The sequence below is a fragment of the Sceloporus occidentalis genome, unplaced genomic scaffold (genome assembly GCF_023333645.1).
Source record: "Sceloporus occidentalis isolate IW3139 unplaced genomic scaffold, rSceOcc1.0.p SCAF_4, whole genome shotgun sequence".
In the NCBI taxonomy this organism is placed as follows: Eukaryota; Metazoa; Chordata; class Lepidosauria; order Squamata; family Phrynosomatidae; genus Sceloporus; species Sceloporus occidentalis.
The window spans coordinates 65,552,070-65,624,158 of record NW_028316984.1 but is presented as its reverse complement, the minus strand read 5'-3'; the positions used below and the strand labels follow the sequence as shown (position 1 = coordinate 65,624,158).

Here is a 72,089-nt window from a genome sequence, read left to right as displayed (position 1 = left end):
TAGTATCAAATTGCATTATTTCTACAGTGTGTAGATACACCCCTTAGCCTATTTATACTTTTTAAACATTCATAAACTGTATGGGACTAGAGCCAAGAGACATTATAGTTGCCTGACTCCTAATGCTGAACTGAATTATATTGTTAGTTTCAACTAGAGTAGAACCACTGGCTCAATGGAACTTATATTGATTCAATGGGGCCATTCTGCTTGAGAATAATAATAATAATAATAATAATAATAATAATAATAATAATAATAAATTTTATTCATATTTCCTGCCTCTCCCTATGGATCGAGGTGGGATTACATCAATAAAATTACAATTACATATAAAATACAGTCTATAAAATCACAGCATTACATTACATCAATAAAATCATTATGTCACCATGTAGTCTAAGAGACATGCTCAGAGTGGAGTGTCCCTTTATGGTTGTCTACAGATCAGGGGGGTAGGCTCGCCAGAAGAGATCCATCTTGAGTGCCTTCTTAAAGGTTTCTAAGGTAATAATAATAATAATAATAATAATAATAATAATAATAAGTTTTATTTATAAACCACTATTCTGCATTGATCATAGCAGTGTACAGATAAGAATTACAATGACAAATACAAAATACAGGGTAAAAATTGCAATACATAAATAAAACTTCAGTAAAAACATTTCAAAATTACAAATTAAAACCATACATCAGACATGGATCTCTTCCGGTAAACTATTCCACATTTTAGGGGCCATGACGGTGAATGCTTTTTGGGAAGCTGATATTAATTTAGTCTTTGGATAATCCAATAAATTATTCTCGGATGTTCTGAGAGTGTGGGGCGGATTGTGTAGGGAGAAGCGTTCCCTCAAGTAACTTGGGCCCAAGCCATATAGGGCTTTAAAGGTGATAATCAACACTTTGTACTGCGCCCGGAAGATGATCGGCAGCCAGTGAAGAGATTTTAGTACTGGCGTTATATGGTCTGACCTAGATATTCCGGTGACCAATCTTGCTGCAGCATTTTGCACCAGTTGAAGCTTCCGAACTTGGTACAAAGGTAGTCCCATGTAGAGCGCATTACAGAAGTCAAGATGAGAGGTTAACAGTGCATGTACCACTGCTTCAAGGTCCTTTCGGTCCAGGTAAGGATGCAGCTGGCGTATCAACCAAAGTTGATACCAGGCACTTCTGGCCATCGTATCTACTTGAGATGATAATTGTAGTGATGGATCCATAAGTACCCCCAAACTGCAAACTTCGTCCTTTAGGGGAAGTGTGACCCTGTCCAGGTCTGGTTGACCAATCTCCATCCCTGGACTTGGGGATCTTATCGCGAGTACTTCCGTTTCCACTGGATTCAGCTTGAGTTTGTTTTCCCTCATCCAGCCCATTACCGATCCAAGGGAGGCATCTAGAGGAGAGATGCCGTCCTTAGTCACTGCATCAGTCGGAGACATAGAGAAATAAATTTGAGTGTCATCAGCATACTGATAACACCACGCCCCATTTCTCCAGATGATCTCTCCCAGCAGTTTCATGTAAATGTTAAACAGCATGGGGGACAGGATGGCACCCTGAGGGACGCCAGATGTCAGCTCTCTCTTAGAAGAGCAAGCGTCCCACAGCCTCACCATCTAGAATCTGCCCGAGAGGTAGGAACGGAGCCACTGGAGCGCAGTGCCCCCAATACCTAACTCCTTCAGGCGTTCCAGAAGGATACCATGGTCAATGGTATCGAAAGCCACTGAGATGTCCAAGAGCACCAACAGGGTCACACTTCCCCTGTTGATGCCCAGACGGAGGTCATTGACTAAGGCAACCATGGCTGTCTCAACTCCATATCCCTTCCTGAAGCCAGTTTGAAATGGGGCCAGATAATCAGCTTCATCCAAAACAGCTTGGAGTTGGAGGGTGACTGCCCTCTCAATCACTTTGCCCCAAGAATGGTAAAAGGGAGACCGGTCGGTAATTGATTTTTATCAGGGGATCTAAGGAGGTTTTTTTTTAGAAGCGGTTTGACTACTGCTTTTTTTTAATTTAGATGGAAATACTCCCTCCTTAAGGGGTGCATTAATTATAAGATGTAGTAGAAATTTTGTTGCATCCCCTCCCTGAACGGTCAGCCATGATGGGCAAGGATCGAGAGGGCACGTCGTTCTCCTTACACTTCCAAGAAGCTTGTCCACTTCATCGGTATTTACAAACTCAAACTAATCCAGTTTAACACAGTCCATGGAGTCACTGGACACCTCTTTTACTGTCTCTGTTATAATGTCTGCATCTAGATCAGTCTTTATCTGAGAGATTTTATCTGCAAAGAAGTCATTAAAGGCATCACAGCAGACTATAGTTGGTTCTAATAATGGGTTCAGGGTGGGAGATAGTTGGGTTAGCTCTTTAACCACCCTGAACAGCTCTGCTGGACAAGACTCAGCTGATACAATACGTGTAGCATAGAAAGAGTTCTTTGCTGCATTGATTGCCACTCCATAAGAATCCATTAGGTTCTCATGGCGTGTCTTGTCAGATAAACGTTGATGTTTCTGCCAATGACTAGTACTAGGATTTACAGTAGGCTCGTTGGTAAAATGTACACCTGCCCTGCCCATTTTGCTGAGACCCTCTCACATTCTTGTAGCCCCAACTATAGCTGAAATTTAGCCCCCAGGACCCTTCCCAAATTGGAATTTGACCCCTTGACTGGGAAGGGTTCTCCACCCCTGTTTTACACCATAAGGACCATTTACTGGTGCCTGTTTATGAAGACAATTGTTTGTTGTTGTTGTTGTTGTTGTTGTTGTTGTTGTTGTTGTGTGCCTTCAAGTCATTTCTGATTTATGGTGACCCTAAGGTAAACCTATCATAGAGTTTTCTTGGCAGGATTTATTCAGAGGAGGTTTGCCACTGCCTTCCCCTGAAGTTGAGAGAGTGTGCCTTGTCCAAGGTAACCCAGTGGATTTTATGCCTGAGCTAGGAATTGAATCTTGGTCTCCAGAATCGTAGTCCAACACTCAAACCACTATGCCACACTGGCTCTCTATTGTAATGGCAATAAATTGGCAATCTATAGTGGGTTGAAAATTACTTCTGGGGGCAACATGTGTTGTTGTAGTAAGTAATTTACATAGGGTATCAATACAGTACACTCAGTTGTCTTGCTAAAATCCCATCATGTGGCAAATTCCTTAGGGATGTGAAAGTCCAGTTTCCCAGTCCAGTTTGATCTCCTGGTTCAAACCAAGCATGACCATTTTGCTGGTGACCAATGCCACATAAACTGTGGCTGTAAATATATAGTAGATAGAATAGTTAGAGTAATCATTCTATCTCCCTACATCATGGTGACTTTCAAACTGGAACAGAAAGTGAGGGTGTTGGTATTCCTCTCATCCTTTTATGGCTTTGTGAAAAAAGTTTTCTTCCCTCCCCTTTTTAAAATCCTACTCTATCTATTCACACCTCCAAAAGTCAAATACACTTTATAGTTCAGCCCCCCCCCCCCCCCCAGTTAATAGCATTTGATGTCTGGTAATTAGCACAAGCATTTCCTTCTGACACTGAGACTTGTCATGCTAACATTCATTTACCAACTACAAAAGCAAGGGAGAGATGTTTGTGTTTTTCCCCACTGAACTAGATTTAACCAAGGACTCAAAAAGGGGAGGGGGAAAAGCAGTCATTGAATCACAATGATTATTGGGGGCTCACATCTAAATAATCTCTCTGTGCTCAGATGCCTATTTCTATTTAAGCGGTAGCCAAAAGTTATTCTAGTAGTTGCTTACAAAACCTCATTTTTTACATCCTACCTGGAATCCCTTAGCAAATCCTCAAATATCTTTGCAAATCTCAAAGATATTAAGGTATTTAACTCTCTAACACACACACCCAATCTCCTGTGTAGACCTTTGATGCCTGGTGTGACTGGAATGATTTTAGAGCTCTAACTCATAGTCTGAATAAGAAATTAAGGGAAACCGTTTGCAGGGGGGAAAAACACCCCGTAGCTAGTACAATATCTAATTACCTATAGATTTTAAGTCAAATTTGAACAAGATAAGTATTTAAATAAAAGGTATAATTGTTTAGAGTTTCTGCCCGAACCCCCCCCCCAACCTTTTAACACGCATTTCCAAATACAGTATGTAGCTCAGTAAATGATTTCATTCTATCTACCAAGTATAACATGGACCAGATTTCCATCACCCATTCTGTGAAAAAAATAAACAGGACATAGTGTACTTGTCCTATAGTACAATTTGTGTTGAAACACTGTCCTTGCTATACGTGGTAAGTAGAATGGTGGCCTAGCCGTATTGCCAGCCACTGTAATGGGGCTTTTAGCTAGTCTTCCAATTTGATATTTCCTTATTTAGGAGTAGTTAGCACTTAAAAGGGACCTCATAGGCCATTCAGTTCAATTCCCCTACTTGAATTCCAGCTACCCATCACACTGGAAAGCAGAATAAAAATCCTAGTACAACAAATAACAATACTCACAACCTTGATACAAAGAATAAATGTGCACATTAAGTCATTACCTCTAAGTCACAGCAGTATGTGGAGGATTTGCCACATATTTCATAGGTGCAATTTGAATATGTCTCAGGACCTATATGCATTTGCCAGACAGTTCAGGGCTGATAGGAAACTTTTATCATTTCATTGTGTCAATATACAAGGGTGTGTGCCTACAGGTCATTTTCCAATTATGGTGACCCTAAGGCTATCCTATAATGGGATTTTCTTGGCACAGTTTCTTTAGAGAAAGTTTGCCATTGCCTTCCTCTGAGGCTGAGAGCATGTGACTTGCCCCACATCACCAGTGGGTTTCATGGCCGAGTGGGGAATTGAACCCTGGTCTATCAAACCACTATGCCACACTGACAAAGCATTTATAACTTCAGACCACACACCTCATAAGACCAACTAGTGGCTCAGAGCAATGGTTGACTGGAGAATATTTGAGAAGCCAGCTCTCCCAGGAAGGCATGTAACAACAGCTGGGAAGAGGAGTTCAGAGGGTTTTCAGACCTGCTCTTCAGCTCAACTGTCATTTAGAGGAGAAATGAGATTCTTAACTGTAATGGCTCCTGATCAATACAATTTGGAATGGACTCACTGCCCCACTGACATGTAAGCCACCATCCATCACTGTCTATGAGTTTTCATGGGATGAAAAATCAAGTGAGGTGAACCTGCCCTTGTCTCATCCTTCTCCAATCCAGTTTTGCTGGCCAGCAAGCCACAGAATCCCTGTCTGAAACCTAGCAGATGATCCTCCACCTTTGCAAAAGCATCTTTTTGTATCCCTGTAGACTTCCAGGTCTGGCAGTAGTGCACCCTGCCCTGCATCTCTTCTTATCCACTGACTTTGCACCAGTCAGTCTCTCAGCCTGACCAACCCCCCACAGGATTTTTATGAGAATAATGTGAGGGAAGAGGAGAGCCTGACATTGGGATCTCACTGGAGAAAGAGAGGAATGTAACAATGAAATGAATAAAATAAAAATGTCTTGTAAGAAGATGCTTGCCATTTGCAAGCATTGAATTTACTTGTATCAAGAGGCAGAGAGAGAGAGAGAGAGAGAGAGCAGTTGGAGCCCTTTCTGAATTTTTAAAGGTTTTAAAAACTGATTAACCAGCAGATCTATCATCTCCATTCTCATTTTAAGTGAGTGTAGGCTTTTCATTAGCAACAACAACAAAAAGGAGATCCTGAACCTTCTTTCTATTCCTGATATAATTGCTGAGTGATTTTGTAGGTTAGGAACACGGACCTAGACATCTGAATAGAGAGATGGGGATGATCTTCCATCACTTTCCCATGTAAATCCTAGGGGAGAGGTAGAGGACAAAAGTTGACATTATAGGAAGCCATTTAAAAACCAGACTAAACCTTGGGACCTCTTTGTAATCAACCAGTCTGTGTTCTGAAAAAGCTTAGCCTCACATCATAAAAAATGATCAAGGATGGAGAAGGGAAAACAGCTGGAAATAATAACCATTCCTAAGGGGGAATATCCATTTTTAATTAGTAGTATCCCTTTTATCCACAACAATGTAATTGCATTCTGTTTAACTAAATCTTAATTGGGGCTGTGAAGTAATGATAAGCCTAGCTGTGCAATTCTTTACTAGCTTTCTTATACATATATTAGTTCATCATATCTTCTGTGTGGAGAGAGGATATGACTGTGCACTGTCTTCTTAATAGTCACAGCAATATGGCTGCATATTGTACCCAGCTATGTCTTCCAGGCTGAAACAGAAATAGAAATATTGGATGAAGTAAACTGGTGCCTCACAGGTCTGGCAAAATGTTGCATCTCCCTTTTGAAAGTGACACAAAATCAATGTTTTTCCTAATGTAGGCAGAAACTCAACAACAACAACATAGTGTGTGACCCTATGCATATTGGATAATCAGAGCTGGTGTTAATTATATGTGTTTAGGTGAAACTAAGGAATATTTGTGTCAGAAACAGTGCCTCAGAGAACTGAAAGTATGGACATATATTGGATTTGGACAAATCCCAGCCCAAACTATGTTTCTTTGGATCAATACAGGTAGCCAAAGTGAGCTTCCCTCTGCAACTCAAAGGAAGCTGGATTCCAGCAGAATTGAAGATAGATCCTGGCTTGCATGTGAGCTTGAGGATTTGAAAATACAGGGGATTCCCCCCCCCCCTCCATCCCAGCACATGCCAAAATGGACCTTTGGAAATACCTAGGATGTGCGAGAGATGGAGCTCGGAGTGGAATTGAATGAATAATAGATCAGTATTCTAATCCTAGGACACATTTTATAAAGATACTTCCAAATGGAGTGCTCAGGAAGTGATATTATGATTTGATAAGAAATAATGGTTGGATAGAGATAGAGGAGAGCCAGTGTGGTATAGTGGCCAGTGATAGGTTCGCCTTAGGGTCACCATAAGATGGAAATGACTTGAAGGCATGCAATAACAACAAGAGATAGAGAGACACTAACATTGTTTTTAGGTTAGGATGTATGGGAGTTAGGAACATATGTTTTGTTGTTTGTGGCTTACTTTAAGTGAGTTAGGATTTAAAGGAGTTAAGAGGCTATGTTTCATTGTTTGTAGCCTGCTTTAACTGAGTTAGGATTAGGGGGGTTAAGAGGTTATGTTCTGTTGTTTGTAGCCTGCTTTAACTCTGTTTTTATCTTTAATCTTGATCCTTCTCTTAGGATGTTATCACACAGGGCAAAATTGGAAGTTTAAAGTGGGACCAATGAAGGTTCATCCAGGGTTTAGGGACAAATTTGCAGCTGCTTTTCACATGATGCTGCAGGCAGTCAGAAGAGACTGCAGGGTGAATGTAAGGTCAATCAGGAAATAAGTAAATTTGCAAAACTACCAGATTTACGTTTTCATTTTGCTTGCGAATTTACTCCCTTCACGTAATGTCAGCTGTGTGGAAAGCAAGCCTCAGATGACTTCGTTTCCCAGGGTGCCTTGCTGTGCCAAAGAGGGAGAATGCTCTCGTCCCTTAAAGGGATACACGCACACTCCACTCTTTAGGCTCCCTGGCTGCTTTTTCTCCTCTAATTAAGGGCACAGCTGCTGGGAGAAGGCAGAGGGAAGTCGTTTTGGAAGTCCTCCTGGAAAGGAGGGAGAAATGGAGGACATACCCTGGAAAAGGAAGGCATTGGGGAGGATCAGCCCTCTGTGGAATCAGGTGGGCCCCCTCTTTTCTCTCTCTCTCTTGTCTGTCTGTGTGTGTCTTTGTGGTTTTACGGAGTTTGCAAAGGGCAGCCTCATTCTGCCTCCCTCTCACACAGTTTCTGGGCTGCAAAGAGGATCCTGCACTGGTTTCCCCTCCCCTCCCTGGAGCGTGTGTGTGTGTGCGCGCACACTTCTGGAATTGACAGTTTTGAACATGTACAGAAAAGGTATTTCTAAGCAAGCAATGGGGATTTGTCTATCTCCTTTTGACACCCAAATTCGAAGCTGACCCAAACTAATGGGTTTCAGAGAAACAAATCATACCAGACAAACCTGATCTCTTTTTTGATAAAATTAACATCTTGGTAGATGAAGGGAATGCTGTGGATATAGTATATCTTGATTTCAGTAAGGCCTTTGACAAGGTTTCCCATGACATTCTTCCAAACAAGCTTGTAGAATGTGGGCTAGACAAGGTAACTGTTACATGGATTTGTAATTGGTTGACTGGCCAAAGCCAAAGGGTGCTCAACAGTGACTTCTTTTCATCCTGGAGAGAAGTGACCAGTGGGGTCCCACAGGGATCTGTCCTGGGCCCAGTGCTATTCAACATCTTTATCAATGACTTGGAGGACAGAATTGGGGGCATACTCATCAAATTTGCAGATGACACCAAACTAGGAAGAGTAGCTAATACTTCAGAGGACAGGATCAAAGTTCAAAATGACTTGAATAGACTAGAAAGCTGGGCTAAAGCTAACAAAATGAAATTCAACACAGAGAAATATAAGATACAGTGTACCCTTGGCTTACGCGGGGGATCCATTCTGGATATGTCAAAAAACGCATATGCTCGAGCCCCATTCACTTGAATGGGGCTTGTGCAGATGGCAGCAGTGCAGTGGTGTGGTGGCGTGGGCACGCCATGGGTGCACGCCCCATTCATTCAAATGGGATGCGCTGCACCTTGTGCCCCGCATGCTCCCACATGGCTCTACGCAGGTTTCAGCGTATGCTCAAATCCACATATAGCACGCCTGCATATGACGCGGGCTCACTGTACTGCACTTATGGCAGAAAAATGAAATGCATAGATATAGGATGGGGACACCTGGCTGAATGAAACTACGTATGAAAGGGATCTGTGAGTCCAAGTAGACCACAAGTTGAACACGAATTAACAGTGTGATGCGGCAGCTAACAAGGCCAATGCGATTTTAGGCTGCATCAATAAAAGTATAGTGTCTAGATCAAGGGAAGTATTAGTGCGACTCTATTCTGCTCTGGAATATTGTGTCCAGTTCTGGGCACCACAATTCAAAAAGGATGTTGAGAAACTGGAGCGCGTCCAAAGGAAGGCAACTAAAATGGTGAAGGGTCTGGAAACCATGCCCTATGAGGAACGACTTAGGGAGCTAGGGATATTTAGCCTGGAGAAGAGAAGGTTAAGAGATGATATGATAGCCCTGTTTAAATACTTGAAGGGATGTCATATTGAGGAGGGAACACGCTTGTTTTCTGCTGCTCCAGAGACTAGGACCCGGAACAATGGATGCAAGCTACAGAAAAAGAGATTCCACCTCAACATTAGGAGGAACTTCCTAACAGTAAGGGCTGTTCGACAGTGGAACACACTCCCTTGGAGTGTAGTGGAGTCTGCTTCTCTGGAGGTCTTTAAACAGAGGTTTGATGGCCATCTGTCAGGGACACTTTGATTTAGATTTCCTGCATGGCAGGAGGTTGGACTGGATGGCCCTTGTGGTCTCTTCTAACTCTACAGTTCTATGATCCTATGATTCTAATGTGCCTTTATCCCCTTGTTGTGCTCTTGTGTGTGATAACCATTATCAAATGGGCTTGCTTTTCTGGGATTATTATTATTATTATTATTATTATTATTATTATTATTATTAACCTTTATTTATAAAGCGCTGTAAATTTACACAGCGCTGTACATACAATCTTTTTAATTGGACGGTTCCCTGCCCTCAGGCTTATTATCTAAAAAGACACAACACAAAAGGAGAAGGGAGTGGTGGTGGGGAAGGGGCCTTGGGATGGACACACATAGCTCCCCGTGTGATAACGTCCTTATTGTGATGGTCATTCTTTCAGTGTCCCCAAGTAAGTCTTACAGACGTTAATGGAACATAGCCTGAGTAAGCATACAGAGGATTGTTTCGTAAATACACTGTAGGATGAGCAGTCTCATTCATGACCTGCTACTGTTTCATGTTGTCATCCTGTTTCATGTGCTTCTTTTTAAAAAAGTCTTTACATAGCCTTTTTAGTGGGTGTACCATAGGTCTAGAATACTATTACACTTTTTGGTCTCTTCAGCCCTAAACAGAAAATTGTCTTTGAAGGGGCTTTTGATGTGCAACTTCTATTTTATGAGTGCCTGCAGTTGTGGATATGAAACATCTTGCAGCTATGCTGCTATAGTTTTTAGTGCTGAATGCATTAGTATTCTTTGTTGTTATTTTCAGAAATGGTTTAGTAGTTGTGCTTTTATGACCACAATGAATGGTTTTTAATGGTTATACTGTATGTTGTTCTAGAAACGTTTGTGCATAGGAATACCTTATTGCATTTAGCATTTTAGCAAAAAGCCATCATACATATTCCAATATTTTTTAATTTTAAAGCACACATAAAACCAATACATAAAACAGAATATATAATTATAAACAGGACAGAATAGAATCCAATCTAATACTGTGGAGAAAAAGTGTTGAAATCAAGATACATCAGTACTAAAATTTCACACAGTTTAGTACACTTTATCAATCCTGGCACAGTGAATCTGGATAATGTAAATGTATTGTTTCTGATCAAACATCAGTTTAGCTTGAAAAGATTTGCCCACAGTCTTATCTTACATCAGTTTAGCTTGAAAAGATTTGCCCACAGTCTTATCTTACCAGAAGTGGGAGTATATATTTTGTTTGGAACTCAGCATACAATTCATATTCCTTTAAGAAAAGACATGGGTCTTCCACAGATGTCATATTACACAAGCAAACCTTCGCACTTAGAACATTTATTAGAAGAGCGTGAGATGAATAATACACCATATCATCAGATATAACTATGATGACAGAGCTCTATCATGGTAGTTACATCTGACAGTCAGGAGTTGCCTGTGCATCATGCTTTCCATTAAAAAAAAATAGCATTCTGTTATGTGATGGGATTTGCAGTGAGACAGGTAGTACAGAGAAATTGTGATCTCAACCACAGCTGGTGTGATAACACTTTAAAAGAAGCAGTCATGACTCAAACTGTTCAAGGTCATTCCTGTGGGAAGAATCTGGATGTAAAAACAGAAGGATGGTGTGAGAAATGAGAAGACCATGTATGTTTTTGTTGTGTAGGGAAATAGCACCCCATAAGTTTGAATTTGTGTGTAACTAATTAGGCTGCTGCTTAGTTCTGACAATGGATGTCTCTGGTATGGACCTATCGTATTGAATAAATACTAAAAAATAAAATAAAAAATTGCTGAGTTTTAACTACTGAAGCCTGAATCTCTGAACTTGGTTTACTGCTGAACTTGACAGACTGTGCCAACCCCTTTCTTTTCAGTTGGGCAGTTCCAACCAAAGGGTTTCTGAAGCTCTCCAGATTGTGGCACTGGAAAAAGAGATCTGCAGCACAAAATGGCTATAGGGTGCATCAGGAACAGGCAGCTGGATTGGAGCCTAGATCAGAATTGTGAGTTAGGCACTTACTGTACCTGCTCCATATTTTCAGCAGTGACTTCCTCACATAGTGGTTGTTAAACTCCTTCTTAACATTTGTTTTATTTTAGTAGAGAAAAGCATGCCAGCCAAAATATGTGCCTTCTCCTTCCAATTTCAACAATCTTTTACTTTCTAGTAGGATCCAATCTCTAATCCATCTTAATGCACGGGTGTGGTAGTAAATTTTTAAATTAGGAAGCGCTAGACCTCCTCTATCCTTTCTATCCTGCAGCACTTTCTTTTTGATGCTTGGGCTTCAATCCAGCAGGTATTTTATAAAAAAGAAAACCTCCAGAAAGGAACATAGCTAACATGTAGAACGCTCTTTAAAAAGATCAATGGGGAATACCATCTAAAATCAAGAGAAGAACTAGCCAAAATGGAATAAATTGTCATTGGTATTTTCACTATCAAATTACCCAAAACTTTAAGAGGGACATTAATACAGGAGGAACAGAAATTTCAGAGAGAAAAAATTGATAAATTAGTACATTCAGAAAACAAAAAGATGATACCCAAATTATATAACTTACTAATGGAATTTGAGACTGAAGAAGAGACAGTCAACATCAGTATGGTGCTATGTGCCCAAAACATAGGTGAAGAGATACCTTTAGAACAATGGTCAAGAGTTTGGAAGACAAATCTGAAGTTCACTAAGTGTAATGATCTAAAAGAGAACTGCTACAAACTCTTCTATAGGTGGCATCTAACACCGACTAAAATAGCTAAATTCAAAGGGGGCTCTTGCGATACATGTTGGAAATGTACAAAAGAAAAGGGAACTTTCTACCACATGTGGTGGCAGTGTTCAGAAGCGAAGAAATTCTGGTAAGAAATTCATGCTAAAATAAATGAAACATTGAAAATCAGGATGAAACTGTCACCCACATTTTATCTACTAAACATGCTAACAGAGACAGAGATGAAAACAGAGAACAAATTTGGTAAAATTCTACTTTACATGGTAACATTTGTGTGAATAATATATGCAAAACAATGGAAATAACAGAAGACTCCTACTATTGAAGAATGGATCATAAAATTAATGAAAATGGCAACAGTGGACAAAATAACAAATCAGCTAAAAAATAAATACATACAAAAATATAAGGAAGAATAGAAAGATGTAGTTACATTGTGGGAAATAAGAGAAACTCAGGGAAAAACCAAACCAAACCGAAACCATGTCAAATTACAAGATAAAGCTGGAAAACAACTAAACAATAAGATTTATTAGATCCTGTGGTACTGTTTCTAATAAAGGGTGGGTATAGGATATTAAGATCAAATGAATGACAAAGCAAGACCAGACACAATGATAGGAAAGAATCAAGTTATTGTGAGTGATGTGAGGAAGTGTAGAAGAAAAGAAGTAAGATTGAATGTGATAATGCAAGAACGAGAGAAAACGGGAGAGAAAGAAACTAGTATGAAAGAGTAAGAATGGGAGAGCAATTAAGGATATGTAAATTGAAGTAAACCAGTGCCATTAAAATTCTATCTCATCCTTATTATATAGATGTATGTAATAAGAATGTATATAATGTCAAATCTTTGTTTTAACTCGTTTTAATATATATATGAACAGGATACCTTGAGGTTCTGCCACAACTGCTTTTCTCAGTGAGGCCCATGAACAGGAGAAACCTGGAGAGGTCACTTCCCATTGCCCTGATCTGCAGCATCTCAAAAACCCTTTGGTTGGGGCACTGCCAAGCTAAAAAGCTATTTTTAGGGGGATCAGGAATTCTCATATTCAGTAATTAATGACTGTAGATGTGAATCCCCAGTAGTTATGAGATTGCAAATCCAGTTTACAATCTAATAACTACTGAACAGGATGCTAGCCATTATTTCCTTGTTTTGTTTGTTATATTTAGCCCTGACTCCATGATCCCTTACAATACTCTGCATTTGTACTTGCCTTCACATGTACAGTATCAGATGCATATGTATTGGGCAGGCTCAAGATACTGACAGGGATGTAGAAAAGGTGGAGTGGGAGGGAGAATAAGGGCATTGCGTCTCCAAATAAGAATTTTATATCCCCCCCCCCTTTGAAAATTGAAATTGAAATTCTAGCATTACAGACACTGAAAATCATTCACAACTAAGACTCTTATACTTGCTGTGCTGGTTTTCTCCTGGTAACTTTTCTTGCTCTTTTTCTTTGAATGCCTGGACTGTATCACTAAATCCTCAACTGAAGTTTTTAAAGTTACTATATAATGCCTTGTGTAAGGGCCCTGCAACAAAAATAATGAGCATGGAAAATTGAGACTGAGGGGCAGAATTCCTATTGAGGGGCAATGGATCATTTGCCATCCCTCCTGTTGCTATACCTTTGCGTACTCAGAACACTTGCAAACAACAGAATATTCACATTTTGGGTACTTAAGGCAAGCAATGTTCTCCAACCATTATTTGCTTGTGTAAGGGCCCTGCAACAAAAATAATGACCATGGAAAATCTACATAGATTCAACCTACACAATGAGGAAATTAAAATAGTAAAAGAGTTCCCACATCTTGAGTCAAACATTGATCAGAATGGAGACTGCAGTCAAGAAATAAGAAAAAGACTAGGAATGGGGAGGGCAACTATGAAAGACTTAGAAAAGATCCTAAAATGTAGAGAGATCCAACTGAGCATGAACATTAGAATCGTACAAGCCTTAATTTCCCTATTGCCATTTATAGTTGTGAGAGCTGGGCAGTGAGGAACAATGGGTCCTTGAACAGATCAAGCCTGAACTCTCCCTAGAAGCCAAGATGATAAAGTTGGGGCTGTTGTACTTTGGACTGCTACTCCCAGATTTCCAGAGACAGCCTGGGGAGTTTCTGGGAACTGAACTTTAAAAGAATAGCATTTCTGAAATCTGATTATAGCCTTCCCATACAGTAAAAACAACAGGTGGAATCTCCAGGTTGCAGTCAAAAATCAGACCTAGGTAGACATGATCTCTTTTGTAAACTGAAACCAAGATGACAAAACTGAATCTGTCATACTTTGGACACATCATGAGAAGGCATGACTCATTGGAACAAACAACAATGCTAGGAAAGGTGAAGTGAAGCAGAAAAAAAGAAAGAAAGACTGCATACTAGATGGGTGGGCCCTATTAAGGAGGTTGTGGGTATGAGTTTACAGGAATTAAGCAGAACAGTAAAAGACAGGGAATCTTTGAGAGTCTCATCTATAGGGTCATGAACAACAACAACAAAAGGGTTAAAGAACTCAGTTTGAAAGGAGCAGGCAAATATAGCGGGCCCTTGGTATCTGCTGTGGTTTGGTTCCAAGATACCAAAATCTGTCGATGTTCAGGTTCCATCCATTATAATGGCACAGTAAAATGGTGCCCCTTATATAAAAGGGCAAAAACAAGGTTTGCCTATGGAAATCTGTATATTCTTAAAGTATTTTCAAGTCATGGATGCTTGAATCCGGGGATAAAAATCCATGGATAGGGAGGGCTGACTGTATTGCATGCTCTGCACATTTCAGATCTGTATCAATCTTGCAATTAATTTGCCTCTAATGGTGGTTTGTAGGTAGACCCTGATGGAAAGGGAACAAAAGATAGGTCAGAAATGAGAGGTGTTTGTTTATGTGAAATCGAAACTTTGCTGAAATGACGGGAAATTGCTAGAGTGACCTACACCAGTGAAATGGACACAAACCCAGCACAAGACAGTTTATCAACACAATGTCATAGAATCACTTATTACTTTTGTCAGCGGCTTGCTGCTATATTTTGCTTAAGACATTGGGCTATATCTTTATTTGGGATGGTGATGAGGACCTTGCACGCCACCTAGTGGAAGGAAAGAGAAATGAAGTGAAAGAAGGAATAGCAGTGGTCCATTTTTTAAATTGGGGATTGTGTCTTTTAGTAGTGCTACCACACAGTTAAAATGTTAGCTGAATCATGATGTTCAGAGCTTGGAAATGCTTGTTTTGGGGAGTTATATGTCCCAGACTTCTGTAGCCAGCATGGGCAATGGTCCAAGCTCCCATGATATGCAAATCATAGCCATCCCCTTGAAAAAGGCATCCCCTCCTGTGGGACAAAGATTAATTTGAGCTAGGTCAGAGCATGGGTACAAAATTGTTATCAGACTTCAGTTCCCATCACCATACACTGTTGGTTTAGCTGGCGGGTGTGGCAGGTCAATAGCATTTGCAGGGGCAACATTTGCCGAGTGAGAGATTTTTAAACCTTGCACAGTTTAAGCTTTTGTGTGGCAAAGTTGTCATCCTTTGACTTCAAAAATATTAGTGCAGGGAGAAAGGGATACAGCCTGGGAATTTAGCCAATTGTCTTTTAAAGCCATCACATTACGCTGGCAAACATCACTATGTTCTGTGCACTTACTTGTGTGTGTGTGTGTTGTGTGCCTTCAAGTTGTTTCCATCTGAATTTTCTTGGCAAGATTTGTTCAGAGGAAGTGTGCTATTGTTTTCCCTTAAGGCTGAGAGCGTGTGACTTGCCCAAGGTTACCCAGTGGGTTTCATGGCCAAGCTGGGAATCAAACCCTGGTCTCCAGAGCCACACTCGCTCCTGCACTTACTTTTATCTTCCCTGAAATCTTTCACAATTCAGTTTCAGTGGGTGACCTTGGGTCCTAGGATTAGGAGAGATGTGTGATTTTATACATCTCTTATCTTTTCTCTTGCTTGCCTTTTTCCTAAGCTGAGGAGCCCTCAACATTCTCAGTGGTGTAAACAACTTTACTTAATTGTCATTGTTCAAATTCAAGTTAAATATCTGCCTTCAATTGCTCCAGTCCTTTGGCCATTTGAAATGTCCTTTTCCATCTTTACAGCATCCTTACGAACAGTGATCAGAACTGCACAGGGTATTCCAAGTGTCATTGCAACATAGGTTAACATAAGGGCAGTGTGATATTGACAGTTTTATTTTTGATTCTTTTCTCATTATGCCCAGCTTGAAATTTGACTTTTTAAAATAGCAGCCACAGACAGGGTTGACTTTTTCATATAGATATCAACTATGACCCTGACCCCCCCCCCCCCCCGCCAGATCCCTTGGTCAGTTGCTGCCAGCTCACATAACATCAATGTATGTGTGAAGCAGGGATGTATTTTTTTTTTTACCCAATAGGCATCACTTTATACTTGCTTTCACTATATTTTCATTTACCCATTTAAAGCCCAGCAGGTAAGAAGAATCTTTCTGGAATTCTTTATAATCTCTTTTTGTCTTTAATAGATTTATTTCCACCAGCAAACATGCTACACTTCAAGTTTGATGGATATACATGTTTTGCACTTTGCTTTGAGTGTATTTTGCCTGTGATCCTATATCAATGTGTGGAAATGGAAAAAGACACATCAGAAAAATGGGTCTGAATGAATCTACTAACCCTGAATTTTTTATGCATCAGTGTTGATTCAAATTCTCAGTGGTGTGAGCAACTTTACCTGATTGTCACTGTCCAAATTCAGTTAAATTTCTCATGATTCCCTTAAAGATTAAGCAAAACTAAACAAAATAAATGATGAACCAATAAAAAAAATAGCTACAGCCATAGCCACAACCTAAGATATCCTGAATTGATTAAAATCTGTCTTGGTTAGGGTGCAGAGTGTCTATAAAAATGTCTTTCTAGAACTATTTTTTTCCTGTTCCAAACCCTGCCAATTTTTATCCCTTTAAAACAGCTGATGTGCTGGCAATGAATATTCAATTAATTTGTCTACAAGGATAAAAAATAAATAAAAGTATCCAGACTTAGTATCAACAGTCTATAGTGTAGTCAATAACAGCTAGGGAATCAGGGCGTTAAGAGGAGTCAAGGAACAAGATTTAGGAATGGAAATTTCAACAGAAAAATGAACAGGGATATGTAAAAGGAAGCTTGTCAAATTATCAGTGCAAATAAAGGGAATGTTCCATCATGTTATCATGTCTGTTATCTGTTATCATGTCCGGCATCATGACATCAGGATCACTGATGAGGTGTTGGAGGGATATACTGGGGTTGGCATGTATTTGCCTTTGTGATGAGAGTGCCCAGTAGTGTTTTAGTTGGAATTAATCAAAAATGAGAAGACAACAGATCACACTACATGTACAATAATCTTTTGAGGGCCCAATCTGCTAGTAGAGGTGTGAGAGAAATTGTTAAGCAATGGAAAGAGCAAGAAGACATTGTCATTGGATGAATAGCATTAAAAAAGATAGATATCACCTGAAGCTGACTGTCGTTCTTCACTCCCTCAGGATCGATATAAGATATAGACGTTTGATGTGACTTGGTACAGGTTTATTAGCTTTGCCAATAATTGTTGTTGTTGTTGTTAATTGTCCTCCAGTTGAGCCCAAATCATATTACAGTTTGCTTTATTTTGTAAATATTTAATGTTGCTAAATTTCATTTTTTTAAAAAGAGAGAAGAGGAAGGCAGAGTATATTTACCATGGGTCTTAAGTAGAGTTAATCAGTAAGAAAAGACCCATGCTAAACATCCTTGGCCTTCTTCTTCTCCTTTTTTTTAAAAATGAAATTTAGCCAAGTACAAAATAAAACAAATTATAATATACCGGCACAAAAGCAACAATTTAATAAAGTTGGAATTCACAATCGGTGAAATTCACAATTGCAGTTGCAAATGAATAACCTAGGAGTTTGTCACATGGGAGGCATCCCATGCAGAAACGGGATTTAAAATAGGATTTAACCACACACACCCCCCCCGGAAAAAAAACCCCTAAGGAGACATGTAAAAGCGTGATAGATTTTCAGACACATCAGGGTTAATGCAATATTAAACTGACTAGAAAGTCAACAAAACGTGATTCTTGTTACTTTTGGGATTTTCTACTTTCTAGCTGGGTTCATGTTAATGAACCTTAACAGAAATGTCATCTGAAAAGCAATTACACTTTTGCATGTCTTTTCTACTTTCTGTCCGGGTTAATGTTGGGTTAACCCAGACATCATTGATAATAAATCTGCTTTTGCAGAGTTTTTTCACTTTAAATCTTGATTTTGCATGGGATTCCTCCCGTGTGATAAACTCCCTAGAGTTACATTCATAATTGATTCTTATTGTGATCCCTGATGTACTCCCAGTGTAGGGACTGTAAAAACTCAAGCAGGACCAGCACCCCACCCTTAAACCTGGGCTCTACCACACAACAGTTGAGATCCTACATCACTAAATATCATGTAAAGGTTCAGCAGGAAAATATACACTATGATGACTCCTCGTGATAGGTCCATCCATGGCTATTCAATGGCTGGTGGGAAATACAAGGAAATATTCTCTGGTTCCCACAAGTGATGAACTCAGATATTTCACCTTGGAAATTTTGAGAAAATTGCAAAACCATTCTTTCTGGGCTTCATCACAAAGCAGCTATGCATGTGACTCTTCCTCTTCTTTTTCCTGTTGCTCAGACTGAATCGGCAAGCACATCCAGTAATGAGTAACCACTCATTAAACACCTATTCTCATTCCCTGCAAAGTAGTGACTTGGTATCATGACTGTTACACACAAAAAGTTAACTATTACATCTTGTTGCTGAAGTAATTCATTGGAATATTAGTTACTTCCTAACCTTGGTTGACTGCTTTTTTCACATGAAAGAAGAATTTACAAATATGCCCGACATAAGAGCTGGCCTTTTCTTTTCTCTAGGTACCTGAAGCATATGGTGCATGTGTGTTTCTGTGTTTAAGCCAGTTTGTCTGAATTCCTTGTGCTAAGAAGAAAGCAGTTGTATTGCTATATTTCATCAGACAGAAATGCCTTCAGGTTATCATTTGCCATGCTTGCAGTTCAGCTAAAATAACATATGCTTTGGAATAGGAAATAAAATATGCCATGTAAAATAATGCTTTAAAAATATAGTACTTTGCTGCTTCAGTGCTTTCATTTTCCTGCAACCAATTTCATCATATGTGCTTGAGCAAACTCCAACTTATAGTGTATGTAGGCATGTTTGGATGCATCAGAAGACAGTTAGAAGCACTGATTTTGGGATTTCTGTAACAACTGAACTAGATATGCTCTGATATTGTCCAAACCAACATGGCAGCATAATTCATCCCATCACTTCCTTAAAATACAGCAACACAGCTTATTCATAATCTGTTTATATTGACAGCATTTTACATAATGCCAGCATCTTTATGGGCCAGAATAGTCCAAGAGCAGCCTTGAGTATTCTGTCCCAAAGCTACCCTGATGTCCCCTCATTACCTAGGCACTCCAGAGTGATGCTGAGTGGCTGTTCATATGTGCATCCTGCTGCAGTGGCAATGCCGGTCACTCCCTCTGAGACCAAAAACAAGTGCCCAGCATTAATCACATGATGCCTTATTCTGACATCAGAGGGAGTGACCCGTGCCATTAGTAGGTGGCACAGCAGGCTGAATTGTAAACAGTCCTCTGGTGTTGCTCCAGAGAGCTCCAGATTTTTTGGGAAGATCCAGAGCAAAATATGAGTTTTTAAAATTCATTGTAAGGGTGGTATACCATAGGTTAAGTTCAATCTAGCACTGAACTGATCATACATTGTCTGCACAGATTCTCCCAGAACCAAGGATTGGGCCCTGTGTCATCTGAACTGATTGCTATGAGGAGGACATGTTATTCAGCCTGTGCAGACACAGACAACTTCTCTTTCTGCTACTGCAAATTTTCTTTTCTCCTATGTAAAGTCAGTTCAAGTGGGCAATGCCCACAGATTTCATTTATTTGCAGACATACACTTTGAAGTTCCATAATTAGGGTTGCCATAAGTCAGGACCTCCAAACCGGGACAAATGTAGGACAACAATTTCAAATGTTGGACACATTTTTCTAAAAATGGAGGACACACGAAAAAATTTGATGATTTTTCAAAAATGTTAATATAAATGCATGTTTCTTAGGTATGATCAAAATGGAGGGCATTTTGCCATTATTCCTAGATAGATGGCAGAAATGTACTTCCCTTTCTGGCCAAACCACCCCCCTCCATTCCAAAACACACACAACAGCACATTTGGGCATTTCACATGGCTTTACTTAACATGACCTCTTGCATATTTCAGAGGCTTATTCCATAACCAAACCCCTTGGGTTTAACACTTAGCATGGTTTAACATGGCTATGCATATTGAACATGTCAAGGTAGTTTCACAAGAAGTGGATTTGCCATTTCAGGTTTCTTGCACCAACTGTACTTCTCAGAAGTGTGTACTTGGTCAAGGGCTTGTTATTGGAAGGTAGTCACAGGAGGAGAAGTTAGTAGAGACAGAGGAAGGAAGAATTAATTTCTAAGTTTAAGTAAGTATGTAAGAATGTTAATGTGTACTGTTTTGTGTATTGTGAGTATGTATGTATATATGTTTTTTTAATTCAATAAATTTTTTTATTAATAATAAATAGTAAGACATCCATCAGTTAAAAGCCATTTTCATAACAGCCAGTCAATTGCTGCAAGTGAAGGGTATGAGTTTTTACCATTAGATATAAAAATGTTTAAATATTTCTTTTATATAGGAAACAAATTTCAAATTTCTGTCTTCCGTGGAAATAATTTGTCAGTTTGGGTTTCCCATAAGTGAATGAGGCCTAAGCAAATTTATTAACATTAAAATATGCACATGTACACCACATGGTGCACCTACATGTATACACATACATTCCCAATAAAGCTCTGTGTGTGTGCAGTGTGTGCCTTCAAGCCATTTCTGATTATGGTGACCCTAAGGTGACCCTATCACTGGGTTTTCCTGGCAAGATTTGTTCAATTTGCCATTGCCTTCCCCTGAGGCTGAGAGCATGTGACTTGCCCAAATCACCCAGTGGGTTTCATGGCCATATAACAGAGCACAGCTGCAATATTTCTTTAAACTGGCTCAGAGCTGAGTTAACTGTCACGCTTAAACCCTGAGGAAACCTTTGAATTGTGATTGCATGAGGCTTGTTGTAGAGATGTTTAGATTCTTTATAAACTTCACTTTCCGAGAGTCTTCTCTTGCAGAAAGCTGTTTCTGTTTCCCTTTCAGGAAGTGACTATCATAGGCTTTTGCTTACAATAAGCTTTACATCACCCAGTTGCTATAATGGGTGGGGTGAGTATGCATGGATGCATTCAGTACAGGAGAAGTATTTGAAAGGTTTATTTAGCAGTGAACTGACATAAAAATATTTAATTTAAAAAGCTATAATTGCTGTTTGCATTGAGAACTGCAGCATCATATCTGAGGGATTCATAATTTAAAGTACAGCTATCACACACACAAACAGCAGCAGCAAAAATTTATTGTTTATTTTGCAGGAATTACTTTTCATTATTTTGAAGATTGGGAATTTAGAGAAATAATTTAAGAGCTAGTGGCCCTTTCCCCTTCTGCCTGAGATGTCCTTTTAGCACTGTCTTCAACCAGTTAGGCAATCCAAAGTCATGCTCAAATCATAAAAGAAAGAAAGACAATGGAAGCACTTGCCTTCAAAATGTACCCACAAGGTACATTTCACATGATATAAATACTAAATTCCCAATACTAAATTTACCCTGGAAAGTCATTTTAAACATTTGAATTTTAAAATCTAGCTGGACATATTTTCAAATTATTGACTTTTTTAAAAAGTCTTTGACATTTGAAGGCTATGCATGTGAGATATACTTATACACAAGTAGAATTCATTGAGTTTAATGAGTATCACTTGTAAATTAACAGGAATGGGATTTGCTCTCTATTTATTTGTACTATACTTCTAAACAAGTGTTCACAGGGTAACTTAACGTATAAAAATGAGACATAATTCTTCACACATCTGATTAAAAAACTGACTTCATAAGCAAAGGGTAATTGAACTGTGTATATTGCAACTAAAAATAAATCAGTCTATTAGCTAAATTAGCTCATAGAAATAATGCTGTAAATGTGTAACCATTAAAGCATTGTCTTACAGATTCCAGGGCGGAATTGTCTTCTGTTAAGCACACTCCACCCCAGCGTCTTCACTATGACCGCAGTTGTGTTCACCCCATTCTTGTTTATTACATGAAAAAATAGTGTCTTCATTTCCTGTACAACGCACGTTATCCAACCAGATTTTTCCAGACCCTGGTATTAGTCAAATGTAGGAAAGGAGAGGTGAAATTAGCTACCATAGATTAAAATGGATAAAACAATCAAACACCTAAATGGATCTGTAATGCTGCTCCTCAAGCAAAGATCTTAGACAGCCTGAGTCCTGGGAAAGCAGGACTTCCCAGTAGGGGAAATAAGTACTTTAGCGAAGACTTATGCACCCTACATAGCAACTGATTAACTGCACCACTACTGTCCTAAAAAGTTTGGAAAGGACCTTAATGCTGGAAAGGACCTTAATGCTGGCTGGAACGGTTTTAATGGATGTTGTGTATGTATATGATATTTTATGTATTTTATGAATGTTGTACACCGCCCTGGTTTATAGAAGGGCGGTATATAAATAAAATGTTTATTTTTTTATTATTTTATTTAATGCTCTTTGAATTAAGGATGTAAATCCTCAACTGTTTTGTCCTCCATAGTGTTTCCCTTATATTCGAAAGCCCCAATAGAATTATATCACAGAGAAGAACATATGGGTTTTCTGCACAAAAAGCAACGACATTTTTTCCCTTTTTTCTGCATGCAAACAAGTTTTCACAGTGCTTTCTGCTCAGGAAACCTATTTTCTGTTTTAAAAAAGTCCTCTGTATAGAATAATTCTTCTGTAATACTTTGGGACTTTCAAATACCAAGAGAAAACTATGCAAAATTCTCACTATTTCTTGATGGTGTTGAAGCCAATTTTTTCAATGTGTGAATGAATAAAGATGACCCCCCCCCCCATCCCTACCTGGAATACCCTCATCATTTTCTTTCTCATTCTTCAAACCATTGAAGACCTAAAACAAGCTGTAATGCAGTAGCACAGAAAAAAGTATCCAGACTTGCATATGTTGCCACTTGACTTTCCTGGTTGCAGAATTCATAGTGTTTTGTTTTTGTTTTTAAATAGAATACAGTAGCATCAGATCATGGAAAAAAGTGAGGATGTGATTTTGCTAGTAGGAATATTCTAAAATTGCTCTAGACCATATCTGAGGCTCTAGTTGCACCTACACAGTTATGCAGGGATATCACAAAGATTCAAGCATTGGTGTGGAACTATGGGCACAGCCTTGCCTGAAAGAATCTGGTTGTTTCTCTGCCCTTCAACTACCTGTAGCCTCCCACAAACACAGGAGGCCTCCTACTGCACATCTCTTTTTTGTTTCCCCTCTGACTCTTTGGAGAATGAAGATTCTGCCTCAGTTTTACTATGAAGTTGGTAACTAAAGACAACTCTGTGAAATGCTGCTTCCTATGCAATCAAGGTACATTACCTGGAACTGAATCTCTCTTTTTGTGCCTTGATTAAATTAAGCAGTGAACAAATTTGTAGATTACCTGCAGCTGCAGTGAAAGTGTTAACTGCACTCTGAAATCCCAGCATTCGACAAATCACTGCTCCATCATTTATGTCCCAGTCATCATCACATATGGTGCCCCATTCTCCATTGTGCTGAATCTCAATTCGGCCACGATAGTATCCTCCAATAAGTCTGAGAAGGGGATGGAATCCTTTTGCTTTTAAAAAAAAAACGTATCATTGACATCAAAAGACAAAAGAAAACTAATAAGGTTTTGGTCAGAATCAGTCAGAATACAGCTGGCCCTCCATGTTTATGTCTTTGACTTTTCTGGCTTTGATTATTTGCGGTTTTGATTAATACGTATGTTCTTTCTAGGAATCTCTAGATCATTCTGCTAGAAGTTGACCATAGAGTTGTGCTAGAGAACTTAGACTTCTAGAGAATACACTTCTCTAGGCATTTGTAGGTCCTCCAGCATGATTGTAGGATCTGGCAGATATTGACCATAGAGTTGCAATGGAGGACCTGGAGATTCCTAGAGAGGTGTTCTCTTGGGTAAAAAGAATAGTGTTTTTTTATTTGCAGTGTTTCAATATTTATGAGCGTCCTTCACCCCTAACTCCAGAAAATGTGGAAGGACTGCTGTATGTGTCTATTGTTACTTCTTTTTTGTTACAGAATCTCCATTGCCAGTGACCATGTGGGCTGGAGGTTTCTCAGAGATGTTGTCCATGGCCAGCATGGAACCCCCTAAATATGTTTCCTGGATTGGATTTGGACCTAACAATTGTTTTGCAACAAGGGAAACTTTAACAAGAGGGGGCAATGGACTGGTAATTAATTCTTTGAGGTTTTCACCTCCAACAAAGGTAAAACTTTCATTTGGACTACATTTTGCAAGATAATGTGCCTACTTTTCTCAGATGTACCAGTACAGAGACTTCTTGAGAAAGCCAATGTTCTTTGCCTAAGGAGAGGTGGCTTTGCACAGGACGGGGGCAGCCTGGATTGCAAGGGAAGTTATTTTGCTGTTGATAATGGATTTGAAATTTTATTGTCATTTACTGTCCTTTGTCCCCAGTCCCTACATGGCCAAAAAGGAGAACAGTCTCTGCCTGTACCAATATCCCTACACAATATCTTAGATTGAAACAGAAATAACATCTGAGATCATTGTAACTGTAACTCTAGCATCATCACTTTTCTTCTCCTATATGGTTTTTAACATCTTTGCCAATGAAACTTCAAAAACTTGCATGATACATTTTTTGCACTTTGGTTGGCCAATAAAGTTGTCACTCTTTTGTACATTTTGTATTTTGTTCTGTTGTCCATATCAGTGACTTTTCCCAACCTCTGTCAAGGCCTCAAATATAGTGTAATACAAGAATATATAACACTCCAATGGAGTTGAAACATTACTGGGATGATAAACACAGCAAAAACAGATTGTGCAAAATTATATATTAGTAAAATTTCTATAACATTTATGACTGTTACTTTTACCAATGCCAGGTAAGCATGGAAACTATCAGGGGTGTATATGAATCTTTATATAACCAAGAACAGCCCTGTTTGCTTTAGTAGAAAAGCTCTATCCATTAGTTCTTGATCCTTTGGAACTATCGAGGGACTCCATTGCATGGGGTTAAAAGAGTGGCTTACTTTCCCCGAATTCATTGCTTATTTGGGAGGCAGATGGTTCCTATCACACATAAATTCCTGCTGAATTGCTGCCTGGGCCCATCCTGGATGCAGCCAGGGCCGTCAAAGCTGCTTCCACAGCCATTTTTAGAAGTCAGAAGCTAAAAATGGCCTTGGAAGCAGCTTAGACAACCCTGGCTGCATCTGCGATGAACCCAGGTGGTGATTCAGCTGCGATTTATGTATGATAAAAACTGGCTGGTTGATGAATTAGCACTGAATTCAGGAAAGGTAAACCGCTCTTTTAACTCCATGTGATAGGGTCCCCTGTCTGTTATTCAGAGAAACCCCAACTCACATGGACCCCAGTTTACAAAGAAAAAAGTCCACAAACTTTGGCTGTTGTAATTTTATGTAACTGTTACATAGAAGAAAAAGAATTGATCATTACCTGGAGCCCCTTTTTCACCTTTAAGTCCCTGTATCCCTTGGGAGCCTGATGGAACACAAAAATGAATGTATGAAACATGCAGATGTCTGGATTGCAATTTTTGCATTAACAAGTTTTTAATGAAAACTATTACTCTTTCCTTCAGGACAGAAAAAGAAAAATTTCTCTCTTTCATTTGGTGAGGTTGTATGATGTTCTGTCTTCTAACCATATTTAGGACAAAAGGAGTCCACCTCCCAGGACACATGGACTTGGATACTCCTTTCTTTCTGTCTCTTATCCTGCTCTCTGATGTTCAAATTTTCTTTCCTTTTCTGAACTAAATATGATATAACATTTCACGCAAAAAGAGGGCCAGTGGTTTCAGTATAGGTGCCTCTGGTCTGGGGAAGGAGATTTCCCAACCCATCCTTGACGGTGTCACACTTCCCCTGAAGAATGAAGCTCGCAGTTTGGGAGTACTCCTGGACTCGTCTCTACAGTTGACATCTCAGGTGGAGGCGATAGCCAGGAGTGCAAGGTGTCAACTTCGGATGATACGCCAACTGCGTCCCTACCTGGCTCAGGGAGACCTTGAAACAGTAGTACATGCACTGGTAACCTCTCGTTTAGATTTCTGTAATGCGCTCTACATGGGGCTACCTTTGTACCAAGTTTGGAAGCTCCAATTGATTCAGAATGTTGCAGCCAGACTGATCACCAGGACACCGAGATCAGAGCATATTACACTGGTGTTGAAATCTCTACATTGGCTGTCGATTAGCTTCTGGGCGCAATACAAAGTGTCGGTTATTACCTATAAAGTCCTACATGGCCTGAGCCCGAGTTACTTAAGGGAATGCCTCTCCCTACATAATCCGCCCCGCACTCTCAGGACATCTGGCACAAAAATATTAGAACACCCCAAAACCAGGTTGAAAACCACCTCTTGTAAAATGTTTTCTGTGATGGCCCCTAGACTTTGGAACAACTTAACGGAAGAGATCCATCTTATACCTTCTTTGGAAGCCTTCAAGAGGGCATTGAAGACGGATCTCTTCCGGCGGGCCTATCCAATGGATCTCCTCTAATCTGATTTTGAACTTCTGAATATGATGACTCGATTCTTACAACTGTGAGCAATACTGTAACAACTCTTCCCCCTTTTTATTTTTGATTGATGTATTTTGTATGCATTTTATGATGTTTTTACTGTTGTAATCCTGCTTCGATCCAAAGGGAGAAGCGGGAGATATAAATAATAATAATAATAATAATAATAATAATAATGACACTGGAAACCAGGGTTCAAATCCCTGCTCAGCTACGAAACTCACTGGGTGACCTTGGGCAAGTCACAATCTCTCGGTCTCAGAGGAAGGCAAGGGCAAACCCCTTCCAAATAAATTCTGCCAAAAGAAACCCATGATAAGGCTGCCTTAGGGTTGTCATAAGTCAGAAATGACTTCAAGGCACACAGCAACATTTTATGATCAGTAACCTGTTTCTTAATCCTAAAACTCAAAGCACAGTTTGAAAACCATATTTATAACTGTGATTGCAGCAGTTTGAAATGCCATTTGTTGCTGTAGTGTAGTAACCAGAGATGGGGAAAGTTACTTTTTGAATAGATGTTCTCATGTACTTTCAACCCTGTCCTAGAAACTATCTGGGGTGGTGGTGGTGGCAAGATTTATTCAGATACGGTTTTCTATTGCCTTTCTCTTAGGCTGAGAGAGTGTGACTTGCCCAAGGTTACCCAGTTGGTTTACATGGCGAACAGGAATTTAAACTGGTATCCCAGGGTATCATTCCAACATTCAGACCATTACACCACACTATACAACACCACACTGGCTCACCTTTCGAACTAAAGCTCCCACAGTTCTCCAAGCATTGTCTGTGATGGCTGGTGAATTCTGGGAGTTGTGGTCCAAATAAGGTGAATTTTCTGAGCTCTGGTAGTAACTAAGAGACTGGGCTATGGATCAGAAAATTGCCAGATTGACTCTCACTTTCACAGTGGCAAAATATACCACTCACTGATTCACAGTTTCCCATCAGCATATGGAAATAATTTTGGTTTGCTCTGCAGCATTGTTATAAAATATACTGTAATAATGAATACATGGTGCTTCAAACAACTGAAAGTGTTCTATGAATATTAAAAAGAAGCAAAAACATGGATAAAGATATAATGTTGTGCCAAGGTTTCTACAGAACATAAAATGATGATTGCCTCTCCACTTTTTCTCATAGTGACATGTACAAGGAATCATCTCATGGCCATAGATTTCTCCGTAGGCAAAATCACCCACAACTGATGATACAGAAGTGGAAGAGAGGAAGTACAAATCACTTCTGCTTTTCCCCTTCCCATAACTGCAGTGCATGAACTGACATTTAAAAACTCAATACTCTCTAAACAGTGACATTGCCCCTCCTGACTCCTCTCTAACCTGTCAGTGTTCTTCTTGAAATATGGCACTCCAATGACACTTTTGTGTTTCACTGGGAGGGGTTCTCAGCACTGACTAAGCAGTATGTTGCAAGTCTGAGTGTATCCTGAAGTGATCAGACTTCTGATTAAGGAAGGAAGAGAGAGGTTGGTTTCTGATTACATGGTTTGTTTCTGCAATTAGACTATGGTCCAGTACATACCGCCAATAAGTGTCGTACCTGGGCCAATTCTAGGGTTAGGGACCGCACGGCAACCGCACGGTCCCTAACCCTAGAACGTGATGGCAGCGTAACAATGGCAGCGCCCTGTGTAAGCGCTGCACGGTGTCCGCATGCTGCCACGTGGCGCTTACGTAACTAGTGCCTCCAGTGGTGCACTACGGCTTTAAAAGAACCTGCTTTTCCTGGGTTCTTTTTCCACCAGAGGGAAGTCGTGCGGTTTGGCGGCTGCGGCTTCCCTCTGTAGGAAAAACAGGTGCCGTTTTTCAGCAGTCTATACTGCACCTATATCTCCAGTCAATAAAATACAAACAACTTCAAGATGCCCCCCTCCCTACATTCATATGGACCAGGCTGCACAAAACTGTGTTGAGCCCAGGCTGGCACAAAAGTACAACAAAATATTAGGAATTTAGTCAAAGCCTTTCTTTTACTCAGAACTTGGGAAAGTTATTTTTGGACTACAACTTCAAGAAAGCCCCAGCCAGGAGTTGGGAAGGGGGGGGGGTTACAATCCAAAAAATAACTTTCCACATTCTGGTTTCTTGACTTCAAAACTAGAAAGTTCTATATTGAACTTCTGGTAGGCCACCATACCTGGCTGGTGGACTGCATTCCAGCGGCTATCTCTTACAGTGTGTAAGCATGACTTAGAAATACATGCAGTGCTAGCCTACAAAACAAAGTGTTTTACGATGTGAAAATTTTTATATGTCCATATTATAGAATTGGGCTGGTGACAGATATTCCTGCCAGTGAGTGCATCCTAGCAGTAATTGATTTCCCCTAATTTTATGAAAAATTATTACTACTAATAAATCAGTCACCCACAATATCATAGTTTGGCGGGATATAGACCGCCGCTTTGCGGCGGCCTCCCGCCGGAGCCATTTGCTCCGCGAGGGAGCCACAGCAGCCAAACCGCGCGGCTCCCGCGCGGAGCAAAAAAGAAGCTCCATTTCGGAGCTTCTTTTTGCGGTGCCTTTATGACGTCGCAAGGCGCCGCTGGCGCATTCGCGACATCATAGGCACCGCAACACGTCTGGACGCTATGCGTCCAGTACGTAAACATGGCGGCCCCCATGTGGAAGGGGCGCCGCCATGTTGTACATATTCTATACGTACTAGGGTTAGGGGGGTGCGGAAGCACCGCCCCTTCCTAACCCTAGTACGTATAGAAGACGTACTATATGGCGGTTTGTGTCCCGCCTAAGAAATGCAGATAAGTGACCAAAAACATACACTGCTGGAAAGTACTTGGTAGTTACAGTTCCTCATAAAATTGGCCCAGATCAATTGCTGCCAGACTAATATAACTAGGCTGCATCAGCAAAAGCATTTTTCTGTTGCAAGCAATTCCATTTTGCTATTTTTAGTGAGCTCTTCACAATTACAGAGAAGCTTTTGAATCCTTATCTTAAGTTATTAAAATTCTAATTACTGTCATAAAATTACAGCTCAAGGGAGTTACTTTCAGAGTTGGCAACTCCCAGAATTCCCCATCATAGGGGATTAGGGGCACTGTCATCAAAAAAATAACGTTTCCAAACTTAAACTTAAATTGGACTACTTTCTCCTGCTTTGGTCTACGTGGATATCATTGTATTGGATGGGATCTCGGAGGCCATCTTGTTTGACATCGTACTTGTTGCATGATATATAACTCAGGATGCAACTGCAGCATCCCAGGGAGATGGCTGTCCAGCTGCTGCTTGTCAGGTGGCAAAACATTCGAGAGCTTTTTCAGTACTGACCTTACATCTTTACAATGCTTTCTCCAGCAAGCCTTTCCAGTGGGACCTACACTGATATTACGTGAGTGACAAAAATGTACTTCTGTTTTTGTAGCTGTTACTTTCACAGACAGAACTACAGCTCCCCTAATACCCCAGCCAGTTTTACCACTGGCTTCATTCACTGAGGCATTCTGGGAGCTGCCATTTTTTTAAAAAAGTAAATCATATTTTCAAGACTGGGTTGTCTTGAGTGCTTTTACTGTATAGTGTATTCTGTTTTTATATTTTACAATGGTGTCACTAAGGTTGGTGTCACCCAATGCAGTAACTCACAGTGTCACCCCAACACACTGACCTCCTCCCATACCACCCCATACCAATTCCTTATAAATGTTTTTTGTACTAATATTACTCATAAATTGTAATTCCTGTATATCACTGAATGTAATGGCAATAGTTGTGATCTGAACAACTAGCAAATTATACCTTTGTATTACAATATCATATACACAGCCTCATTGTATTTACATGTACATAGTTCCATGTGGTTAAAGTGATACCCCTGATATTTCATTTAATGGCAAGCTGCCTTCCATAACACTGGGACAGCTAAAAGCACAGAGAATAAAGACAGTGACTAATAATAATAAAAGCTACAGTTCTATGGGGTCACTAATTTCCTTGAATAATAAAATAATTAAGAAAGCTTCAATTCTGTTGAATCACCAGTTTCCTTTTAAAAATCCAGCAAGTACCTTACCTTTAGTTCCTGAATTTCCTTTTATACCCTTAACTCCTGGTATTCCTGAAATAATTGGAAGGAAGGTGAGAGAACCAACATTGAAAAATAAAAGTATAAAATCGAAATGTTATAGCAATTTCATATTTATCTTTACAACCAGTTTTCCAAGAATAGTTTTGAATATGCAAAATAAACATTCAAACCTCAATCAAATTCCACAGAAATTTGTGCTGTGGAATTACAAACAGCGAAAAATACACATTAAGATCAGAATCCTGTTGGGTAGTTATGAAGGCATAATTTAGGGTGCATTTGCACTGCAGTAATAATCCACTTTGAAATCACTTTAACTGCCATGGCTCAATGCTATGGAATTCTGGGGATTGTAGTTTGTTGTGGCACCAGCGTGGAGCTAATCTAAACTACAAGTATTCATGACCCCTATATAGCTCCTAATTTATGGACTATGAAAGTCCTCCAATCTCCATTTATGGGAAGCAGCTGCTATGATTGATGTGGCCTTATTCTCCTGTTGATCAGGAAGCAGCTGATTGATGGTCCCATCTCATGTGAGCAATCTCCTGTACAGTGTGACAGGAGCCCTGTTTCTGCCTGTCGTACTGGAGATTGCTTGTGCAAGCAGGTGGGAATGTTAGTCAGCTGCTTTCCCACTGACAGGGTAATGGACACCCATTGATTGCAGAAGTTTCTTCCAGGTAAGTGGGGATTGGCAGGGGCTCATCAGGATGGATTCACGATATAGCACCATAACTATGGTGTTTACATATACAGAAATCCCCAAAAGGATTCTGGTTTAAGTCTTCAGTTGATATACTGTAGCTCTACTGGAAGGCCATGTGGGGCCAGTCAATCATGAAACAACAATCCAAGAAGGATTTATATCTGCTGACATCACTATTTCATACAGTACATTTTTAGACCACAATGTCTGTTGTGCAGGTGATTACTCTTGGAAACTTCTGCCTAAACTCATTACAATATTTGTAATCTAAACATTGTCACGGTAACTCACATGGGTCCCATTTTGCTACATTTAATATTTGCACAAAGATTTTTGTCTAAGTTGATCACATGTAGGGCTGAGAATTCAACTGATTGATTTTTAGAACTTTATAACTTTTTGTTAAAAAAACCTTCTTTTTGTTCCTACACTGACTTTATATGTTTGAGCTTTATCTTTACCTGGATCACCTTTGCTGCCTTTTTCCCCTTGGTCACCTTTCTGTCCTGGTACCCCTGATGGAAGAAAGAGATAGAACATGTAAGAAATTCCTTGAAAAGCAATATGTCAGAAGACAAGGGATCAAACAAGACTAGTGGTCCCCAACTTTTGGGGGCTACCATCCATTTTCCTCTTGAACAACAACTTGCTAGATGCCTCTAATGCCTATTGATGTTAGGTCTACTATTTGTGCAGCAGCCAGCCAGCCAGCAGCATCTACCTCAGCCACACTAGGTTTGCCACCACCTCATCCTTATCCTCGTATGTGTGAATAAAGCAGTAACAGAGGCCCAGGCCTGCTCCTCCCTCTTGCCTGTATTAGCAATACAGCAAAAGGCTGGCTGGCTGGCTGGCTGCTTGGTTGTTGCTCCTAGGGTGACTGGGTGCAAAGGGAGCAGTGGCCTAAGTAGCTGTTCAAGCAGCAACCTTGGGAGCAACAACCTGACATTATTTCTTCTGCTACCTCTTCTCTCAGCTTATCTGATGAAGCAAAGCAGAATCTACAGTGCAGCTTCAATATTCCGAACAAGTCCTGGCAAAACTCATAAAGCTTGAGCCGGGTCCCTGGTCTGCCACATCTCCCCTGCCACCATATCTTCTAACTCCTAATCTCCACCATGTTCCTGAAGGCTTGCTTGTGCAGCAATACTTTGGCTACATGTCCATGTCCCTTTTTCCTCACTGCCCCCTGCTGCCCCCCTTTCCCCCATCGTCCCCCTGGGTCTTTCCACTGCCCCTGACATGGCATACCACCACCCACAGAACATCACTGAACTAGACAATGGATGTATCACATTTTAGCAAAGGTGTTCCCCCAGGTGGTAAAAGATGTTTATCAAAGCTTGTAATTTTCCTCACCTATGTATCTTATATTTAATCACAATCCTTGTTTTGTGGTTGATAATTGGAAGATGATCACAAAATTAATTTGTAAATCTGATTGCTGAGACATGTTTCTTTGAGGAAATCATATTGGAGGAGGAGAAGTGCAAACAATAGTCCTTACATCTAATTTGACTCTAAGAAACATGGCGGTTTTTGTACCTGGAAGGTTACTTGCTGCACCTTTCTCTCCTTTTGCACCTTGCAGTCCAGGTTGTCCTGGTGGGCCCATGTTACCAGGAACACCTTGTAAGTGAACCAAAGAATGCCAACAATAGTCAGAATGACAGAGGAACCAAATAAAGCAATGAATGACTTTCTATGACTGGGGACTGAAGGAAAGTGTAGAAAGATCAGCATTTTTTTTTTTTTTTTTTTTTGCAGAGCAAGATACCACTTCAGTTGTTAAGATACCACATACAAGTTGTGGCTGGTATCAAAACAACAAAACAATTACTCTCCAGTTTTGGATGTCTTAGGCTCTTTGCCTCAGAAGAAAAGAAACACAGAACAGAACATCTTCAGCTGTTTTACACCAATATTCTGTTGATGTTGTTTTCATTCTCATTTATGTAAATAAGGATAGATTTAGATTGCAAATCTATACAGTAGCACCACAGGTATTGTTAGAACAGACAGGACAAGAGGGGTTCAAAATCTCTTTTTTACAATTAAGAACAAGCCTAATTCATCGACCCATGATGTTGGGAAAGCAAAACTCCTTTGGGTAAATTGAATGAAGAAGCATCTGTTAGTCAAGCAATGGCAGCCGATCAGCATTTACTTTGGTAAAGGTTTTTTGTTTTTGTTTTGTAGCCAAGGGTCCGTAGGGGAATTTTATTATGTTGTTATTAGTCCAAATATTGCAAGAGGGGGGCTGGCTACAAGAGCCCACCAAGATCGTCTCCCGATATGTATACGGAGTAGACCAGGGCCTCCCAACAACTGACGCTGAGACAGATTTCTAGAATTAATAACCAATTTATTTATAAGGGGAAAAACACATGCAATTCACTAGCATACACACACACATACAAGGCTCAGGAAAAGCATAGGTTAGCATGGAATAGGATTTTAGGCATCACTGGGGTGATACGTACCAGAATGTAGACTCCCTCCAGGAATCCAGATGGAATATGATGAGGATGGCATGAGGCTCAGCCATGGAATGACTGGCCAGGAGCCAGGAGCCAGGAGCCAGGTCAGGGTTCAAGGGGACAGAGCTTCCCCCTGAAATCCAGACTGGCCCAGTGAACAGGCAAATCTGATGATATTTATAGGCAAAATCTTGCCTCTGGCAAAGGTGCTTGATGGTGAGAACAAAGGTGTTGAATTACTTGCTTTTCACCTGGATGTCCCTGTCTGATTGTCTTAGTGGTCTTAAGCTGCTCCGACAACAGACCTGGGGAGGGGGTAAGAGCCTCAGGCAAGGCAAACATTTGCTCTTCCTGGTCATATGATAATCCTCTTATGCGACTCTCTAGATATGATGATGTGGGTACCCCTCAGGGGTGTGGTACATGTCCTTGTGCCTTGCTGGCAATGGTGGACAGAGTTCATCTAGGGGTCATTAAGGGTTATCATTTATACCAAAATTTATATGAAGCAGCATGGGTAACATTCCCCCCCCCTCGGAAATTACGAGGACTCACAGGTGGGTGGGGATGAGTATTTTCCGAATTAATCTTTGCCATAGAAATTTTGGTGTGAGAATATTGGAGAGGGCATCCTATTAAGGGAAGTATCACACTGGTGATGCACATGGGAAGCCTTTGATTGTCTGGAACCCAATCATACACCATACATACCAAAGATTATTACCAAAGTCAAAAGTGGGGGTGAAAAGGGGGCACATGAAATATAACCAACGGAAAAAGCCTTCAATAGGCCAAGAGAAAAGCAATAGACAATCAATATATAGTATGAAAAGCAACAACCAGTGGAAATGAGTCCAATGACTGAAAAGAGCAAATGAATGTGACATGAGTCCAAACAGTTGGTGGTTTGTATATGGGATGACAGAGTCCATGTTAGGTTTTGTCCAGCGGGAGCCAGATGGCTCAGTATGGATATGAGAATGCGGGCATGAGGTATAGCTGTCCTGCAAGAAACAATTTCTTTGCAGCCAATGTCCATATGGCGAAAGGATGAGCCATAGATCCTGTATGTGGGCATTTGTCATGGTGAAGTGGGCTAACGTCCATGAGATGGCAGTTTAAGTCCTGTGGTGAGTAGTTCCACATGTGGAACACTTGAATGCAGGCAATGAGCTTTTGGAAAACAGCGATGAAAGCTAACAGCGATAGGTCTGGAGCTTGTCATCTGGACGGACAGTAATAAGAAAGGCATCTGGATGTAGGTAGGGCCATGGAGGACCATCTGGAACAGGAGCAGAGGTGTGAGGACACCGGTTGTGTCTTGAATGAGCCTTTGGAGGATGTCCATGGCAGCAGGGGATGGAGGACATCACAGGAAGGATGCAGGGAAAAGAGTCTCAACCCTGGAGCGGGGGACATCAGGAAGGCTGGAAAACAGCTTGGAGAGTCCTGTATCATGGCATCGATGGGATGACATCTGTGGGGTCTGGCCTGGCTTTTGGGAAGAATATTGGGGCTTACCTTCCCCATGAGGATATAGGAGAACAGAGCAAGGACAGGATAGAATTTTACATGCAGTGGGGATGGAGGAAGACAGACTCCTCCCCCCCCTTGCTCCCGACAGAGCGGGTCTGCTTCAAAATAGGAGTGGAAAAGAGATATGGTTTTTACTTGCCTTGGAGGATGAAGAGGACAGTTTCTTCTCTCCCCCCCCTGGTCTCCCGCAGAGACCAGGCTGGCTTTGCTATAGGAGTTTTGTAAGAAAAGGATAGGACCTCCAACTTATATCTATGTGCCATGGGAATTACTGAAAAAGATAGGAATTTTTACCTGGCTCCCCGCTGGAGCCAATCCTGATAGGTAAAGGCTGCGGAAGAGGTCAACATTTAAAGCAGTGGCAGAGAAGTTCAGTGAGGCCACTGTCCGGCACTTAAATAGGCAGACAGATAGTACGTAGAGTCCAGGGATAGGACTGGCATACACATGCAGAGTATAGAAACACACAACATTAATAACAGAAAACCAAGGGATTTGTAAGGCAATGGACTGAGGGCACTGCATTGTTTGGTTGTGGTCAATTTCCAGACTTGACCAAGGCTGCTGTGAGGATGTGGAAATTTAGTCCAACTTCTAGCAAAACTACATCCAAAATAGCCAAATTATTCATTTTTGGATCCCAGTGCCTGGGTGTACTTGCACCATTTGAACAGAGTAGTCCAGCTATGGGTGCATTTTAGAAACATTCTTAAAAAATGAAAATAAACTGGAGCAGCCGTGGAGGAAGTTTTAGCTTTGGCAAAAATTCTAACCATTGGGCTTGCTGACCGGCAAAAATGGAAAAGGCAAAAGAAAAAGCAAAAACAACAACAACTGTATCACTGGAAAGTACTTTGACTAGAAAATAACTCTAAATTCATGCAGCCAGGCAATTTGACCACTAGGCCTGCTGTTACCAAAATACTGTATGAGAAGCAGCCTTAAAAGCTCATAAATCCAAAGGCCAAAACTCTGATAGCCAAAAAGATGAAATCCAAAACAAAGGTATTGCATTGGAACGTGTGGGGCTGACAGCAAAAATAAAACAAAACAATAACAAAAATGAGAAGGCACAGCTAATGTTTGGGCTGAGAGAGTGTGACTTTCACTCAGTCTCAAAGTTGGAAAACAAAATGAAAACAAAACGACACACATAAAAATACGCCACCGCCTTGTGGAAGAAATCACTCAGTTCTCTGAGCATAGGCAGAGCAAAACTGGGTATATTTGCAGCATGATCCTAGCCTCTGATCATGTGCAGAGAGCAAAGTAAAACCTTTAGGAGGTGCTGTGTGGCATCATTGGCAACACTCACAGCAAAGAACAGAGCACCTATGAGAAATCTATCCTTCCCAATTCCTAGGAGAAAAGAAGAGGATTCCTGAGCATGCTTAGAGTGCATAGTCTCTGAGCATGGAAAGAGAAAAACAGGAGCAACAGCGGACGCTTGTGAGACAAACTGGTATGAACACACTTTAAATTAAACAGTGGATGTGCTGTCCTACATAAATTGTGGAGGACAAAAAAGGTAGACTGCTTTGCCAGTGAGGCTCATCTATGAATTCCAAGGCTCTGAAAATAGTGGAGGGAGTTTCTTCACACTCCTAAATCTCAAACAATTACAAGCACAAATAGCAATTAATATATGGAAGACCAAGGTTGAGAGTCAGCAGCTAAGACATTTTTCCCAGATAGACTATGCTGATATGAGGCTCTTTATAACTACTTAACAGAAAAACAAAGACATTTAGAATCATGAATTAATCCCTACAGACTTTAGACAAAGAGGAAGTTGCCTTCAGACTCCTGAATCCCAGGCAGTCAAGCAAACAAACAAGAATAACTTTATAATGCCTGACCCTGCTGGCCAGCCAAATCTATGCAAATTAAGGCAAGGGAGACAAATGGGGCTCCCTTTTCCAGCAGGCTGAGTATGGAAAATGTAGTTTCCCAAGTACCTAAGTACCAGATTTATTTCACAAAATGCTATGTTCTCTTATCACAACCAAAACAACAAAAGTAGCAGATTTGGGTCAAGAGAAAAAAACTAGAAAGTCCTGTCCCTTTACATTCTCCATAATTACAGAAGAGATCTATAGTCTAACCAAGTAACATCCAAATTAAAGTCTAAGAGCATGTTGTACTCACTAGAAGAGGGGGAGCTGAAGAAAGGCACACAAATCAGCTAAAAACACCTGAGGAAAAGACCAAAACTTTGGTTTGGGGCTGAGACAGTGTAACTCTGTTGAGTCCTACTTTCGGGAAGGAGGATGTAGGACAAGACTCATGGAAGATGACCACATCGGGCTTACACGAGCAAAAGAAAAACTTTTGGCTGAGCAGAAGGTCTACAAAACTTTACACACAGCACTGATTACTGAAGACAAGACAAAGGAGTAGATCTCTTGAGCGATGCAAGAATAACAAAAGAGAAGATGGGGGTGTTTGGTGGCAGGAGGCCTCTGAGCATGTAAAGAGAGCAAAAAACTGAAACAGGAAACTACAGCTTAAAACCTATGCAGCCCCGAGCACATGGCAGCAGGGATACACTCTGGGTCCAAACCATGTGTTCCTTAGAACTGGAAGGGCACAATATGATAGACTACATGCCTTTACCCAAAAGACAAAATCCTAACAGCATAAAGAAAAGACTGATGGTGTGCTTTTGCCAAAAGTAGAATCAGAACACCAATCACAACAAGAATATCTCAAAACCTTAAAACACACAGAATGACAATCCTAACTATACCAAACTATGCCAAGAAGCTCAAAAAGAGACCAATAAAGAACAAACACAAGGGGGGAATGGGCTTGAAACCATATTTGCAATGGACTAAAAATCCAAACTAGTTCTGTAGAACAGGGGGTCGCTGCAAACAACGTGAGCCTGCAGCTCTGAGCTTTCTGTTCTGCATTGCATCTGAGCACATGCAGAGTGTCAGCAAACAGAAAACAATGAGGCATTTCTCAGTCTCTAATTTGCAAAGCAGGAAAAGAAGAGGGGGAGGGTAGTCTTTCCCCCCCCCAAGCCTTCACAAACATGGTGTTGCAAACTTTACAAAGATAAACCACCTTTCCCTTGTTGACAAACCCTTCACTCACACCAGAGTGGTATAAGTCACAAAAGGGGAAACAAAGGCAATTTGCCATTAACTGAATTTGAGTCCTAAGCTAACCAGGATGATGGGCTTTGCAACTTCCTTTGCCCATGATTCGGTTTTCTTGGCTTCTAGCAGTCAAATTTTCCATGTGGCTGTGGCATTAGGCAAACTATAGAAGAGGAGAAGAAAACTGCCTGTTTTTTAAAATCTCAACATTGACCAAAGTTCTCTGCACATGCCTGGAGTTCCTGCAGAGTTCTATGCTTCTCAAAGGGCAGTCTCTAAGATTCCCTTTCGAAAGCCATTTTCTGGGGCCTTTCTTCCTTGCCATGTGGTTGAGGGACAGGGGAACTGAGGCTGAGACAGTGTGGCTCACCTCTCGGTCAAGGAACTGGGCTGAGTCTCCTTGGGGGGACACATCTCCCAGTGCCATTCCAATATGGACCGCGGGGATGGGATGAATGACCTCTAGGGTTTCCTTTTCCTGGCATGCCTGGCTGGAAAGGTTTCCAAGTCTTGGGGCATTTTTCCCAGGAGAAAGGGGGACCTTTCTGTTCTTGGATCCTGGCTGCCAAAGTGGAACTTTCCTCCTTGAGGAGGTTGGCTTGGGCTATCAATTCTGTAATTTTTCTCTCCATACTACTGGGGGAGTTCATGGAATTTTGGAAACTTGGAAAGGCTTTTCCTTTGTACTGCCTGCTTATGGATTTGTCTAAGAGATCCATCAATTCTGCATTGGGCCTATGATCTAACTCTTGTTTGCTAAACCCCAACTCTCTGAGCTGTCTCCAGATGTTGTTGCGGATTTCGCGAAGCGATTGTCTGAAGGGTTCTGTTCTTTTGGGCTGGTTCCGGGGGTTGTTTATTCCAAACCTCCTGGGTTCTTTCTGTACTGGCTGGAAGTGGGGACCTGTGTTGTGATAGGTGACTGTATGAACTGGTTCTCCATCTCTTCCTCCCCTTTTCCTTCCTGCCCTGGGGGGTCTGCCAGATCCTGAATTCAAATCCCTGTCTGCCTTTGTGCTCCAGAACATCTTTGAGACTGCACAGATATTTTCCATGAATTGGGCCCACGTGGAAGTGTGTAATTTTAGTGCCGCCGGTCCCAGATAGGTTTTGGCGGACACATGTAAACCCTCATACACTTCAGCAATAAAATCGCGGTTATCAAGGATGGGTTGGCCCTCTGCATTGAGGCCAATTTCCCCTGAGAGAATTCCTAACATCTTCTTCCTTGCTACATAGGTGTCAGGGGCTTCATCTGGGGCTTGTCTTTCGAGTTGGTATTTGGTGCGCAGAATTGTTCCTGGCCATAGGATGCCTGCAACCTTGGACATCCATTCACTTACACCTACGCTGCTTAGATCAACATTTATGGCAGCAGCTTCGAAAGCTCCCATGTATGCTGGATCTAAACACATGCTGGCAACCTGGGTCAGGTCCTGTCCTTTGGCTTTGGGATAGCATATGTACACACTAGTCATCCATTGAACCCCAGTGTGGGCATCAAGTCTCCCTAGGTGGTCCGCTATAGTTTTTACTTCTGTTAGGGACCATGAGACAGTTTCAACTACTGTTTTAGTTACCACCCTGTCGTCCTCTGTCTCTCTGGTTTCTACCATCCTTCTGTTTTTTACAGGGTTTATTGGGGCTGGTGTGTCTGAGGTGACTTTTTTGGGATAATTTGGAGTTATTATGTGTTCCTGCTCACTTCCTTCCCACTGGGAATTATAACGTGGCTGTGTTTTGGCTTTGGTGGGGAGTGGGGTCTCCTCATCCCAGTCTATGGTCCTTAAATACTGGGGGCTCACTGTGGATACTACCGAATGTTGGAGCTCCAGTGCTGCCTTTAGTTCTTTGATTTGCTTCTCACATTTGGTGTGATCAGCTTTTGGGTTTCCCTTTGAGTAGCGGGCCAATACGTAATCGGCCGCCAATTTTGCCTGCTTGAGCTTTTCTTCCAAATCCTTATTGTACTGTTTCAGCAGCTCAATTTCAAGCAGGGCCGTATCTAACTGTCGAGCTGCTTCCTCCCTTGCCCTAATGTGTAGGGCATTCTCGGCCACCTTTTCCTGGGTTCGGGCGACCGCTTCATCCAGCAATTTTTGTCTGGTCTCCTCCCTTGTTGCCAATTTTTTGTATTCCCTAGTGGCTTCATGGGCGAGGGTCCAGATCCCCCATGATGCCCATCTGTCCTTTTCCGCCTTGGACACTCTTTTGAGACCCTTCCTTTCTGTTTGGAGATTGTACACTTGCAGCAGGGTTTCAAAGGGGTCCTCAGTTAGAAAGCCCTCCGCTTTCCAGGGATTAGGTCCCTTCCCGAGGATCCACTTCTGCAACCGATCCTGAGGCTGCTCTGCCTTAATTAGTTTATTGGCTACGGATGGTATGTCCATGTTGAATCCTAGGCTGGGAGAGGTTATGGAACCGGGGCCTCTTTTCCCACCTAAACCTGGTGCAACTCTCTGTCCTACAGTGAGCTGCTGTCCTGGGATCCTCCCTGAGGACTCCACAGAACCCCTAAATGTAACTCTGGGTCAGGGACGCCGCCCAATTCACGCGAGGGCCCGGCGCTCCTGCAGCGAGCGACTTAAGGGTGATCCTCCGTTTAGACCCGGTCAGAAGTCAGTTCAGCCCTGCCTCACTTTCACTGGGGAGTTTGGAAGCTGTAGCTCCACTCCGGCGTGGCCTGGCTAACAACCCAAACTTTGGCCCCCAGCTAGACTCCTGCCTGAGTTTTCCTTCCCTGGGACCTCCCTGAAGCTCCCACAAATGGCACTCCTTGGAGCTGCCTTTCCCTCCCTTGACCCCGGGCTTTAGGCTTCCAGACCAGGACGTCTCCCTCCTTTGCCTACCTCACCCGTTCAAGGGGGATTTAAACTGTTGGGGTGAACCTAAATTGCACGGGGATTTGAAGATCGGGGAATGGGGAGGACCTCTCCTCTGCTTTCCCACCCGCGATAGCGAAAATAAAAATAGGGCGTCGGGCTGCCTACTCCGACAATCACGCCCAAGGGTGATTAGGGCCCACCACTGGACGGCGTACCGGAGCCAATGAGCAGGACACCTAACCAAAGAGATGAAACGGGATCAGCCAACCCAAGATAGCCCTTTGCCCTTATGGCCAAGCGCACAAGAACACACACACACACCTCCCTATTTATTCCTGTCTGCAGCGGCCTTTTTGGAATCCCTGTTCTCTCTACGTTCCGAGATCTAGACAGCCCAAGTGATCAGTTTGGAAAGTCTAGATTTCGGGGGAGAGTTCTATGCCCGCATTCTCCACCAAATTGTAGCCAAGGGTCCGTAGGGGAATTTTATTATGTTGTTATTAGTCCAAATATTGCAAGAGGGGGGCTGGCTACAAGAGCCCACCAAGATCGTCTCCCGATATGTATACGGAGTAGACCAGGGCCTCCCAACAACTGACGCTGAGACAGATTTCTAGAATTAATAACCAATTTATTTATAAGGGGAAAAACACATGCAATTCACTAGCATACACACACACATACAAGGCTCAGGAAAAGCATAGGTTAGCATGGAATAGGATTTTAGGCATCACTGGGGTGATACGTACCAGAATGTAGACTCCCTCCAGGAATCCAGATGGAATATGATGAGGATGGCATGAGGCTCAGCCATGGAATGACTGGCCAGGAGCCAGGAGCCAGGAGCCAGGTCAGGGTTCAAGGGGACAGAGCTTCCCCCTGAAATCCAGACTGGCCCAGTGAACAGGCAAATCTGATGATATTTATAGGCAAAATCTTGCCTCTGGCAAAGGTGCTTGATGGTGAGAACAAAGGTGTTGAATTACTTGCTTTTCACCTGGATGTCCCTGTCTGATTGTCTTAGTGGTCTTAAGCTGCTCCGACAACAGACCTGGGGAGGGGGTAAGAGCCTCAGGCAAGGCAAACATTTGCTCTTCCTGGTCATATGATAATCCTCTTATGCGACTCTCTAGATATGATGATGTGGGTACCCCTCAGGGGTGTGGTACATGTCCTTGTGCCTTGCTGGCAATGGTGGACAGAGTTCATCTAGGGGTCATTAAGGGTTATCATTTATACCAAAATTTATATGAAGCAGCATGGGTAACAGTTTTGGTAGATATAAGAACAGGGAAGAGACTAATCCCCAAACAACAACCCACAAATCCATTTTAAGAACCACAATTCAATACCATTTAAGCCGGAAATGCTATGCTTTTTTCTGAGGGGAAAAAAAACCCTTAGAATTTAACAATTTCAACTAAAATTTTCTTTCATGCTTTCTAATGAGTCATCACCTTGTCTGCAAAACCTATCAATTATCAGTGTAATCTTGAATCTATTTGCTCAGAATTAAGACTTGGATACAGATTCACCCACACTTAGAAGGAAATAATTTAGATCTAATTGATTTCAATAAGTCTCTTCTAACTCTAGCTGTAACCTTAAATCCCACTGCTATCATTAGATCTTATTCCTAGCAAGTGCATTTAGAAGAGCAGCCATTTTTGACTGCATGCCCATGACTGTAATCCTATGGATGATAACCCAAGGATTATTCAGATGAATCCTGGTAGAAAGTGGGTTGAATATGTGTTGTTCAAGTGAATTTTGAATGCATCTGATTAAGTTTTGGGGGAAGCTGCCAAAAAGCTGCAAAACCTGGGATAATTGATCTTGGAGGTTGGTTTTTTGTTTTGTTTTTTAGTTTTAGTGAATGACTGATCTGGATAGACCTGGGATAAATCAGGATACAACTCTGCATGTTTTGAATGCATTTCAAATACATCCACATTATTGACTTCATTTTTATTCACAGTGTGGCCAGTTGATTGAAATAAAGGTATGTTGTTGTGGTCTTTATTCACAGTACTGACACATGTGAACTACAGCACTCACAGAGATGTGGTTCCAATAAAAAAAAATAGTGTGAACAGCAAATTGGGAATGTGTGAGTGAGATTATTTGCATAGTTGCATTGCAAAACAAAATGTGTAAATAGCGCCTCAGAAATAATTCCATTGCATTCAATGAAATTTACTTCCAGGTAAGTGTGTGCAGGATTATTAGAACAAGCATGATCAAAGTAGCTTCTGAATTAGTGTTAGAGAAGTTATAAGAGCTGAAATGCCTGTTGCTTAAAAGACATGAGCAAGATGACAAAAAAAAAAAGAGTGTTAATTATTCATAATAATATACCTTTCTCTCCTGGGTGTCCAGGAAATCCTTGGAGTCCTTTCAGACCTGAAACAGAAACATTTTGCAAGCCAGTATGATGCTGTTTTCCTCACTGTCTTGAATAAATCCGATATTATAAAATGGTGTGGTATAAAATACATTTTAAATTTTAAGCACATATTTTAAAAACCCACAAATGTGAATGAATAAAATAGTGGCTGGAATTTGCTAGAAAGGAAGCGCTTGTCTAAAAAGAAATAAATGATATATTCCTAGTACAGTTTCCATGAGCCAGTGTTGTGTAGTAGTTTGAGCATTGGACCACGGTTCTAAAGACCAGGGTTCAAATCCCTGCTTGGCCATGAAACCCATTGGATGAGCTTGGATGAGTAACATACTCTCAACCTCAGGGGCAAAGCAATAGCAACCCTTCCCCCTACCTCTAGGGTTGCCATAGCGCCGGACCTCAAAACCAGGAAAAATGTAGGACAGAATTTTCAAATGTAGGACACACAAAAATGTATCCTACATTTGAAAATTCTGTCCTACATTTTCCTGGCGATCGCGGCGGGGAGCAGAGGCCAAGCGGCGAGGGAAAGCCTCCACTTAAGGAGGCTTTCCCTCCCCACCTGGGCCCCGCCGCGATCGGAGGCCAGGATCGGGGCCTCGCCTCGTTCCTGGCCCCAGCAGGGACCAGGAAGGAGGCGAGCAAGCCATAGACCATCGCCTGGGCCTCGCCTTGTTCCTGGCCCCCGCAGGGACCAGGAAGGAGGTAGGGAGCCCGGCGGCGATCGCCTGGGCCTCGCCTCGTTCCTGGTCCCCGCAGGGACCAGGAAGGAGGCGGGGAGCCCGGTGGCGATTGCCGCGGCCTTGCCTCGTTCCTGGCCCCAGCGGAGGCCAGGAAGGAGGGAGGAGGCTGCAGGGAGGCGGGGAGGTTGGCGCGGCTGCGCCCAAGAGGCGCCGCCTCCCTGCAGCCTCCTCCACCTCAGGCCTCGCTGCCCTCCTTTTCCTCTGCGCGGCCATGCGCGGGGGAGGAGGAGGAGGGCAGCGAGGCCCCAGGGTTGCCCAGCAACCCCGCTGCAACCGGGCTTTTCCCGGTTTTTGGCTGCACCCGTGCCGTGACCGGGCAGGTGCAGCCAAAACCGGGGAAAACCCGGTTGCAACCGGGTTATGGCAACCCTACCTACCTCCCGAACAAATCTTCCCAAGAAAATCATGTGAAAGGTTCACGTTAGGGTCACCATAACTCAGAAACAACTTGAAAGCACAGAACTACAAAGTACAATTTCTAGAATATGCTTGTGTCACTGACATACCTATAATGCAGGAAGTATGGCCATTTGAAGTTTGGCCATACTACAGGCACTTTAGGTTAGCAGTTTTATTGTGTTTACTCACCTTGGAGACCTTGTTCTCCCTGCTCCCCTTTCTGTCCTGGATCTCCAACTGGTCCTCTTGGTCCTATTGCTCCCTTTTCACCAGCTTGTCCTTGGGGCCCTCGGAGACCTATTTAGTATGTTGGAACTTGTTTTAGTTTGTAAGCTTTTTCAATCATTTTTATCTTTTGTGCAGCACTAAATTTGTGTTTAAATGCTTAAAAATTACAATGAAGAGTAGTAGTAGGAGATTCAAGATGTGTTTTGATGCTAAATCTGGGCAGGACCAAATCTTGCTACTGAACTGCTTCCCTCTTACCATTTAGATTACCAATACCAAAGACAGTGGCAGCTCAAGGATCAAAATGGAGAAAGAGCATCTCAAAATAGTGGGAGAGGGGACATATCTCTTGTTCAGTGTAAGAAATGCACAGGCAAAAAGAGAGCTATGGCTCCAAGTGTTCAGTGGACAGCACATAATTATATCATAATATCTACATAAAACTTTATAATACATTTTAATTTTTGTATACTGCTTAAAGCCTATACATACCAAAATGCAGTCACCTCGTTCGCGGGGCAGACTGCTTTGCCACTGTAGAGCAGCAAAACTACAAGCCCCAGAGTGCTCTGGGGCTTGCCCGGCTCCCGATTGGCTATTGGGGCCGGAAGGGGCGGCCCTTCCGGCCCGGGGGACGCTCTGGGAGCCGGGCTTGCTGGTGCGGGGCTTCCGGCCCTCCAAGGCTGCCCATTGGTGGGCTTGGCCTTGGGGGCGGGGCCCCGCAATTGACGCAGAGGGGAGGGGCCGAGCAGTATATATTGCTGCTCGGAGGCCTCTCCGCCTCAGTCGATGCTTGGCTTCGAGCAGTGCGGAGCCAGGCCTGGAGGGGAGATAGCCTTGAGCTTCTCCCGCCCGCCCACCGCTGTTTCAGGTTGTTTTTGTCACAACTGTTCGGCAGCATAGGCCAGGATCTGAACGTTGGTGGTACCAGGGCTATGGAGTTTTGGTTTGGGAGTCACAAGGTACCCGGGGGCGATGAGCGAAGGCGTCTGGCCATTGCGGGGGCCAGAACGCAGGTGCGCCTCCCGGTGACTAGGGGCTTTGTGAATTGGGGAACGCAAGGCATGGTTTGTGCTCAAGCGGTGTTCCTTAGCCCCTAGGTCATCCCAAGCACCGGGTAGGGACCCGGCTTTGGAGAATCAAACAACAACGGGTTGTTTGATTGCACAGATCCTGACCTTATGCTTTGTGCCAACCCTACCAATGGTTTAATAAAGTTGTGGCCTTTCTCCCATGTCGGTGTTCTGTGGTTATTTTGACAAGCACATACAAGGCAATATAAAATCTAAGTGCAGAAATTTTTGGAGCTGAAAATCTCATTCCTCCTGCTGGACTGAAAATATACTTGCTCACAGTGTGAACCATGTTTAAAAACCTTTTACACCCAAAATTCCATCATATATACAGGACTCTTCAGGTTTCATTAATAAAATAACACTTTTGAGGTATAAAGAAAGAGATTTCCTAGTTACTATTGGCCCTATATAGATGGGCCCTTTGCGGCGCGCCCATGACGTGGTAGGGTTGCCTTGGGGAAGCACGTGCACATGCCCCGCAACCCTAGCAGGTGATGAGGGCATCGCAGCTGCGCACCACCACCCACATGGCGCGCACAGCTACGTCGCAGCTCTGCAGTGTCCAAACAGCACTGTGCAGCTGTAACGCCATTGGGACATCTTTGTAGGTTTGCAGCGATGGAACTGCGCCGCAAAAAGGAGCCACTTTTTAATGCTCCTTTGTTGCTGCACAGCAGCGTCGCACAGTTTGGTTGCTGCAGCGCTGCTGTGGAGCAAAGAGAGGCGCCTCCCTGGCGCCTCTTTCTGGCAGTCTGTACCCTGTCATTGTTACCCAAAGAAAGGTGGAGGGACTGGGGAGGTGTTCCCACAAAATATGACAGTATTACTTTATTTGTAGGGAAAATTAGATTTTGCACGAGGCTGAATAAACTTTATGTACATACCAGGTTTGGGTGACTTAAGAGAGATTTATTTAGAAATCTTTGTTTAGAGTTTTAGAGAGTTTATTTATTTATTTGTGCTTTCCATAGTGGTAGAATTCAATATAGCCATGTTAGTCTGTAGAATCAGTACATAGAAGCAAAACAAAAGGGGGACAGGAACAAAATCAGAACCATGAAGGCAATGATTCAGCAACTAATGAACAAGGATAAAGAGGACTACTATAATAATCAATGCAGAGGAATAAAAGAAAATAATAACAACAACAAAAAGAACAAGAAGCGATCTCTTCCACAAGATAAGGGAACTGAAAGGGAAGTTCAAATCAACAGCTCAGAAACTCTATGATAAGAAGAGGAACGTACGAAAAGATCAAGAAGAAATAAAAGGACGTTGGCTGTAACACACAGAAGAGCTATATAAAAAAGAAGAAAAAATGAATGATACAAGGAATGAAGAATCATATGAAGATGAATACCAAATTCTAGAAAGAAAGGTGGAAGCTGCATTAAGAGAAATTGGGAAGAAAAAAATCGCCAGGAACAGATAATATTCCAACTGAATTGCTACAATCCACAAAGACAGTATCAAGTCCAGTGTTAAATCCCCCATACTTTCCCTAGGTAGGAACTGCCATTATCCTTCCTCTAGGATAAAGAACAAAGAATCTCCCCTGTTTTATATATCTGTGGCCATGCTCTCCAGATGTTGCTCAAAGGGACATTACAGGATGGTAAGTGGAGAACTACTGCCTTGTGTGTGACAAGTCATCACTCTTTGACAAGGGAGCAAGGAGTTTCTTATTTCTGTTAGGGAAATGATATGAAGATGTTAGTTCAGTCAAGGGTCTTTACCTTTGGCTGTCCCAGCTTGTTTGCACAAGAATTATGTCCCTAGTTAAACTAGGCACCTAGGTTAGGGTTGCCATATCCCGCCGGGGGGCGGGACTTTCCCGGTTTGGGGCGGGTCCGCACGGTCCCGCCCCGGTTTGGCCCCGCCCCCGGGATTCCCCCCCCCCCCCGCGATGGATGCCAGGCAGGGAAAGGAGCCTCGCCTCAGCGAGGCTTGTTCCCTGCTTGGCCTCCTCCGCTGGGGACGGAGGCAGCCTGACAGGGGAAAAGGGCTTCGCCTCAGCGAGGCCCTTTTCCCCTGCCTGGCCGCCTCCTCCGCCGGCCAGGGAGGCGGCCTGACGGGGGAAAAGGGCTTCGCCTCAGCGAGGCCCTTTTCCCCTGCCTGGCCGCCTCCTCCGCCGGCCAGGGAGGCAGCCTGAGGGGGAAAAGGGCTTCGCCTCGGCGAGGCCCTTTTCCCCTGCCTGGCTGCCTCCTCCGCCGGCCAGGGAGGCGGCCTGACGGGGGAAAAGGGCTTCGCCTCGGCGAGGCCCTTTTCCCCTGCCTTGCCGCCTCCTCCGCCGGCCAGGGAGGCGGCCTGATTGGGGAAAAGGGCTTCGCCTCCTCAAGGCCCTTTTCCCCTGCCTGGCCGCCTCCTCCGCCGGCCAGGGAGGCGGCCTGACGCGGGAAAAGGGCTTCGCCTCGGAGAAGCCCTTTTCCCCTGCCTTGCCGCCTCCTCCGGCGGCCAGGGAGGCGGCCTGACGGAGGAAAAGGGTCTTGCCTCGGCGAAGCCCTTTTCCCCTGCCTTGCCCCCTCCTCCGCCCTCCTCTCCTCCTCCTCTTCTTCCTCTTCTTCTTCCTCTTCTTCCTCCTCCTCTTCTTCTTACTCTCCTCCTCCTCTTCTTTTTCCTCCTCTCCTCTCCTCCTCCCCCTTCTTCATCTTCTTCCTCCTCCTCTTCTTCTTCCTCTCCTGCTCCTCCTCCTCCTCCTCCTCTTCTTCCTCCTCCTCTTCTTCTCCTCTCCTCCTCCTCCTCCCCTTCTTCTTCATCTTCTCCCTCCTCTTCTTCTCCACCTCTTCTTCTCCACCTCATCCTTCACATGTTCCTCCCCTTTTTCTTCCTCTCTACTTCCTCTTCTTCCTCCTCCTCCTTTTCTCCTCTTCCTCCTCCTCCTCTTCCTCCTCCTCTGCTTCTTCCACTCTTCCTCCTCTTCTGGTTTTTGGCCAGAAAGGGAAGCACATTTCTGCTATCTGTCTAGGAATAATGCCAAATGTCCTCCATTTTGATCATGCCTAAGAAACATGCATTTATATGAAAAATTTTTCAAAAATAATCAATTTTTTTGCGTGCCCTCCATTTTAAAAAAAATGTGTCCTACATTTGATCATTTTGTCCTACATTTGTCCTACATTTGTCCCGGTTTGGAGGTCCTGACTTATGGCAACCCTAACCTAGGTGTGCCTATTTGGGAGTTATATTCTATTTCTAAACCCACTGCAGCTATCTGGCACTATTCTGAACACTGCTGATAAATTTTCCTGGTGACCAGTGCCCCTTCTAACCATATAAAATGTCCAGCTCTACCTTTTACTAACATACAATTAAATCTGATTTGATCCAAGTCCCTCATGCCTTTGCAGGAAGCAACTTTTTATTCCTGAAAGGCTAGGTGCTCCTACACAATCGAGTTCTCTCATTATTCTTCTGACAAAGCTTCCTCAGGCACTGTAACTGGGTGTAAAATGGACAGGACAACTGGAATAAACAGCAACAAGGCTCACTTTGCAACAAGCTGTCAGTATGAGTCTGCTGTTTGTCTGCAGGCAGACTGCTCAGGCATTTGGAAAACAAACTAGAGAGGAAAGTATAGGAAGTTTTCTTCTCCCTTAAAGTTACAGAAAAAAATGCCTGTTCTTTTTCCCCTCTGTCTTTCTTTGAAAAAGTATGTATCTCTACAGTGTGTTTCACCTCCCTATTGGGGGTATGAACCAAAGCATGTTCCTCTCCCTCTTAGAGCAAAAAATGAAGCTGAAGCAATACCAATTCTTGCTTCTGCCTACTTGCCTCCCCTTTGCAAAAGCAAGGTTGTCTGTGCCTCTGCAGTGGTCATGGAGAAAGCAGAAAGGAAGAACTCTCAGGCTACATCTGTCTTTTTCAAAATTGATTTGTAAGCTTTGAAGATGTAAAAAGAAGAAAATCTTTCCTCCAGAAGAAGGAAGAGGAGGAGGAGCAGGCCAGAGAAGACACTGATTCAACAACTAACCGTTGAAACAAAGCTGTAATCCAATACATTAAGTACAAAATGCAGCACCAGGTTTGGATACATCTGTACCATGATTGTTTTGGGAGCCCTAGGCTCCCTAAACTGAAGAAGAAGGAAAAACTACATTTGCTGGAAATCTACAGAGCACTAATTCACCTTTTAAATGGGATGCAGTCCCTCCCATATTGTTTAATGTTTTTAAAGCTGTTTTTCAAAACAAGTGAAGATCTGGCCACTTCTAGCTTTTGTCTTTTTTGGCATGTTTGGCAATTCATGCAAACGTGTAAATTGACCTCAGGATCTACTATGGCTTCCCAATTCTGCTATACATCTTTGCCTGAAAATGGGTTTTGAAAATGATTGACTTTTGAAAAGATATGTCTAGAATTACGGTATATACTCATGTATAGTATAGAAGCTTATTGTTAAAAGCTAAAAGCCGTCACAATATAAAACAGTAAATATAAAAACAGTATAAAAAAAGCCAAGGCACAAAATCCACAAATAAAACAATATAAAATCTAAGTCAACTTATCCATTGGTCAATATAAGTACTATACTTTTAACTCTTATAAAAGAAAGGAACCATCCACAGGTAAAAACCAAGAGTGCAATCTGTCTTGGAAGCACTTACCTCCTTCTATTCTCTCATCCATCAAGCCTTTAGTGTGAGCATAAACATTTATGCCAATTTTGTAAGTTCTTTGGCATCATTTTCCTTAGTTTCATTCTTTAGCTCCTTTGTTATGTGTCACTCTGTTTTAACCTTGACTTATCCACGGGTCATGTCAAAATCCATAATTTGGGCCCCAAAATCTCCCCTTAAAACTTATAGGACTGAGATCGACATATAGGATGTTATCACATCACCTCTGGTGCCTGACTTACCTCTTCTTACCTGGTGTGTGGCGGCAAGCGATACGTGTGCCACAGTCACCACAGGCATACACACCATTGTTTTTTCTGGTGCACAGTGCTGCTTATTCCAGCACAGTTTCCAGCATATGCTGGAAGCCACATAAAGCATGCCCGCGTATGATGCGGGTGCACTGTACTCGACTATGAACTTTATCGCTCTGCCTCCAGTGCCAGCTTACCACTTCCGAATTTGAGCCAAATTCAGAAGTTACACTGATTTTATCACATGGACTTTCCTTCAAAATGACTTCCCGTTGTTGCTAGTGTTGAATTCAAGCCCTGTAAGTCTCTTCAGCGGCCATTTTTTCAAATTCTGAAGCTTCTGGTTTTGAAAAAATGGCTGCCAAAGCAGCTTACGGGGCCTGAATTCAACACTAGAAGCAACAGGAAGCCATTTTGAGGGGAAAGTCTGTGTGATAAAATCAGTGTAACTTCTGAATTTGGCTCAAATTCGGAAGTGGTAAGCTGGCACTGGAGGCAGAGCGATAAAGTTCATAGTCGAGTACAGTGCGCTCGCATCATACGCAGGCATGCTTTATGTGGCTTCCAGCATATGCTGGAAACTGTGCTGGAAGAAGCAGCACTGTGCGCCAGAAAAAACAATGGTGTGTGTGTCTGTGGTGACTGTGGCACGCTCGCCGCCACAGACCACTGTGGGCATGAGCCCCATTATATTTAATGGGGCTCGAGTGTACATGGAATTTCCCTTCTGCGGAGGGTCCGGAATGGATCCCCCACATAAGGGAAAGGACCACTGTATATCCATTCCACTGTACATCCATTCTGTACATCCATTCCACTTTTAGACTGCTCAACAACCAGAATTCTGGTGGCCCTGTTAGCTGGGAATTCTGAGAGCTGTAGTCCAAAATTTACCATTATACTCTGAAAAGATAAAATGGTAGAGACAACCTTCTAGCCAAACAGTCTTACCTTGAAGTCCCTTCTCTCCCATATCTCCTTTTAATCCTGATTCACCTTTTGGCCCAGCAGGTCCAAGAGCCCCTTTAGCTCCTCTTTCGCCCTCAGGTCCAGTTAAACCTGGATTGGAACAAACATAACATACAAAGGAAGAAAGAGATTATGGGGCTCAACAGACGGGCAGCTCCATGCTGCCCCTCTTTGCTCTACTTCATTGCTGGAGCAACCCAACAGCACAGCAAAGATGTGCTCCCTCCCAGGAGCAAAAAGAAGCTGCCAAAAGCAGCTTCCTAAAATGACACACTCGCACACCCCAATCACAACACTTCTTGCCAGCTCCATTTGAGAGCTGCACTATGCTCACGCCATCTTGCCTTCACCCATGTGGATGGCAGCAAGCCATGATGGTGGCATCCTCATGGACTAGGGCTACTGGGCATGTAAATGCCTAGCCTCATCTAGCCCTTGTTCATGGTGAGGATGCAGCAAAGTGCCCGTTTGTACCGGGCCTATTTTTCCCCAGGGCCACTTTAGATGACTGAGCACCAGAAGTGAACCCCTTTTACTATATCTTTCTCAGCAGTTCTCCTTTTACTGGTGCCTTCAGAAATGAAGATGATTCTGGGCATTTAGCTTACACGATATTTACTAATGTTACAGGATATACTGTTGTCAGAAACATAGACTGTCTGGTTGACTCCTGGCTCTATACCATCAATCAAGTATGGAGAAGCATCATCTGTTCTGGTGCTTTGGTGTATTCCTATTAGCCCAAACCAATTGTGGGCTAGAGTATCTGGAGGAATAAATATTCCTCATCACAGTGAGGGGTCTTTGATCTGATCCAACAGGACATTTCTTACGCTTTTATCCAGGGTGCAAACAGGGAAAATGGGCATGCCTGCAATGAATTAATTAAAACCCAAATCTCTTCCACTTGTTAAGTCTCAATGGAGACTGTCACCCAACTGTTGAAGTTATTGTAAGATAATCTAATCCTTTGACATCTCTATTACACATCGACAGGTTTAGTCACAACTGTGGTTAAATAACATTAACATGTTGGAAAAAAGTTCTGAGTTTTCACATTTGCAGTGTCTTCTCTATCGTTTGAACCACATGCATCTTCTTTCCTTTACATCAGGGATTGGCAGCTGGAGATGGTCTGAGAGGGCACCACCTCCCCATTTCTGTCCCTCCCAGGTTGCCCCAGGCTCTGCTTCTAGATTCAAAAAAGTTGGTTGGGGAGGTGTAAAACAAAAACATGGAGGGTCTCTGTACCTTTTGGGCAGTGGGGTTGGAAGCTATGAATTGCACTTTCTCAAGGCTTCCAGAGACATGTCTCATACTTTTTCTTTTGGAAAACTGCAGTGGAAGCTCTGAAGAATGTTGAAAGCACTCCAAAGGGTGCAGGAATGGCATTGGTGGCCTGCAGGGTACTCCACTGGCATAGCAAATGGTGCCCATCCCTATGGTACTCAAGCCAACTAATTTGGCACCTGAGACTAGAAATCCCATAATCATGTCTTCTCCCTTGTCATAAAGCAGTGGTGAAAATCATATTGGCCTTTGTATGTGGTTGAAGTGCATCTAGTTGTAGCTAGCATTGCTAATGGTGCTATGAATGCTGGGAGCTGCATTCCAACAGCAACTGGAGGGCTGCATGATTCCCACTGCCGATTTTTAGCAAGCATTACCTGCACTCCTTGCTCACCTTTTGATCCTTTGGGTCCCATGATCCCTGAAATCAAATCAAAGAGACACTATGAATAATAAAGATGACTGGCAAACTAGGTAGAATTTCACTTGCTTTTTGGCATCACATTTGTTACTACAGGCCATCTTTGATTACCTGCTTCACCCTTCTCTCCTTGGATTCCTGGAGATCCTCTTGCCCCTGGAATTCCTAAAAGACAAATGAAGACATTTAGACTGCCAGTCATAAACATATTGTCATAGGATTAAGTTCTACTAAACTCAGTAAGGCTTACTCTAGACAGCAGTTCTGGCTGTTTCCTCTTAAACAGTTCTGAATTACCCGCATCATGTAACATAGTGAGAGTTGAGAGACTTCGCATCACCTCAGGTTTTTCAGCTGGAATTAAACTCAGATGTATAGAGTTTAAGGCAAGTTCTAAGTCTGGTTCATTTGGAAGATATGGTGTTTTCACTGAGCTGTCCTATTGAAACTAATCAGCTGGAATTTAAAATCTTTATTTAGAGTAAGTTGATGGTTTCTTCGCGCGCTAGAGAACCATTTTGTCAAGGGCTAAAGTCAATGGTTTATCCCAATTAGAGTAGACCCACTGAATCAATTGCTGAATATTAAGTCAACACTTATACAAATCCTATTGCTTCAGTGGGTCTACTCTAGTTGGGGCTAGCAATTTGATTTAGGCTGTAGTCTCTTGAACATTAAGAGGATTTATTTATTTATGAAATGGAAAATCTTACACACAAGGCTTAGCAAGTGGATGCATCTATCACATGGATACAAAATGATGTATTTAAAACCTTGTAAAATATTCTGCTATCAATCTAGTGCAAACATTATATGACCTTTCAGTGCTGAATCTAAGTGGAACTGAAGAGGATTTCTCAGTGTTTAAAGCTATTATTATATGAGAAGATTATTATTATGTTTTACCCGGTTCTCCTTTTGGTCCAGGCAATCCAATACCTGAAATAAAAGAAAGGAACATAATTGCTTTTAAGTTAGCTGTTCAGAAGGATTACATCTAGTACTCAACAGAAAATTTTGGGACATCAGATTATTTGCTTACCAGAAGACCCTGGCTCTCCTTTGTTTCCTCTTAAACCAGTGTCTCCTTTTTCACCCCTGTCTCCTGAAAAAATGTACAAATCACAGCAGTTAGTTACAGTTGTGTTAAGATGTACATATTGCAAATGATATATCATCTTTGACTTTTCTAATTTAATGAAAAACACATACCAGTGGCATGGTTTAGTAGGCTTCATATTCAGCCTATCTATCTATGCCATAGTCTTGATGTCATTATTGTTCAGCTAGCTTGGTAGAGATCAGTTTTCATCAGCTGAGTTTCTGCTCCAATGTATTTCTTCATCTTCATCAATGGACAGTCAGTTTTCTGGCCAAGATATTAACCATTAAACCATTTTTTTGGATCAGGAATGAGCAGTGTGACCATTCCTGGTCCCATTCTCATTACCGAAATATAGCACTATTATTCCCCTTTAACTGTCATGGTTCCATCCTATGGAATCCTTTGGTTGAAGTTTGGGAGGCTCTAGAGGATAATCTATAGGCCCTTCCCTAGACTGCCTAGACTGCCAATCCCAAGATTCCACTCCTTGGAGATAAACTGGAATGATAGCACTATAATTCTGTAGTGTGAATGAGACTCATGTTTCTTATCCTGGTATGAAAAGTGGCTAAAGCTTCTTGATCTGAATGTCATCTGAAATTAGTTTAATTAATTGGATACATAGTCCAGGGGTGGGGTATGCAAGTATACAGGTACCCATCTTACTAAATTTAAGGTTTACTGGATTGACACTATGACATCTGAGCTGGGCCATTGTGCTCCAAATTCAGAATAAAAATACATGAATATTTACCTTTATTGCCCTGATCTCCTTTCATTCCTGGAATTCCTCTTTCTCCTTTGGAACCTACATAGGAATAAAACTTTTAATTTTAGAGCAATACAGATGACAGGAATGAAAGAATTAAAATATTTTAGAAAACAAGCCAACATTATTTATTAATTTGGTTTTTAAATGGTTTTAGAACAAATACATAACATTTTACACACACACACAAATAGTAATCGAAGGCAGCATAGAGAATTTAAATGCCAATTACACGATCATTTGCCCTGTATTTGAGTTTGAGATGAAAGAGCATGTATGATAATATTTTGGTCTGTAGGGGAGCAGTAGCAACAGAGAGTTAGCTGACCACTCCTCTTGCCAGGGTGCAGTAAACCATCTTAAGCTTTTCTATGGATGAGTTGGTTTTACATCATTTTGTATGATCCAGTGTTGACCAAGGTGATTTACAGGAATTGGGTGAATGGTGTCGCTTAGAGCTGGAGAAAATTATAGTTTTGGACAAGAACTGGCCATCCTTGCTAGGGGATTCTGGGTGCTACCATACAAAAAAAAGGAATCTTTCCAAGATCTGTTGGATTAATACATGCCCTGGGTATATCCCATTTAGACTACTTAAGTGTGCTCTATCTTTGAAAACTGCCCAGAAACTTTAGTTGGCCCCAACTAGATTGTTAATTGGACCAGGCTACAGGGAGCCCCCAACTCTTTGTTGCAACAACTCCATTGGTTGCCAGCTCATTTCTGGGCATAATTCAAAGTGCTGTTTTTTTTGTTTTTTTTTTAAACATGTAAGGCTTGAATCCCAGCTTGGATCCTGGCTTTTGAAGGACTGTATCTCCCTTTATGAGCCCATTAGAGCACTAAGATCTTCTGGAGAGGCCCTTCTCTCTGTCCTACCACCTTCTCAGGTTCATTTGGTGGGAATATATGAGAAGGCCTTCTCCGTGGCTGCTCCCAGACTTTGGAACTCCTACCCTAGGATGGCCCCATCCTTGGACTACTTCTGCTGTCAGGTTAAGATATTCAGGCTTTTAGAAACTGACTGGGATGCTGGGCCAAAGCTAACAAAATAAACCTCAACAGGGAGAAATGTAAGGTACTGCACTTAGGGCGAAAAAATGAAATGCACAGATATAGGATGGGGGACACCTGGCTGAATGAGACTACATGTGAAAAGGATCTAGGAGTCCAAGTAGACCACATGTTGAACATGAGTCAACAGTGATATGTGGCAGCTAAAAAGGCCAATGCAATTTTAGGCTGCATTCATAAAAGTATAGTGTCTAGATCAAGGGAAGTAATAGTGCCACTGTATTCTGCTTTGGTCAGGCCCCACCTGGAATATTGTGTCCAGTTCTGGGCACCACAATTCAAAAAGGACATTGAGAAACTAGAGCATGTCCAAAGGAGGGCGACTAAAATGGTGAAGGGTCTGGAAACCATGTCCTATGAAGAATGACTTAGGGAGCTGGGGATGTTTAGCCTGAAGAAGAGAAGGTTAAGAGGTGACATGATAGCCCTGTTTAAATATTGAGGAGGGAGCAAGCTTGTTTTCTGCTGCTCCAGTGACTAGGACCTGGAATAATGGATGCAAGCTCCAGGAAAAGAGAATAAGGGCTGTTCAACAGTGGAACAAACTCCCTCAGAGTGTGATGGAGTCTCCTTCTTTAAGCAGAGGCTGGATACCCATCTGTTGGAGATGCTTTGCTTGTGATTTCCTGCATGACAGGGGGTTGGACTGGATGGCCCTTGGGGTCTCTTCCAACTCTATGATTCTATAGTGTGTACTGTATATAGTCTATTAATGAACATGAATGTGTTAACTTCATACATTGTTTAACTGCTTTTTAAATAACTAATATAACCCAATTTTTTTTTAAAAAAATATACAGTTTTAAATACATATTGTTTTTAAATTATGTCATAAGCCACCTTGAGTCCCATTGTTGGGAGGAAAAAGAATTTAAGTGAATGAAATAAGTAAATAAATTAAAGTGATCAGCAGAGCTTTTATAAACCCACCTGGAAGTCCTGGAAGTCCTCGAATGTTATTGCTTTCAAGCTGGTCTAAAATACATATGGATATTTACTGGAAATGGTCAAACATTTTAGAGACAGCTATCAATTGTTAATACAAGTGCACAATTAAGTAAATGCCTTTCTCTTATGAGAAACCAAATTAATTTCTTCTCCAAGAAGAAAAAAACCTCACAAGATTCAAATACACATGCATCAGAATAATATATAATATAATATATATATATATATATATATATATATATATATATATATATATATGCCCAGCAGTAACCCTTCAACAAAATGGTTTTGAAAGAGCACAAGTGGAATACATTTTTGTCTACAGTAGGGTGATTGTGAAGCAAGAATCGGGTAAAGCTAACCAACACTCATGGAATATTATGAAGGGGAAAGTATGGAAAGAAATGATACAACATAAATGCTTGTCTATTAAAGCGAGAGATATAATTTTTCCTGCCTAGATGAATTTTTTAAATTATCCTTGTTGAAATTCATTTTGTTAGTTTTCTGGTCCAGTTCTCAAATCCGTCAATGTCATTTTGAATTCATTTTGAATCCCCACCCCCAAACACAGGAGTTCAGCATATTCATATTGTACATTTGCCTCACAATGAAAGGAATCTTGTTTTGATCCTGATCAATGGAGTAGCAGTTAGCCTTTTCTAGGGCAAAATTTTTCCCTATGATTTCTTGCAAAGGAAAAAAGAAAAGTATGGCGGGTTACAGACCGCCCGTTTGGGGCGGGCTACACCCACCTGTTTCCCCGCTGTCCAGAGCGGCAGCCACTGAGGCCCCGATCCGCCGCTTTTCAGGCTGCGGGGAAGCGGCAAAAGACCCTTTCCCCGCAGCCTGGAAAGGGGTGTCCTTGGGGCTACAAGCCCCAAGGACACCTCGCGGCGGCGGGGAGGAGGAGAAAGGGGCCAGTTGGCCCCTTTCTCCTTTGGTCCGCTGGGCACAGCTGCGCCCAGTGGACCAAACCAGGAAGGAGCTCCGAAACAGAGCTCCTTCCTGCTCCGCGCTAAGGGCACACTAAGTGCCCTGGCGCAGAGCGAGGACGTCACGTCCGCTTCGCCCCGTATAGAGGCGGCGCTAGTCGTGACGTCCTCATGGCGGTGGCCGTGTGGAACGGCCGCCACCATTTTGTGCGCACAGAGCGTGCACTAGGGTTAGGGGGATGCGGAAGCACTGCCCCTTTCTAACCCTAATACACACTCCGCGCATACTTTTCTGCCCGTTTGTAATGGGCCCATGTGACAATAAAATGAAAATGCTCATTGTTCTGCACAGCTACCATTTGAATAATGATAACTATGTTTTTCCCCTTTTCTTTTTTTCAGACTATTTAGTATGTACAATGTGATGGTGAGGAGAAAAAGCAAGGACGTACCTGTAACATTGGCCATTTTCCAATGTAAATGTTGGTTGCTCAACTTGATTATCTGGATTTCCTCCTTTAAACTTCTGATCCAATTTTCTTCCCTTCTCTGTGAGTTTGTTCCAAAAATGTTCTCCTTCTGCACAGTGTCATTGGCAAAATGACTTGTTAGTTTTCTTTTTAAAGGTGGGCCTTCTTTCATGTTATCCAAATCCTTGCGAAGCTTATAGACTAAAAACAGAAGAGTGGTCACAGAATCAATAAAGTATCATATTCCTCATCACCCAAATGTCCAAGTGTACTAACTTTCTAACTTATTCTATATTTCCCCAGGGACCACATGGCAAACATATGATGGCTAATGGAGCACACCAAAGAATTCTGGGGGGGGGGGGGGTATTTGTTTTATTGACTACAGCATAGCATTTGACTCTATAGATCATGAAAAGCTATGGAATGCACTTAAAGACATGGACGTAGTGCCATATTTAATTGTCCTGATGAGAAATCTGTACCAAGGACAAGAGGCCACTGTCAGAATTGAATCTGGAGAAGCAGAGTGATTCTCAATAGGCAATGGGATCAGGCAAGACTGCATTCTGCCACACTACTTGTTCAAGTAATATGCCAAAAATATCATAATAAAAGCAGAGCAAGAAACAGGAGGAAGAAGGAAGATAGGAGGAAAGAATATCAACAACCTAAGGTACTCAAATGATACCATAATAATGGCGGAAGACATCACAGACTTGGAAAGGTTACTAAGGATGGTTAAAGAGGAAAGTGCAAAGGAAGGATTAATGCTGAACATAAAGAAAAGAAAAATTATGACCACAGAAGAGATAGATAAATTCAATGTAGCTATTGAAGGAATGGAAATAGTTAAAGAATTCCTGTAGCTACGATCAAATATAGACCGGAATGGTGACTACATTCACGAAATAAGGAGTAGAGCCCTCTCTCCAGTCTATCTGATGCCATCTGGCCTTGGAGGGTGAGATGCAGGCCCAGTTCCATTGGGCCTGAACTAGATTAAGAAGCAGAGCCCTCCCTCCAGTCCATCTGCCTTGGTCCAGGCCACAAATGGAGAGAAGAATTGCTGGACCTGATCCCCTCCCCACTGCCATTCCCTTCTCCTTTTGTGTCATGCATTTTTAGATTGTAAGCCTGAGGGCAGGGAACCTTCTAATTAACCACTTGTAAGCTGCTCTGAGAGCCTTTAGGGCTGAAGAGCAGGGTATAAATACAATAAATAAATAAGAAAGAAAGAAAGAAAGAAAGAAAGAAAGAAAGAAAGAAGATTAGGAATGGGAAGGGCAGCTATGAAGGAACTAGAAAAGATCTTGAAGATATACAAGTGAGCACAAAAGTTAGAATCATCCAAGCCATTGTATTCCCCATCATCATGTACGGATCCAAGAGCTGGACAGTAAAGAAAGCAGACAGAAGGAAAATCAACTCATTTGAGATGTGGTGCTGGAGAAGAGTGCTTAGGATACCATGGACAGCCAAAATGACAAACAGATGGCTCTTGGAGCAAATCAAGCCAGAGACCTTAGGCCCGTTACAGACCATTGAGAAGTGGCGGTCTGCACCGCCGCCAGTTGCAGCATCCAGGAACCGCAGCAGCCAAACGGCACGGTTCCCAGATGCTGCAGAGAAGAAGTGCGAAAATCGCGCTCCTTCCTGGGCCCCAGAAGAGACGCCGCGAGGCGCTAGTCGCGCACTTGCAGTGTCACTTCCGGGGCGTGATGTGCGGACTCAGAGTGTCTGCTACGTCAAGATGGCGGCGGCTGTGTGGAACGGCCGCCGCCATTTGTTATGGACTCAGTCCGTGGTAGGGTTAGGGGCATCTGGAAGAGACGCCCCTTTCTAACCCTAGCACGGACTGAGTCCGTCCTAGGGTGCCCGTGTGTAACAGGCCTTAGAAACCAAGATACAGTCGGCCCTTCTTATACAGTGCGCCCGCGCCATACGCGGGCGCACCATACGCGGTCTTGAGCATACGCGCTCAAGCCGCGGGGCATGCGCGGGGCGGAAGGGGCGGCGCCTCCCATTCAATTGAATGGGCGCATGCACCCGTTGCGCCCTGCGCGCTCCCGCGCCGCCGCGCACGAGCCCCATTGTTTCCAATGGGGCTCGAGCATAGGCGGAATTCGCCTTATGCGGCGGGATCCGGAACAGATCCCCCACGTAAGGCGAGGACGGACTGTACACGGATTTTTTATACTCTGATTCAAGCATACACGGTTTGAAAATGTTCCCAAAAAGTATAAATTTACCTTGATGTTCCATTTTTTATTAGGGACACCATTTTGCTATGTCATTATATTTAATGGGACTTGAGCATACACGGATTTTGTTATACACGGGGGATCTTGGAACCAAACCCCAGCGTATAACAAGGGTTCACTGTAATTAAATTGAGGCTGACATACTTTGGCCATATAATGAGAAGGCATGGACCACTAGTAAAGACAATGATGCTAGGAAAGGAAGGTAGAGAGTAGAAGAAAGAAAGGAAGACTGCATGCCAGATGAATGGACTCAGTCAGGGGACACACACGCATAAGTAGAGAAGTTAGTAGGGGTTCTTGGAGGTGTCCCATCCACAGGGTCGCCATGAGTCCAAACCAACTTGAAGGCAGATAACAACAAACTATAGACTTGTGGTAACATAAGAAAAAGTGAAGAAACATTTAATTCATAAAAAGTAATAATTTCGAAGCAATAAACATGTTCTATAAAATGGGTTGTTATCTATTTATTGAAACTGTTTATCTCAGCCTCACCCCTAATCAAACAGCACATCTTAATATTACTTGCATGTACAATCTTTTGTTCAACTATTGCAGCAGGAATCTATTGGCTAGTACCTATAAAGTGAATGGTACTGAGAGATACAGAACATCTTATTTAGCTGTTTAGGACAGAATCTACCACTAGAGGAAGATGCTTTTCTACTGTTTGAAGGGCGACTTTGTATTTTGAACGTTCCACTCATTCTAATCAGTAGGTTCAAGTTTCAACAGACTTTCAAAATTACTCACAGCTTTAGTAAGGATAAATGTTCCACTACACTTTTGCTATAGTCCTACCTAGGAATCTCTTGTGGTTTGCCCAAGGCAAAAGATGGATCTGGCTTACAGCCTGCTTCTGTGTTTTCAGAAAGGGGTCAGGCATTACCTCTCTAACCTAGAATGCTTAATGTAATCTGATAACACTCAACAATGGCTAATCCATTCACTAAGTAATCTCAAATCTAAAATGCAAACTCCATGATTGCAAGTTGAGGGTCAGGTTTGGGGCACTTCTGTTTCTTCTGCCATTGCCTATTTTATTGTATTATGCCTGATGAAGATTTCCAAAGGTCTCTTGTGTCATGTTCATTGGTCCTAAGCAAAGTATTTTAATTGCCCAATGTAACATTTTGCATTTTTCTACTCCCATTGTTAGCTTATCTTTTATTTAGTTTTTGATGGATATAGGTAACGGAGCACACATTGACCCTGACCTTTTCAGTGCAAGTGGTGGACTAGTGGCATGTTTGTCCCTATCCTCCATTAACTATTGGGCATGCCATTATTTTCTTTGGTGGGGCATTATATAGAAAGCTAAGCTGTGGCTGGGACATGTATTCTCTGATTAAATTACTACTTCTATAGAATAACAGGACAAGGTAGAATACAAAGATAGCCAGGTTGGTATAGGAGTTAGACTGCTGGACTCGGACTTTAAGGGATCTAGATTCCAGCACCCGCTGAGCCATAATACTCATTGCATGACCTTACGCTAGTCACTCTCTCTTAGTCTAACCTGCTTCAGAGGGGTGCTGTATGGATAGGATGGAGACAATAAGAGCTGTTGGGTCTCCCTTCAGCTCACTGAAAGGAAAGCAGATTGTTGTGTTTGACTAATACATTTGTTGTTGTGAGCCTTCTAGTCATTTCAAACTTATGGCAACCCTAAGGTGACCCTATAATGGGGTTTTCTTGGCAACATTTGTTCAGAGGAAGTTTGCCATCGCCTTCCCCTGAGGCTGAGAACATGTGACTTGTCCAAAGTCACCCAGTGGGTTTGATGGCTGAGTGGGGAATTGAAACATAAATAGCATCTATTGTGGTCCTTGGGCATTTGTCCCCCATTTTTGGCCAGTTCGCAAGTCCACCACCATTTATCACTTTTCCGCTGACAACACTTTCAAATGACAAGTAACTTCATACTCTGGTCTATAGCCTTTTCTAACTACCTACAATAGTAAACAGCTAGCATTGCAAAGACAAGTCTGTTGGTTACCTCACACAGTCCAGGGCTGCCAGTGCATTATATACATATGTAAAGGAGACAACCATTTTGCTAGCCATACCCACATAAAAGAGTGATTTCAAGCACTAGCACTGCTAGCATCATGTCACCAGTCCTAGTGCAGCAGCTTCTCTACCCTTAAATGCACCAGACATTCCAGCTCTCAGCTGTGAGCTATTACATGCTAAGAAGTCAAATGATGCTCATGAAAGTGGTGTTTTGGTGTTTTACAACTCTCTGTCCCCTGCCAGGTTTTATCTCCCATGACTCACCTTTAACCTCAATCTGCAGGATGGGGCCCACTACTCCTGTTTTGCCACATATATCCATCTTCCCCATCCCCTTTTCTAGGCCTGTTTTCTTATGATAGGTTTCCATTTTGCTCTTTTCTCCCTATACTTTCCATTCTCTCCTCCATCATTCTCTTCAAAAATATAACCAAAGAAAAGAAAAAGAAAATAATGTTTGTGCTACTATAACTGGCACTTGGGAATTTACTTATTCTAAAAAAAAAATGCATGCTGGCTTGGGGATTGTGGGAATAGCAGTGGCAGTCCAGAAAAGGGACCTATTCCAGTTCTATATCCCAGGGTATCCCAAAAAATAGGTGCAGTTTACCAAATGAAGACCAGTCTCTGACATTATTTGTGTAAAACAAACTTATACAGTGTTTGATGTCCCAGAATATTTCTAATTATTTCAGCAATTTATATTTAATAAGGTGTGTGTGTGTGTGTGAGAGAGAGAGAGAGAGAGAGAGAGAGTGTGTGTGTTTAAAGTCACTATTAACATCCTGCAGAATGAAAAGTATTTTAAAGGTCTTCCCATGCTGTCATCAGGATCCTTAAGAAGATAAATTTGTCTAGCATGCGGCTGGATGTGAGAGTATCTGGGAAACAGTTTGGGAGACAAAAGGTCTGCTGGTTATTTATTACCATTCTGGGAGTCTGTCCTGGGTGAATGGAACATCTTCTGCTTTTCTTTTTAGAAATATTTCCAAATCTTTTGGAGTTTTGGGGCTGTGGGCATCTTTCAGACATATTTTTCCTATTTTTATATGGTACTCCTTTCTGAGGCTTTAGGACAGTTTCTCATTACCATGGCTGAAGAAGATGGGAGATATGCAGTCTGACACATCTAGAGACCACCAGGTTGTGGAGGTCTGCTTTAGAGTATGATTTGTTAAAACTGCTTTTAAAAAACCAACAGAAACATTTGTTCATGATTTTGAAATACAGGATTCAATTAAGAAGCTGATCTTGACAGCAAGATTTATCTGTTAGCATTCTCTAGAAGATACCTTTTCCATTTTTTTAGCATAATTGCTTTTCCTCTACATGCAATTTCTCATCCTTGTGGTGGGTTGTGCCCTTCTCTAGTATCTTTCCTTTGCCAGATTAACAAATATGATATTTAAAATGTTAAAACATCTTTGCCTTTAGATTCAAAAGGGTCAACAGCATTTAAGATGAATTACCTTCATAGGTCAATAGTCCAAGGCCTGTGGTGAGCACAGTCAGGTACATTATAAGCACAGTCCAAATACAGCAGCTGGAAGTTTTTTTGTGGCGTTTTGGCTCTAAAGTTTGGAGAAGGAATGAAAAAACACAAAGTAATACAATTCCATTACTACAAACTGCAGATAAGTAGCCGATGTGTAATATTATTTATTAAACCTACACACAACTAATTCTAAAGATATCACTGGCTTCTGATTAACCTGGCTTATCCTGAGTTCCATATTAGTTAACAGTGAGTTCTTAAGCAAGTAGAAAGTGACATACTACTGCTTTAATATTTGTTAACCTTCACTTTCGTTCCAGCACTTGTTTAATTATTCTTTAACTGTTGTAATGGATTAGTTTTCATATAATACATAGAAATAGAATGAATTAGCCACTGCAGTAGATACAAGTTACCTATTATTTATAACAGTTTGTAAGGGGTTAGGAAGTCATGTGTGTTTTCCCTTATTCCATTTATTTTTGTCTTGTCCTAGATATCCCTTATATGTTGTTCTTATATATAGAAATACTATGTATTAATATTTTTTAATTTTTTTTTAAAAAAAGCACCTGAGTGGGTCTGTCCTCTGCATGTTTACTTGGAAGTAAGGTCTAGCACTAGGTCAAGCAAGGTGTTGTTCCAAAGAATTTCTGTGATCTCTGTTGGGTCTGTTTCACATCTTTATTATTTTACATTCCAAAGAGGTAACTATGTTAGCTTCATGCAATGAAAACAATAAAAATTAATGTGGCATTTTAAGGATGAACATGTTAATATTGGAATAAGCTTGATGATATGGCACCTGATGATATGGCCTGTAGTCCACAAGGTTTTATGCTTACTTTAATTTAATAGTCTTTAAGGCAGTGTTCTGGTATTTACTAGCAAAGCAACTTTTTAGTGCATTCCCATGTACTATGCTCTAACATAGGATCATAGTTTTACTTTTCATGTCCCATTTAATCCAATATGGGAAACAAATATGAACACAAGGTGAGCAATTTATAAGACTGGATCAACATATTAACATTGACTGACAAATCAACTCATTCTGGGAATATATTTCCTCCCAAGAAAAGTACAAGAGTGATGTGAGCTCAGTGCTGGGTCTTCTTCTTTCCATTTGCCACACAAATGCAACAGTTCTGTTGTTCCTCTGGTGTAATTTTGCTAGCATCATGAATACTGCTAGTAGATTCAGTTTGACCTCACACTGCAATCCCATGAATATCCAACAAATTTGCTCTGGAGCACTGGGGATGGGAAATCTTCTAGAGCAAATAGCAAAGTTGTGTATGTGTGTGTGGGAGATGAGAAGAGGGAGACTCTTGTACACACTGACTTCTGCTCATGCAATACTGGATTTCGCTCATTGTAATTAACAGCTTATTTCTGTGACACACAAGGCTTTCTCTGCTGTGAAATATCTTTTGAAATGCAAAATGAACAGACCTAAAACATCTATGGGTAGGTGGCAATAACTGTGTACAAAATGCACACACCTTTTGTAACAAACAAACAAAAAAGATGGTATGTTACCACATTTAACTGGTCTTTTTTTCTCCTGTGATGTATAGTCATGCAACCAGGTAACAATCAACACCTGCTGAAATTCCCTCTTCTACACAACTGTTACAAATACAGGAGTGCTTTCTGGTTTTCACTCTAACACCCCTACACTGGTGCTAAATAACGTAAAGTGTGACTAATGCAGGGTGCCTGGACACAGGGCAGTCCCATGTAAATTCTGGAAAGGGTAGTGTATAAAATATTTTTCACAATTAATCTGAGTTACAGCGTTTATAGTTTATTTACATTCCTTATAAACCCTGAATTCCACTTAGGATTGCTGTGTGCATTTTACATTACACAGGCCTAAAAACCCTGAATTGGCTCTGGGCTGTTTACACAATTCCCGGCCCTTATTTTGACCACATTAAAAAGTTGTCTGTTGTTCACTGAAAACCCACAGCAAGTAAGAAGAGGGGGGTGGGGGTAATTCAGAGCCAGATTACTCCATGGATGACCCAGAGTATTCTAGCAAATATAGATGAGTTCTAGATAGTCTGCTACATTTCTCATAGCAAAAATGTAGCCTGCAAGTGCCATGCTGGGGGATTTTAATCCCCCAGTTATGTTCTCCTGCAGAATCCACAAAGAACCTACAGTCTGCACATTCTGTATTATTGCCACCCAAACATTTCCCCAAATTTAAACCACTTGTTATGCACAAGGTTGTTAAAACAATAACAACAATTACAACTGGAACAACAACCAAAAAACCCTCAACAATTCTAATGGCTTTTTGACACAGGCCTTTATTTTGTCCCAAATAATTCAAAATGTTCATGCTAAATTCTGAAGAACCATGATGCATCGGGGAGGTGAAGTGATGCACCCTGGTTGTCAGGTCAACATATTTTTGTCAGTGGGTATGGGTAGGGTGGAATTGGAATTTTCACTGGGGTCACAAAATACAAGAAGTATTCATTAAATCCTAATTTTACCCTAACACAATCCCAACACTGGAATGCTCACTGGAATCAAATACCACCCCCCACCCCCCATTTATTCAGTGCAAGGTGAGTTTAAACAAAAAATCCTGGAGTAGCAAAGTTCAATAAGACAGTAGCATATTATAGAATGAAAACCCAATGAAACACTTATCAAGAAAGTAATCTTAAATGTACTCTAGAAAAATGTCTACAGCTATTTTGATTTTCCCATTGTATATTGTTATGAAACAACAAAAATACATTACCATTTATCTCAAACGATGTGATTGTAGGTGATGTAAAAATCATCTTATCTGAAAAAGTCAGAGTTCCACTGCTTTTGAAAACTTCATCATCTCTGTAAGTACCTGAGCTGTTCATGATTAAAGCTTTACTATAAATTAAACTCGTATCAAGTTAAACTTAGGGACTAAAGAAGAGTAAGAGGAAATGCGTATAAGTGTGTGGGTGGTGTGTGAGGTTTCCTAATTTTGCCTACTGAATATGCATACTATCATAGGAACATTTTCTATTGTCTTTTCGGTTGGTTTTCTTTCTTTTTTTGTACTATACTTGCAAAAAAAAAAAAAACTTCAAATTTTCTGACATGGAATTTTTGGGGACTTCCTCCAAAACCTCTTAACATTGTCAAAGACAGCAAATAAAGAGAGTTAACTAAAATCTGAGATCCTTGTTTCACAATGAGAACTTCTCTTGTCAGCACAAATGTCGGTCATGATTTTGTTACTGTTGAACTGGCATAAACAGCAGATTTCAGTAAGCCACCCGGATTCTCAGTGATTGGGAGACATATAAATAAATCCTATTATTATTATTATTATTATTATTATTATTATTATTATTATGGCTATGGACAAAGAGGACCATAGAAGTATATACTTGGAAGGGACCCAATTGTCATTTAGTCCAGTGGTTGCCAAATGTTGGTCTTACAGATGTTTTAGACTTCAGCTCCCAGAATTCTGACAGGTGGCTATGCTGGCTAGAGCTTCTGGGAATTGAAGTCCAAAACACATGGAGAACCAAAGTTGCTGACAACCCCCCTGCCAGTGCAGAGATGACAGCTAAAGTATTCCTAACAGATGGCTGCCCCACCTCTGTTTAGAAAGCTCCAACAAATGTAATCCCTTACTGGTGAAGTAGTTACTGTCCTCTAGCCAAGTTTCCCATGAACAATTAGAAGAGATTTTGCAGATGGGAAAGTAATTATGTACAAACTGGATCCACTGAAGCTGGTTGGTAGAAGATCTGAGATAGATAAAAGGAAGCAATTCTTCACACAGTGGATCGTGGAGGACTCTTCTTCTTTGGAGCTCTTCTAACAGTTGGATGGCCTTCACTTAAGAATGCTTTAGTTGTTTATTCCTGAATGACAAAAGGTAGAAGTTGGGTCTTCTCCAACTCTATGGTTCTATTATTCTGATGCATCAACCACCTCACCACTATCTTGCTATTTATTAACTTCATATACAGTCCACCCTTTTTATCTTCAAGGAATCCATTCCAGACTCCCCCTGCAGATAATTAAAACCTTGGAAACTCGAGTCCCATTGTCCTTTATGATGGGTGTGACACACATGTAGCCACTAATGCAGTCATGTGTACATGCACCTATTGAAAGCAACTGGGCTTGCTGTCCATGGATGTTTAAATCTGGAGATGGCAAGCCTGCAGATATTGAGAGCCCACTGTACTAGGATATTCTTCATAGGCCACTTAGGTCTGATATTTACGCTATAAAGCCAGCCAGCCAGCCAGCCAGCCAGCCAGCCAGCCAGCCAGCCAGCCAGCCAGCCAGCCAGCCCGCCCAAGTGGGCACGCCCATCAAATCATAAGAAAAGAAATAAAATAGAGTGCTTTGCTTTCAGGGTCAATGGATGTGGAAAGGATGGTTTCTGATCTTCAAAGACGGGCCCAGGAAAATCTTATTGTGGTAGTAATTATAACTGGATTTACTTAAAGGATGTGTTTCAAATACACCTCTTCAGTAATGGGCACAGCTAGCACTTGCACTCGTGGTCATCACAGAAATCTGAGCATTTAGGCTCAGGGGTGAATCACAAATCTGAATCTGCACCTTCATTGGAAATGTAAGTCCATCCAGCACAGGTTGAATACTTGTTCCATGATCTGCCTTTCAAATGACCAGAGCACCTCTGTCTTGTTTGGATTAAATTTCACCCAACCCATTACTGACAGCATATACATGTTGAGAACTGAATCAATTTTCTCCTAAATAGATGAAAAGAAGAAACACAACTTTTTTCTGAAAGCCAAATGGATAGAAGGGCACACTCTGACATCTTGATCCCTCTTTTCCCAGGGAATGTGTGGCAGCACTTTCCCAGTCAAAAGAGATTGCTTTCACTAAGAATTCAGCAGCTCTGACTGTTTTTGAAGAAGCTTAGATAATGTGGTCTAATATTGCCTTTGCAATTTTGTTCACTGGCAACAACAGATGCTGTTCCACTACCTTAGCTGATTTCTCTTCTGTGCCTTTAGCAGATTAGTTTGTGAACAATTTGACCAATACTGGTCTAAATTAATTACTTAACTAAGTAATGACAATTAGAAGAGGGCTATTGGGGAATAAACCAAATCGATTGGCTATGTGGAGAAGAACGCTGATCAAACCTAGCTGTTATGTGGACAGTGATGGAGAAGTGTAATGAGAAAGTGATTTATAGAAGACCCCACCTTCCTGTCAATTCCCTATTTTTCAAACATACTTCACAGAATGTGGATTAACAGAGTAGAAATTGAATGAAACCAAATGCAAAGCAAGATATCTTTCCATTGTATAAGAACCACCATCTGGTATTGCTTTATAAAACAATGGAGGTAGCTCATAGATCCAGCCTTGGAATAGAGTTCCTGTAGAACCTGAAATGAAGTAAAAATACCATTTGTGCCCAAAGCCCAAAGCATAGATTGAGAAAGTGACTTTTGGGGAATACAACTCCCAGAATCCCTAATCAGCATGTCTCAGAACATTTATTTCCTCTGCAGGAAGGCAAAGTCAGAACCCAACCAAATTTGAACTGACATCTTCTGAAGACTTGTAGGGACTGATCAAATTAGAAATGAAAGGTAATGAGAGTTAAATAGTAAACAAAACAAAACAAAACATTTGGCTTTTGCTAGAGGTGAAGACCACTCAGTTTGACCTAGACCAGGGGTAGGCAACCTTTTGAGCTGAGGGCCGGGTTGCTGTCCCTCAGACGACTGGGGGGGCCAAAGCTGGGGGGTGGAGCTTCCACCCTCCAGAGGTGGGGACGCATGCCAGGGGTGGAGCTTCCACCCTCCAGAAGTGGGGACACATGCCAGGGGTGGAGCTTCCACCCTCCAGAGGTGGGGACGCATGCCAGGGGTGGAGCTTCCACCCTCCAGAGGTGGGGACGCATGCCAGGGGTGGAGCTTCCACCCTCCAGAGGTGGGGACGCATGCCAGGGGTGGAGCTTCCACCCTCCGGGGGCAGGCCATATGCCGGGGGTGGAGCTTCCACCGTCCAGGGGCCAGGCCTCCTCCTCTTTGCCGGCCCCTGACGGGGCCCCAGGCCCTGTCAGAGGCCGGGAAAGAGCCGGCGGGGGCCACCAGCGCTGGAGGCTTCCCCCTCTTTGTCGGCCCCTGACGGGGCCTGGGGCCCTACCAGAGGCCAGCAAAAAAGCTGGCGGGGGCCGCCAGCACTGGAGGCCTCCTCCTCTTTGCTGGCCCTTTTGCTGTCGCGGCGGCTGCAGTGGCGGTGGCGGCGGCGGCAGGGGCAGGCAGGGGCCGGTGGAAAGGCCTCTGCGGGCCGCATCCGGCCCGTGGGCCGGGGGTTGCCAACCCCTGACCTAGACCTTTTGTCTTATCGTGTCACAATCATTATGTCCTGTGAAAGTTTTCATTTTATTACCATTTGGTAATCCTGTAATTGTCCATTCAGGTTGCTTATTTATTTATTAGTTAAAGATAAAGGTAAAGTGATTCCCCTTTGGCAAGATTGTCAAGTTGTGTCTGACTGTGAGGTGTGTGTGTGTGTGCTCATCTCCATTACTAAGCTGAAGAACGAGCATTGTCAAAGACTACTCTGTGGGTCCTGTGGCCAGGAGGACTGCACAGAGTGCTGATTACCTTCCTGTGGATTGGGTCCAGACTATTTGAGAGAGACCGTATCTCAGTGGCTGCTACCACCCTCTGGGATGCCCTTCCTCGGGAGGCTAGGCTGGCCCCTCGCTGCTGGCCTTTCACTACCAAGTAAAAACATTTTTATGCCAGCAGGCTTTATGTACATAATGTATAGCAAAAGTGATTTTATGGAGCAGGTGGGTTTGTAATGTTTTTA

At 42.1% G+C, this 72,089-nt stretch overlaps 1 protein-coding gene across 2 annotated transcripts; it reads right to left on the bottom strand.

The window, feature by feature from the left end:
• Positions 1–21,707: 21,707 nt before the first annotated feature.
• Positions 21,708–65,306, bottom strand: MARCO (macrophage receptor with collagenous structure). Of its 2 annotated transcripts, XM_089520171.1 has the most exons (17): positions 65,221–65,306; positions 59,451–59,577; positions 58,046–58,090; positions 56,027–56,080; positions 55,210–55,272; positions 55,074–55,106; positions 54,279–54,332; positions 54,141–54,167; positions 52,439–52,546; positions 45,503–45,610; positions 44,126–44,170; positions 33,365–33,448; positions 32,281–32,334; positions 31,096–31,140; positions 25,942–25,986; positions 23,881–24,060; positions 21,708–22,524 (listed from the first exon to the last, which is right to left on the bottom strand). In XM_089520171.1, exons 1-17 carry the CDS (start codon positions 65,224–65,226, stop codon positions 22,394–22,396), a joined length of 1,209 nt encoding a protein of 402 aa, XP_089376297.1. In that variant the 5' UTR covers positions 65,227–65,306; the 3' UTR covers positions 21,708–22,393. The 2 variants fall into 2 exon arrangements, with proteins under 2 accessions (XP_089376297.1, XP_089376296.1); XM_089520170.1 differs by lacking the exon at positions 65,221–65,306 and having other exon boundaries at positions 59,451–59,660.
• Positions 65,307–72,089: the final 6,783 nt, after the last annotated feature.

Bases quoted from the DNA above. Each gene is read 5' to 3' on its own strand.
- MARCO (XM_089520170.1), bottom strand. From the start codon at position 59,640: ATGAAAGAAGGCCCACCTTTAAAAAGAAAACTAACAAGTCATTTTGCC. The intron at 55,107-55,209 runs GTAAGCAAATAA...CTTTTATTTCAG, and splicing joins AGGAGAGCCAGGGTCTTCTG to GTATTGGATTGCCTGGACCA. The intron at 54,333-55,073 runs GTAAAACATAAT...TTTGTCTTTTAG, and splicing joins TGGACCAAAAGGAGAACCGG to GAATTCCAGGGGCAAGAGGA.